This window comes from Vespa mandarinia, unplaced genomic scaffold, assembly GCF_050613455.1.
Source record: "Vespa mandarinia isolate Hongniang unplaced genomic scaffold, ASM5061345v1 scaffold_29, whole genome shotgun sequence".
Lineage (NCBI taxonomy): Eukaryota > Metazoa > Arthropoda > Insecta > Hymenoptera > Vespidae > Vespa > Vespa mandarinia.
In genome coordinates, this window is record NW_028197163.1 from 12,238 (window position 1) to 84,326 (window position 72,089).

Sequence of the window (72,089 nt, forward strand, 5' to 3'; positions counted from 1 at the left end):
GACTACGTCTGCGTAAGATTTACCATGCGCAGGTTTCAGGAGGATCGCGTCCGGCCACGTCCTTTATTTCGGTCTGTCCACCGAATGGCTCGGCTTCTTTTCCTCCAACTGTGGGTGTTTCGTCGCTTTCTTAGCTGCTTTTTCATTATTTTCTTTCTTCATGTCTACCTACGTCCATTTGATGGCTTCGGTCGTCGTCGCCTATTGCCTCGGTCTTTTGAGTCTTTCTTTAGGCAACTGCGACGGACTTGTGGCTACTCCCTTAACTGGGCCAGCATTTGTAGCAGAATTTGCCCATGGGCTCTGAGAAACTCGGGCGACGGTCCTGGCTCCCTCATTAATCTTTTTTCGAGATATATACATGAACTATAGACTGTCAGTGATGTCCTCTAGTTCCGAGAGTCCTTGCTTAATCGCATTGTTTACGTTTAGTATCAGCCGACTTAATTTTAGCAGGAAGGTCTTTTGCGTGCGCAAGTATCTCACTCTCTGCATCTTGTGGTATCCCCTTCGCAGGATGGATTGGTGAAGTCAAGCCGAAGAGCCGCATAATATCAACGGCCCTGGCAGTCATTTGTCACGCCTACAATTGGCCTTCTTCATATATTACCCTTCCTGGCGCTTTCGTCACTCCGCCGACCAGGTCGCATACCTGTGGTGCCACTCCTGATGGATTATCCAGAGCTGGTGCCAGGTTGCCTAACCCACACTCCAGGCAGTTCCTTGATGACGACAGCGGGTGACCAGCCAAATCACCACCTGATACCGCCGTCCCTCCCACGACCGCTTTTGCCGTTCGCGGTACTATCAATCATGAATAATATATGTATGAGAGTCAAGTTCCCTAAAAAAAGGATGCGAACGGATGGAAGCTAGAGAGTGAGAGATAGAATAGAAAAAGATATGACAGAAGAACGAAGGAAGGAATAGCCGTACAAGAACATTCACACGCCATTCGCGCAGACCGACTTATTCGCCGCATAAGACAGACAGGGATTGCTGTGGGAGTATTCTTCTTTCCCTAAACCACGGGGGAGAACACCGACCATCATAACTATATTTATAATAAAAATAATAATAGTAATATTACTAATAAAAATAAAGATTCGAATGAAAATATCTATAATATTAACGATAGTAATAAAAATAACGATATTAACGATTATGACGATATTAATATAGATATTAATAATAATAACAATAATATGGGTAATAATAATATTAATAGTAATAGAAATAATATCGATAGTGATAGAAATATCAATAAATAAAGAAAATAATGATAAAAACAATATTAACGATAATAACGATATTAACGATAATACCAATTATAAAGATAATAATGTCTATAACGATAATAACGTTAACAACGAAAAAATTAACAATAATAGTGATATTAGATATAACAGCGAGAATGATAACGCTAATATTAATAATAATAAATATAATAACAATAATAATATTAAAGATAATAATAAAAATATCGATAATAACCATGATAACTTAATAAACCATTGTAACAGTTAATAACGATAATAATATGCCAACAATAATAATAACGATAATAACGATAATATAGCTAATAATGATAACAACAATAGAAATGATAATAACAATAATGGCGATAATAACGATAATACTACGGTTAATAATAATAACGATAGTAATAACAACAGTAATAATAACGGTAATATCGATAATGACCATAATAATAATAGTACGATAATTATGATTGTAATGACAGTAATTATGATAATTATGGTAATTACAAAAATATTAACGATAATAACGATAAAAAAGAAAATAACAGTAATAATGATAATGATAATAATAACCATAAGACCTATAATAATAACGATAATAACGATAGCAAAATAATAGCTATAATTACGACAATATCGATAATAACTTTGATAACGATAATGACGACATTAATATTAATGATTATTTCTATAACGATAATATTTATAATATTAATAATAATAACGATAATATTGCAATTAACGATAATATGAATATTAATAACGATAAAAACTATTATCACGACAATAACGATAATAACGTAAATAATGCCCATAGTCATAACAATAATGGTAAGTGTAATAGTAACAATAAGAGCGACAATAATAAGGATATTAATAAGAATAATAATAAATTCAATAATAATAAAAATTACGATAATAACGATAATAACGGTAATAACATTTAAGACGATAATATTAATTACGATGGTAACGATAATAACGATAATATCGTGAATAACGACAATAATAAATATAACGATAACGGAGACAATAATAACAAAAATAATAATAATAATAATAATAATAATAATAATAATATTAGTAATAAAGGTAATGATAAGAATAATAATAATATAGATAAAAAGGAAAATAACGTAAATAACAATAATAATAATAGTAATCGTAATAATAAAAATAGCGATAATAAATATTATAGCGACAATGAGAGTACTAACTTTAGAATGATAATAATAACGTTAATAACGATAATTACGATAATAATGTTAATTACAATAATAATGACAATAACACTAATAGTAACGACAACAGCAGTAATTATTACGATAATAATGATTATAATAGTAATAATATTAACGATAATTATTAAAATATCGATAATAGAAATAATAATAAAAATGACGGTAATAATGATAAGAATGATAATAAGGTTAACATAGATTATAAAAACGATAATAATAATAGCAGCGATTACAGCTACAACAAAAACAATAATTATAATAATAATATAAATAATAATGATAACGATAATAACAATAATAATAAAAGTAAAGATAATATCGATGAAAGCGGTATTAACCATAGTAAAGTTAATCACGATATTAGTAATAAAATCGATAATATACTTAATAACGATATTAATAACGCCTATAATAATAATAAAATAATCACGATAATAAAGATAATAATATTAACAAAAATAATAATAACGGTAATAATAAAAATAAATTTAATAAGGATAATAACGATAATAACGAGATTGATGATAGAAAGGATAATAACGACAATAATAACGATAACAATCATAACAACGATAATGACGATAATTATGACAATAGCGATAATAACGATATTAACGTTAATAACAATAATAATAGCGAAAATTATAATTGTTACGATAACAGCGACAATAATAGGGATAAAGAAATTATAATAATAATAATAACAATACTATTAATAATAATAACGATAATAATGGATATAACAATAATAACGTCAATATCTATAAATCCGATAATATTAACAATATAATAATCAGAATAAAAGTAATATTAATAATAATAATAATAATAATATCGATGAAGAAAAATAATGATAATAAAGTTAATGAAGATAATAACGAATTTAACGATTATAAGGGTAATAATTAAAATTACGATAATAAAAACGATACTAATTAAGAATACCGAAAAAAACGATAATAACGATAATAAGAACGATAACAATAATAATTATAATAATAAAATATATTATAAAGAAAATAACAGCCATAACAATAATAAGGATAATATCGATAATAGTCAGAGAATAAATAATAACGTTCATAACAATAAAAAGATAATAACGGAAATAATTACGACAATAATAATTATAACAATAATAACCTTAATAATAATAATAATAACGGTATTAATAACTAATATCAATAATACCGATATTGACGATACTAATAATAATGGTAATGATGATAATAAGAAACATAACGTTAATGAATATAATAAAGATAATAACGATAATAACGATGATAACGATAATAATAATGGTAATAAGAAAAATATTGATAAAAGCGACAATAAGACAATAATTGTAATAATAATAAATATTATTATAATAACAATAATAATAAAATTAACAATAATAACGATAATAATAATGATAATAATAACAATAATAATAATAAAAGTAATTTAAACGTTAATAATAAATATAAGAGTAATATAGATATTAACAATAATAACGATAATAATAAAGATAATAATAATTGTAACGATAACAGCGACATTACTTACGATAATAATAATTATTTTAATAATAGTAGTAATATTAATAATAATAACGATAATAATAGAAATTACAATGATAACGAAAATATCTACAATAACGATAATAATAACAATAATAATAATAATAATAGTATTAATAATAATAATGATAATAATAATATCGTTACTAAAAAAATAACGATAATAAAGGCAATAACGATAATAACGATAATAACAACAATATCGGTAATAACATTATTAACGATAATAAAGATAAAAATATTATGAACGATAATGACGATTATGGCGATAATTACGATAATAACGTTATTAAAGTTTATAATAATTGTAACGATAACTGCAACAATAAGAACTATAATAAAAATAATAATATTAATAATAATATCGATATTAATAAAAATAATGTTAATAAAAATAGTAACTGAAATAACGTTAATAACGATAATAATTACGATAATAATAATGGCAACGATAACAGTAACAATAATAACGAAAATAATAATGATAAAAATAATAATTATAATATTAACCCTATGCCGTCAGCACGTCCAGTAAAAATTTATTCGCTTGGCGTCAGCAGCGCTAACTCGGATTACTTGGATTGTCGCCGAACGTACTTCACATTATCGCGAGTTTAGAAATTATGAAATTTTACTAATCCTATCTTTGGTTCTCATAAGTCTCATCCATGTTCCTCTTTCATGAAATTACGATGATATACATAAGTAAATAAATACAAAATTTGCTTGTTTTATATATTAATTTTTCTGCACTTTCTTTGATTCTTAATATTTATCTTTCGTGCGATAAGCAGCAAAACAATCTCCAAGATGTAATGCAACCATACAAGACTTGCAGATTAAGTTTGTTATTCTTCTTTTTTGTTTTTGGAACATATGTTGCAGTATCTTCGTTTTCGTTTATTCGTTTCGTAAATAAGCACTAGTTGTTGTTGCTTTATGAGACCGAAAAGTCCGTCAACCGTATCATGATGAACGTACGCGATGTAGTGGCATCCTCAAAGTTTTGCTCAGATGTAGGTACATTGTATTTTATCCAAGAATCAGACACTTTCAATTAAAAGGTGTAAAATCGTAGTCTCTTGTGTTCTGTATTGAAATATTTACATGTATGGAATGCATTAAATAATGTACAATTAAAGGGGAACATTCAACCCTTTTTTGACCATTTTATAGTTTATCTGTATATAGGGTAATAATTCAAATATTGGTCTGCCCGATCCACTCCTTTCATGTATTTGTTATAGTCTAAATCACTTTCAGGTTTCTTTATGGTGTAATTGGTATTTCTACATTTTCTTTGGGTGTTAGTCAAAGTGACATAATGTAATGCAGAGATCATTCATATCGTTTTAGTTTTCGAAATTCTCCATACTTGTGTGAGTACTTCACCTTTCCGTTGATGTCAAGCTTCAAATACATTGACATTTATGTGCTTTAATTTTTCCGGAAATCCTTCATTTTGACGTAACGTTCCACAAACTCGAATTTTCTTACCAAGTAAATTCTCTACAAGTTCTTCACTGTAGTAATAATAATCCATGCAGAGATGATGCCACTTTCCATAAGAAGATTCCAATAGTTACATCACTTTTTTATCTAAAGCCTGCCCAACGCCGGAGTATATCATGAATGTGGTAATGTACCCCGTAATCGAATCACACATCATCCGAATGAGTATGCCATATTTCGTAATTTTTGATGGATTGTAAACTTTAAAATTTAACCGTCAACGCCACGGTATCATTCCTTCATCAATTGAGATGATTTGACTAAAATTATAATTTTTTTAAACTTTTTGGGAATATATTCAATTATGAATTGCACTTTGAAAAGGCGGTCGGCATTATCAGGTTTATTGATATTGTCGGAAAAATGTAAATATGATAATATTTGTCTGAATCGATTGCAGGAAATCTTTTTACGAAATATCGGTGTGTCTATCAACGGATTCGTTGACCAATAATTATCGATCCTTGCTTTTTTTACAATACACATAAGTATAGCAAGCCCAAACCATTTTCTAACTTCGGGTGCTGTAACGTCTACAAATTTGGCATATTTTTTATCCAGTTTCCTTCTACTGCAATTTTGACTGTAGTACTTGTTGGTTTCATTGCTAATATGTTCAAATTGATCGTTACCAATATATCATGCTACGATATCCTCGACGTTCTACGTATCTTTGGGAAATATGTTTGGAACCGGAGATCCTTCGAATTTATTATTTGTCCTCGGTGCATCAAAGCCTCCTCTGTGCACTGCCTTATTCGCCTTATTCATCCGAACCAATTGACAACGGTAGTATTCACTGCATTCTTTTTATAGGTATTTCACTATCTTCCGACGATTCTGTTTTACTTTCATTTTTTCCATATCCATTGTCTTCTTACCAAGTAATCCGATAGGTCAGACACGACGTTCGCGCATTAATCGTAAATAATCGTATCGTCTCTTTCGTCTGCCAAGATGAAATAGCACAAGTAATTATAAACACAAAAAACTTGAGACTTATAAAACTTATTGTTACCTAAACTAAACATCAACATAATACGAAAGATATTAAAGTGCTGTTGCCGACCACAGAACGATAATATGCACCTAACAATGTTACACCGTTGTCCATTACCAGAAAATTTGCGCACGACACCACGGTCGAGACGTTCGCGTTGGTCGCTACTTTAGGCAAGAGACCAATGTTGTGTCATTAGCCATTGGCCGCAAATTTGCGCAAGATATCATTGTGGTGTCGTTGGACAGCATAGTGTAAAAATAACGATAATAAAGATAATAAGGATAAAAACAATAATAACGAAAATAAAGATTATAACGTTAATAATGTTGATAGCTATAATTATAATTATAATAAAAATCGTAAAGATAACATTGAAAGTAATATCTGTATTAATAATAACAATTATGATATTATTCATGATAATAAAAATAACGATAAAAACGAAAATAACGATAATACCAAAAATTATAATACTTATAACAATAAAAAATTCGATAATAACGTTAAAAACGATAATAATGATAATAACCATAATAATGTTAATAAAGCTAATTACTATAATAATAACGATAATAATAAAGTTAACGATAATAACGATAATAACGATAATATTAACAATAATAATAATTATAATATTAATAATAAAGTTTATAAAAATACTAATAATAATAATAGTAACAATGACAATAACGATAACAACAACAATAAGAGTAATAAAGTATTTTAAAATATTAATAAAGACAATATCGTTAATGACGGTTGTAATAACGTTGTCAACGATAGTAACCATAATACCGTGAATAACGATAATTGTGACGATAATAAGATTAGTAACGTTAACAGAACCAATGATAACGATAATAATTATAATAATAATAGTGTTAATAAAAATAATATTAATAATAACGACAAGAATGAGTATAACCATAATAACGATAACAATAACGGTTATAATAATATTAATAATAATAATAATAGTAACCATAATAATATAAATAACAATAATAACAAAACTGATGATAATAAAGTTAAGAACTTTAATTATGATAATAATGATGAAGATAATAATAATATCGATAAAAAGGATAATAACGATTATAATAATGTACATAATGACAATAACGTTTATATCGATAATATTAACGATAACAATACTTGTAATCGTAATAGCAATGATAATAACGATGGTAATAATAATTAAATTAGTAATAATATTAATAAATAAAATAATAGGGATAACTATAATAATGGCAATAATAAATAAAATAACTATAAACACGGCAATAACGTTAAAACGATAATAGTTACAATAATATAAATAACGATAATAACGATAATAATAATATGAACGATAAAATCATTAATAACGATAATAATGTTAATAACGTTTATAACAGTAACGACGATAATAATATCGTCAGTAATAATAATAACAATAATAATAATAATAACATAAATAACTATAATAACGAAATAAACGATAATAACGTTAATAACGTTTCCGATAATGGAAATAGAAACGGTAACAGCGAAAATAATACTGATAATAGTAATAATATGAATTACAATATTAATAACGATAATAATAAAAAAACGATAATAATGATAATAATAAGGATAGTATTAACTGAAACGCAGACCTCGAAGTTAATGACAACAATAGTAGTAATAATAGTAATAATAATAATAATAATAATAATAATAATTATATAATAATAATAAATTATATAATAATAAATATAATAATAATAATAATTATTATTATTATTATTATTATTATTATAGTAATAATAAAAATAATATCGGTAATAATAAGAATAATGATAATAAAGAAAATAACGATAATAGCGGTAATAACAATAATAACGATAACAATGATAATAAAAGCGATAATAATAATAATAACAATAATAACGATAACAAGGATAACAACAGTAACAACGTTAATAGCAAAAATAATAACTGTAAGAAAAATAATAACGGTAATATCCGTAACTGCAATAAAAATAATAAGGATAATAATAATAGAAATATTAATAATAATAACAATAACATTAAAAATAACAATAATACAATTAATAATAATAATATTAACTATAACATTAAAAATAAAGTTATTAAGTCTTACACAAATATTAACGTTAATAACTATAGGGATAAAGATAATAATATTAGTAGCAACAACAACGACAATAATAATGATAACATAAATAATAATAAAAGAAAATAAATATAATAATAATGACGATACTAATAAAGAGGACGATAAAAACGATAATCACGATAAAGTCAATGAAGATACTACGAACAATAATATTATCGATAATAATAATAATAACGAGAAAAACGATAAAGACGTCAATAATATCGTTTATAATGATAATAAAGTATATAATAATTAGAAGTATTATCCTAACTAGTAATTAGGATTATAACAATAATAACGATAATACCGATAAAAATAAAGATAATAAAAGTAATAACGACAGTAACGATAATAATAACGATAATAATAAAAATAATAATGATAATAATAATAATTATACCGATAGTAATGATCATAATAGCGATAATAAGATAAATAACCGAAATAAATGTAATAACGATAATATTAAAAATGACGATAATATCGATAATAACGACAAATACGATAATAATGAAGATAATAATATTAGTAGCTATAACAGCGACAATAATAATGGTAATATTAATAATAGTAAAAATAATTATAATAATTATAACAATGATAATAACAATGATAATAACGATAAAAACGATGATAACGAAATTAACCATAAAAGCGTAAATAACGATAATAATAACGCAAATAATAGTTGCAATGATAACAGCGAAATTGATAACGGTAATATTAATATATAAAATTGATAACGGTAATAACAATAATAATGATAATATTAACGACAATTATAGTAGTTAATATAACCAAGAAAATAATAACGATAATAATAAAAATAATAATAATATTTATAGTAACAACAATAATAATAAAAAAACTGTAAAAACTACAATAACTATAATAACGCCAATAATATCAATAATAGTATATTCACGATAATAACTATAATAACTTTTCTAATAACGGTAATAACGATAATAACGATGATAAAGCTAATAATAGCGATATTAACGATAATAATTATATTAACGATAATAACAATAACAACGGTAATAATGATCGTACCGTTAATAACGTCAAATGATGATAATAATAACGATAATAATAATAATAACGATAGTAACGATAATAACGGTAATATCGATAAGAATATAAGTAAGGATAATAAAGAAAATAACAATAATACCGATAACAACGACAATAACGGTAACGACGTTAATAACTATAATAACGACAATAATAGCGATAATAACGATAATGAAAATAAAACGATATTGATGTTAAAAACGCTAGCAACGATAATAACAACGACTATAATAATAATAATGATAATAACGATTATATCGTTAATAATAACAAAAATAATAATAATATCGATTATAACGATAATAACGATAGTAATAACGATAAAAGTAATAATAACGATAATAACGATAATCACGTTAGTAATAACCATAATACCGTTAAAAACGATATTAACGATAATACCGATAATGACGAAAATAACTATAATAGCGAGATTACCTATAATAATAATAGTAAGGAAAATAGTAACAATAATAACCATAATAATAATAAATATAGTAATAAACATAATAATGATAATAATAAAAATATCGAAAATAACGATAACAATTAAGATAATAACAATAATAAAGATAATATCCATAATAAAGAAAATAGCGATAATAAAGATAATAACATTAATTACGATAATAAGAACGATAATATTAAGGGTAACGGTACCTGAGACAATAATCACTATTATAATAATAATAATCATAATAATTATATAACGATAATAATGAACACAATGAAAATAACGATGATAACGATATTCATCATAAAACGGTAATAAAGGTAGTAACGATGATAACAATAATAATGATAATAAAGGTAATAACGTTAATAATGACAGTAATAACGATAACAATAATAATAACAATTATATCGATAATGAAGATGATGTTTATAATAACGGTCTAGTTGACTGATGAGTCGAGCAGTCCATCTGCACCTACGTTCCTGCACCCATCTACTTTGCCAGGCCTTGATGCTGATAGACCGAGCGAGCCTTGATGCCTTCTCCTTACCCAGGACACACCTTTGCTGGTAGACGAATTTCTTCTCCTGGGCAAATAGGTCAATCGGTATTGCCCCGGCAACAACTAGCACTGTCGTATCTGAGACCGTGCGGTAAGAGCACGCGATTCGGAGGGCGCCCCTCCTCTGTACCGCGGCTATGCGCTTGCGGTATTTCTGTTTTCGTAGGGCCTCGGCCCATACTTCCGCTCCGTACAGCATCACTAATTCGGTGGCACACATCAGTAGTCTCCTCATGCACGGCCGGGGACCGTTGACATTGGCCATGAGCATGCCCAGTGAGGCTACTACTTTCGCCGCCTTGTCAGCTGCCCTGATAATATGCTAACCATAGTTAAGCTTGTTGTCAAGCATAACCCCGAGATATTTGACAGCCGACTTAGTCTTGACCGCCGCGTCTCCTACAATGAAGCTACGCAAGGTGCTGATGCGCTTGCTCGTAATTAGCACGATCTCTGTCTTCTGGGCTGCTAGAAATAGCCCGTGGTCTTCCATCCAGGAGGAAACTCTCCGCATTACCTGGTTGAGCAGCAATTGTGCCCCCTCCGTGTCTCTTCCGGTTATGACAACTACAATGTCATCTGCATACCCTACCAAGAATGTACCTTCTGGGACTGCCATACTTAAGATACCGTCGTAGAATATAATCCATATATTCGGTCCAAGTATGGAGCCCTGGGCTGCCCCCAATGTCAATTCCAAGCGTCTTGGACCATCACTCTTGTTGTATACTAGGAAGCGCTCGTTTAGATAATCGTCAATAATTCGGAGTAGATATTTCTGAACGCCGAAATTACGTTTGAATGCTTCCCTTGCCAGGTCCCACCTGACGGAGTTGAAGGCATTTCTCACGTATAAGGTGGCCAGCAGGCACAGAGATCGAGTTCGATGATTGCCTGGCTCCATCATTTTAGCGTCCGTGACCACCTCCTGGACTGCGTGGATGGTGGAGAGGTCGGATCGGACTCCGTACTGGCGGCCGGCAAGATCTCCCGCTGCCTTCACGGCTGCGTGCAGCCTTAGTCTTAGCAGCTACTTCAGGAGTTTTCCAGCCGTATCGAGCATACAAATAGGCCTGTATGATGAAGCTGCCCCTACTGAACCCTTGCCCTTGCTAAAGAGCACAAGCTTCGCTTTCTTCCATGGAGCGGGAAAGATGCCCCCCCTGAGGCACGTGTTATACATGTTCAGCAATAGCTCAGGGTAACTTTGCGCGACGACTTTAATTATTTCTGCTGGGAGTCCGTCTGGACCTGGAGCTTTCTTGTTCCGCATAGATGATGCGGCCCTGAGTAGCTCTTCTTCCGTGAATTGCGGTACCTCGCTTAATCTGGGCGCATCCAAGCTGATCTCTCTCTTCCGCTGTGGTGGAATAGAGTATGAACGAAGTGATCCAACGTCCTCGCGTCCTGAAGGGTCCATTCCGCGTTAGTCACAAGCTTGCGAGTGACGATGAGGTACCCTAATCCCCACGGATTCTGGTCGACATCCAGGCACAGCTCCTTCCAGCATCGTCGGTGACTGGCCTTGATGGTCCTCTTCAGGGCTTTCATGGCCGCTTGATATTCTGCGGCCAAAGCAGCAGCGTCGTGGTCGCGTCTCTTCGCTCGTTGTGCTGAACGGCGTAACCTTGAGCAATTCTTACGAAGATCTGCGAACTCGTTCGTCCACCAGTATACAGGGCGCGTCAGCCGTTTCGTTCCATTTATTGATTCCGCTATCGAGCAAGTCTTTTGGAAGAGCTGCATATGTACTGCAGTAATCATCCTGGCTTGTGCAGATGGCAAAAGACTCGCGCAAGCAATATGATGGGACCTCCAACCTTCATTTATGATCGAAGATAGTCTCTCTCGATCCATTCTTGCGATGTTCCACCGGGGAGTCGCTCTGCACTTGTCACGGCTGGCCTCTAATCGTGTACATCGGATAGGATGTACTGATGATCGCTTCCGGTATAATCCTCGATCACACTGCAATCTGCGTCACTTGCCTCAAAGTTTACGTTGGCTGGAGAGACGTCTGGGATCGTCTTCTGTAGCCAGGCCTTCGGAAAGTAGACGTCAAGTCTGAGATGTGTACTGCTGTGTCCAGTCTCGACAACAACTCCATGATTCATCTTTTTCTGGAGTCCGACTTGTCCTCTCCCCATCCAAGAGTTTTGACATGGAGATTTCCAGCAGCAATGCGATTCCCTTAAATTTCCTGCAGAGCGTCTTCCAGATCATCTAGTTCGGTCTGGAAGTCGTCTATCCGGTCGTTCAGGGTGAGAAATACGCTGACATATGCCCTCGAGTTATGTCTCACCCAGACGTAACTGCGATCAGAGCTCATGTACGAGGCACTCGACTGCCCATAGTCCAGGCGGTGGTAGCATCGTCTCACTTCTGCTCTTCGCCTGACCCTGTAGCTGACGAAGCCGACCAGTACTCGGCAGGCTTTCAAAAGCTTCGCAGGTGTTTCCTCTTCTATTTTTACAACACCCAGGAGTTGTTGCTTCGCATTGGAGTTCATCATTTTAACTTCGAGATTCCCTACGTAGTCTGACACGATCCGCTATAGGGCCTCTTCGTCTTCGACCAACGACGTGCAGAATCGCAGTTGCGTTTCTCCAGCAGAGCACTGGGGACCAGTTTCGTCACCTTCTTCTCGAACTTCTTCTGGAACCAATGTGACTGTGAATCCTGGGATTAATCATACTAATCGAGGGAATGTTGCGATTGGTGCTCTTTTACCAATGCGACTTTAGTACTTGGAAATATTCCGACTAGTCGAGGAAATGCTGTTCACTTACCTTTCGAACCAGTGCGTCTTACGGATTTAGAATTTTTCCGAGTAATCCAGGGAGAGTTTTGCGGTTGTCTCTCGGACCAATGCGATAGTAGGATCTAGAAATATTACCACTAATCGTGGAAAGATGTGAGTGAACTTATCAAAAGAGTGCAACTTGCGGACCTAGAAGTATTACGTCTACTCGAGGGAATTTTGTGGGCGTTTCTCTCGAACCAGTGCGTCGTTAGGATACGGAAATATTCCCACTAGTGGAGGGAAATTTGTAGGAGTATTTCTCGAACCAACGCGAATGTTGAAATTGTAAATATTTCGACTAGTCTAGGGAAGGATGTGCGACTACTTCTTAGACCAACGCGACTATTGCACTCAGAAATGTTCCGACTAGTTTCGAGAAAATTATGAGAGGATCTCACGAATGCGAAAGTCGGTCCTAGAAATAAAAATCTTAGTTGACGGAAAGTTATGTGATAGTCCCTCGAAATGATGTGACTTTCGCCTTTGGAAATATTTCGGTCTGACGAGGGAAAGTTATGCGAGAATCTCTAGAAACATTGCGATTATCGGGATTGGATACATTCCGTCTACTTAAGGGAATTTTGTTCGTGTTCCTTTCGGACCAGTGCGTTTTTCGAATATGGATCTTTTCCAACTATTCAAGGGAAATGTGTGCGAGTGCTTCTCGAACCAATGCGACTATCTTATTCGGAACTTTCCGATTAGTCGAAAGAGCATTGTGGGACTTTTCTCAAATTATTTCGAATAATGTACTTGGAAACACTCCGCTTAATCGAGGGAAAGATATGCGAAAGCCTCCCGAAACTATATGACTGTAGAACATCTATACATTTCGACTAGTCCAAGGAAAGTTATTCGAGTCTCTCCCAAAAGAGCGTCTGTCGGACCTAGTAATATTCCAACTAGCCGACGGAATGTTGTGTGTGCTTCTCGTACCAATGCGATTGTCGGTGTTAGAAATGTTCCGACTACGGGAAGGAAGTTGGTGCAAATACCTCTCGAAACAATGCGACTGTAAGTATAGGAAATATTCCGTCTGGTCTAGGAAAAGTTGTGCTTGTGACTCTCGAACCCTTGTGACTGTCTTCCTCGGAACATTCCGACTATTCGATGTAAAATTGCGCGAGAGCCTCTCCAACAAATGCGATGTCGGACTTGGAACCATTCCGACTAGTCGATGAAAAGATATGCGAAAGCCGCATGTACCAATGCGACTGTTGGACCTAGAAATATGCTGACTAGGCAGGAGTAATTATGTGAGTGCCTTGTGAACCAATGAGACTGTCGCAATTAGAAATATTCCGACTAGTTGAGGGAAAGATGTGCAAGTGACTTGTGAGACAATTTGACTGTCGGGCTTATATATATTCCGATTTTTCGAGAGAATGTTATGAGAGTGTACCTCGTAGCAGTGCGATTGTCGGACTTGAAAATCTTCCGAGTTGATGAGGGAAAGATATGCGAGTGCATCGCAATCCTATGCGGTAGTTAGACTTAAAACTAATCTGACTGGTTGTGGAAAAATTAGGAGAGTGCATCTAAAACCAATGCGACTTTCGTACTTACCAATATTTCGACTAGTCGAAGAAATATTGCGTAAGTGCTTTATGATCCAATGGGACTGTCGAACGTAGAAAGGTACCGACTAGTCGAGGGAATGTTATATCTCTCGAACAAATGTCGCTGTCAAACTAGAAAACATTCCAACTAGTCGAGGTAAAGTTATGCGAATACCTCCTGATACACAGCGACTGTTAGTCTTCAAAATATTCCGATTGATCTAGGGAAACTTATGCGATTGCCACTCGAATCAAAAGAAAAGTCGGACTTGGGAATACTACAACTAGACGAGGGAAAGATATGCCAGTGCCTTTCAAACCAATGCGGCTGTCGGACTTGGAAATATTCTGACAAGTTGACGGAATGTTATGCGAGTGCCTATCGAACCAATTTGGCTGTCAGGCTTGGAAGTATTACTCTAGTCCCAATGTTTTAACCTTTGGCATTCCTTCCACCTTTAAGATTACATAAACCTGGTCTCGAATAACAGTTATATAAATAAAGGATATGGCTCTTTCCTAGATAAAACATCATAAGTGAACTATTGATCTCGTTTTTCTAATAGGCTTATTTTCGTATCTATTACGATACATTATTCGGCATAAACAATCATAACTAGTATACATTTTGACTAATATTTATTGGGAATAAAGAATTCCATGCCAAATCTGCTTCTTCTTAAAGGAATGTATTGTTCGAAGGACACCAGCCGCCTTTTAAACAATAGTAAACTTTCGTCAATACACAACCGTTGGTAAGGTTGAAACGATTGACTTTTCGTTTCCTTCAGTTCATCATTGATTTGTTAGGAAAAACATACAGGTTTTTCGTAACATACCGTAACCAAACTTTATGTTTTTTTAACATATAAATGACGTTCCGTGCTTTGCATAAATGATCATTAGTAGGTTCGGTATCATGGGTGAAATGTAGCATCCCTAACAATTTAAAATAACGTTCTCTAATCATTCTTTCTGCAAAAATATGATTATGCAGTCATATGACATAATCTTTCTTTATTCCAGTACTGCATAAATAACAATTTTTTTTGCCAATGGATTGCGTTGTTGGATTAGATAGGTGCCCTATCGTCACCAGCTGTCAATTTCAATATGTTCGGTACCGAAAACGATTTTGCCAGGGCACTTGGTTAGAGAGATGGTTACACGGACGAAGAAATATTATCAAGTACTGGCGAAAGCGAGACAATATTGTTGGACAGATTAGTTGTAGAATAATATTCTGACATTCAAAAGAGATGGTCAATAATTTTTTCTCGTTTGGCATAGACACTCAGCCCTTGAGGTACAATAGTAAATTGAAGCCAAAGGTGAATTCAATGGTTTCGAGGACTATCCCTTCTTCTGATTGACGCGAATAAAGATTCAAGCACATAAAAAAAGGAATAATAATAAACATTCCTTATTTCTAGTTTCGAGAAAGAATGAAATTTTTTTGCATGCTTCTCGCATATATTAATATTTTGAATGAATTTTCGTACAATCTTTTACTAATAATAAATGAAAATTATGCGTGTGAACAAATCTACCGCCGGCTAAAAACATCAAAATTGAAGAAAAATTGAAATGAAAGACAAAAAATGTTTTCTCCTTCACTTTGGATTCTAGAGAACTTTTAAACTCATGTGTAATCTTTCTCTTTGCTTATAGGATTGAGTGCACGGTATGTGCATGTAAAAAAATTGAAATTATTAATATTATTATTATAATTATTATTATCAGGGAATGAGTACGTATACGTATTTCGATAGAGTGAGAGAGAGAGAGAGAGAGAAAGAGAAAGAGAGTGAGAAGGAGAAGAAAGAGAGAGAGAAAGAGAGAAATTAGACGTGCCTATTCTAATCGCGTTTTGCGGTTTCGACGTACGTATAATAACATGTATCACTGTAAATGACGTACTCAGAAGATTAAACGGCAATTATTAACAAAAATGAATGCAAACATTTTATACATTCTCTTAATGTGTATGTGTGCATATTAGAAGATTACAGAGCTATCTATTTGTATGTCTGTATGAATGTGTGAGATATACCGGTTACAAATAATCACAAAGGCGGAAAGTTCCAGAACCTTCCGGGTCGTAAGTTGTGGACATGTGTGACAAATTCGTCGAAACCATGGTCATTGCGAGGTGCATATGTTTATGAAAAAAAATGAAGAAATGAATTATTGAGAAAGAAGGAGAATAAAGTTGATGCAAAGAATGTGGTGGATACCGTGTTCTTAAGCTACAATCGACAAACGCATGACACAAAATACTATAAATATATAATAACTAGGATTGCTTATGGGAGGTGATGAACGAAAATAAGTTTCTCTGTGAGCAAAGTTGTAAATCTTTATTTGTTAATTGCTGGTTATTTACTATCGATATTCCTACCTGTGATCAAAGAAACGACTATTTACACATATATCCACACTGTTTAAATCTTATATTTTACTCTTGAGCTACTTCTCTCGTCTACGTTCTATTTCTTCCTGCCCGTTTCTCTCCCAAATCTTAACGGCTTGGTTTGTAGTCAACAAAAGTATTTGTAGATAATCAAAACAATGGATGGGCTGTACATGAGACGCGCGGCCAATCTACCTGAAGAAAGTATACTTTCTTTACATCACCCCTACCCCAGAATAAAATCCTACAATTTTAGTCCTTGTCTACATCTACTGATATTTGAAGTAATTTTGTTATGTGGAAGAATCCGGTTTCTTGTTTTTGTTTCCCTGTTTTATTTCGTATTTAAATTCTGAAATTTTTTTTATTATTTGGAAAGGACCAATTCTCAATTCTCAATTCTAATTTCTTCCTATTCAACCTATTGCCATCTTCTATGTATACCAGGTCTCCTGTATTAAACTTGTGATTCTTTCTATTCTTGTTAAATATCTTTTTGTTACATTCATGTGACTTCTTTGTTCTTTCTAGGGCTAGTTCTTTATTTCTTATCCAATTTTCTTTATCATTTTTTCTTTTTATTTCTTCGAGTAAAATGCTGGTGTTTGTTCCATCTAACAAATATTTAGGCGTAAAGCTGGTTTCTGTATGCTCTGGTTCATTATATTTATCCAAATATTCTTTAGCGATCGTTGTCCAAGCTCATTTTTTTCCTTTCTCGATTATCTTGCATCTTATTTTATTTATTAGTGTCTGATTAAGTCTCTCTTTCAGACTGTTGGAGAAGGGCGGATTAACAGCCGTAAAAATAAGTTTCGTGTCATTTATATGAGAAATTCCTTAAATTCCTTTGTGTTTATTTCCGGGTATTGATCTGCGAGTTTCACTCCTATATTGTTGGTTTTTAGTATTTTACTTATCAGCTTGATGAAATTCGTTGCACTCTGCGTTTTTGATGTTATCATAAACGCGTATATTGTAAAATGTTCCACCAGCAGGTGAAGGTATCTTCTGTCGATCTTTTTCTTCCGAAGCCTCCAATTGTATCTATTGACCTAATTTCGAACGGTTCCGTTGCCGGACTTAGTTGTGACATCCGCCCATACTTTCCTTGCCCTCTGAATATGTTCTTAATGCATATTTCAAAGTTTTGGCAAACTTTTTTTATATTAGCAGTATAATCAGGAGATATCGAGTCTGTCATTTGTTTGTTCCCTATATGACATCATTCAGAATGTATTTCTTTTATTAATTTTAAGCTTTGTTCGGTAGATAAAATTATTTTTTTTTGTTTCTAATTTTTTTATAGAATACTCCGTCTTTATCTATTAGTTTTGCTTTGGTCCTTTGCAATGTGCTATATTCTTTTTGATCTGTTTTAATTTTTTTTTATTTCTATTAGATTAACTATTATTAATATTTCTTCCGTATTTTCGGATGGTTCCAGTACTGGATTTCTGCTTAGACTAATTGGTTTAGCGTTATCTTCTCCCGGAATATATTTTATTTGAAAGTCATATTGTGTTAGATAGTATGTTAATTCTCCAAGTTCTTCATCTGTTCCAGCTGTTATGTTCATATCTTCTAATGGTTTATGGTCAGTGTATATCGTGAATCTTCTTCCGATCAGCCGGTGTTGCCGATACTTTACCGCTTCCTTGATAGCCAGGCATTCTAAGTGAATTGCTGTTTTTCTGTTTTGTGAATTATTTAACTTTTTCGAAAAGTTAGCTATTGACTTTTCTTCACCATCGCTCTGTATTTGTTTTATCGGTAAGTTCCTATCAAATATTTGCAACACTGGTTGAGAACTTAATAATTCCTTTATATTTGTGAAAGATTTTTCACATTACTCAGATTATATAAACTTTTCATTTTTCCTTAACAGTTTATGTAATGAGTCAAGTAGTATTATGCTTTTCGGTATGTATTCGTGGTAAAAATTTATTTGTCCAAGAAACTGTCTAATATTCTTTTGAGTTTTTGGAGTATGAAAATTTTCTACTGAGACTAGAATATCTTTAACTGGTCTTACAGTATTGTGCTCTATTATGTATCTGAAATATTTCACTGATCCTGTTGCAAATGTACATTTTTTAAATTTTATTCTGAAACCTTCGTTTATTATTGCCTTCATTTCTCTTTCTATGTGTTCTATATGTTCTTCGAATGATACTGAAAAAATTAATATGTTATCTATGTAATTCTCTGATAAGTCTTTTAGTTTGTGCTTTCTTACAATATTAGGTAGTATTCTCTGGAAAATGGCTAGTGATGTTTTTAGTCCGAATTGTAGACATGTCCATTGGAAGTGTCCCTCTTGTGTAACGAATCTAGTTTTTTGTCTATCTTCAATACGTAATGGAATTGACCAGAAGGTGGAAATTATATCTAATGTGGTGAATTATTTACAGTTTCTTGCTTTTAATATTAAATCTTCTATGGAAATGGTGGAGCTTGTGTGAAACAATCTTGTTTAATTCGCGAAAATATATACACAATCTTGATCGTTTGTTTTCATCTTTTTTGAGTGCCAGAGTTACTGGTACAGCAAGCGGACAATAAGATTCTTCGATTAATTTATTTTCTAATAATTTTGCTACCTGATTTTCTATCTCTTTTTTATCTTATATAGTGCATCTATATGGTCTCTTACTACATAATTTATCAACCAGTAAGTCTTTTCAAGCTTCGTAGTCCGAAACGGTGCCTTCATCATATATTTTTTTTGCAAATATAAAATTATATTTATCTATAAGTTTTTTTATCTTTGTTTTTTTTGTATTTTCTAGGAGATTTAGATCCACTCTAAATTCATTTTCATTCACATGTTCGTTAAAATTTATTTTAACTTCTTTTATTCTTTTCTTTCGATCCAATGTATTCATATTTTTTTTGTCTGTTTTTCTCTCTTTTGGGATATCTGTGAGTTTTCATCTTGAGATAGTTTGAATTTCTTTATCATATCCAATAATGAAATCTTCCAAATTATTGCTCTCTGCAATAAATATATCGACATATTCCTCTTTATCGAAAATTTTTATTTTAATGGTTTCCAAACCTATTGTTTATGTCACACCATTGACCGTCTTTAAAAATATTTTGTTCTTATCGTTTGTCTCTTTTTCTTTTTTGTATTTTGACTAGTCTCGAATTTATTAGAGAGACTTGGGAAACTGGGTCATATGTTCCGTTTAATTCTAACTTTTCTTCTTATACAACATTTACGTTGATGAATGGTGTGGTTATTCGTATTCTTGTTCCTCACATAGGTGTACTTCTATCATCAATTGCTCTTATTTATTCTAGCTTCTTTCCTATTTTCTTTTATATCAACTGGCGTACTCTGAATGATATCTAATACCTTTCTTTAGTTTTTCACAGTTCTTAAACGGTTTTCTTCTTCAAATTTCTTGTTATTATCTTGTCCTTCCTCTTTCTTTTTTTATAAATTGTTCTTACCACAAAATTTTCATAATTCTTTATCTCCTGTAATAGTTCTGCTGAGATTTGACATTTTTCTCTGTCTATTTTATCTCTTATAAATTCTGGTAATCCTGCTGCTATAAGCATTATCAGAGTCTTCGTAACGATATTGCTGTCCATATCTAGTAGTAGTTTTTTCTTCAGAACGTACTCCGTCAGTGTACCTTCCTTATATCTATAGGATGTTGCGTATATACTTGTATTCCATCCCTTGTCTGCAAATGATTTTAAGAATTATTATTTCCATTCGTTCCAACTGGCCACCATTGTTAACTCTGTTAGTGTTGCTAACTGTCAGTCTAAACATGTCCTGTCAGGGAATAATATTAGGGTTTCAATTTATGTGTTATCTTAATTAATTTCAAATCTTTGACATTCCCTTTCAAATGTCTACAACCATTTTTCTGCATTTGAATATCTACACACAAATTTTTCGATCATAAATTGTTCCGATATACTCTTTAAATCTATTTGGTGTTCTTTTACCTATGTGGATTCTACTATGTGTGTTTCCACCATTTCGTCTAGGTATAGATAATTATACATTAGATTGCCATTGTCATCGAAGTACGTACTCTCCATTTCCGGTGTACATTTAGTCAATACTTTTTTCCTCTGGCCTCTTTGATTGAGGCTTTTACATTCTTTTATAGCTTTCCGTTTTTATTAGTTCGCTGTGGTTACTTACAAATTTTCCATCACCTGGTAATATATATCTTTCTTTATCCTCAGTTGTGAGAGAGGTTATAGCTATCACATTTGTTTTTCTGTCGCTCGTTGACGCCACACTTTTAAATGCGAATTGTAGTTTTCTTTCCATTATTAACAAAAATTGTCATTTGATATTAATTTAGATTGCATATGGGAGGTGATAAACATAAATAAGTTCCTCTGTGAACACAGTAGTAAATCTTTTTTTGTTAATTGCTAGTTATTTACTATCTATATTCCTACCTGTAAACAAAGAAACGACGATTTACGCTTATATTCACACTGCTTAAATCTTATATGTCACACTTATGCTACTTCTCTCGTCTACGGTCTATTTCTTCCTGCACGTTTCTCTCGCAAATCTTAACAGCTTGGTTTGTAGGTAAGAAAGGAATTTGTAGATAACGAAAACAATGGAAAGACGGAACATGAGACGCGCGGCCAATCTACCTGAAGAAAGTATACTTTCCTTACCCATAATGGCCCGATCCCCACCACATGGTGCTCTGACCAAGTCTATTCATACCCGTTGATACACACTGTATGTATACACATACTCAAACCTAGAAGGAAGTAACGCGTGGGCCAGGCTCCGTCTGAGCATCCCGGAACCTTGACCGAATTGGCCACTCTGGAATTACTTTCCTATGCGGCAAACCGTCCGCATTCCGGTCCACATCCAAACCCGCATGCTTACTCATACATCCTTCTTTTTGAGTCCGTTCCCTGCGCTTCTCAGCGTTCTCTTTGTATATATAATCAGGCCTGCGAAGGTCTGGAATTCTGCCCATCCCTCTAGGATAGGATGGGAGGCCCTGACTGACGGAAAGGGTTAGCTGCCCTTTCACCTTCGTAACGATTAGTTCATTCCAGGCACTCAACCACGCGGGATTGTCGACCAGGGTGTGCTCTGCCGTATCTACACACCTTCCGCAGTGGAAGCAAGATGGGGAGGGAACCTCCCTTATCTTATTTAAGTACGTCGAAATATAGCCATGGCCGGTCATCAGCGGTGTGTAGTGAAATGTCGTTCCGAAAGAGAACGGCCACCAAATCCACGCTGATAACTATTCTGCAACAGCCGCCCTCGGACGGACTCTCGTTGCTGATGGTGCTCATACGAGCCCAAGTACCTCAGTCGTCCACGCATTCATGGCCTTCCGTCTGGCAAGAGCCCCCAATATTGCCTTAGTCCTCGGGACAACAGGATCCGCCGAGTCTCTAACAAACGCATACACCTCCGCCAGCTCGGATATCGGACGAGGGTGAGAATTAATCCCCACATTCATTATAGGCTCGTGGAATGAGACCGCTCCATAGGCACAACATACCCTGATCGCAATCTCCCTCTGGAGGATCCGAACAGCCACCCCGATCCTCACGTTCTCCATAACAGCATTCCACCACACAGGCGCAGCATAAAGGAGTACCGAGTTGATCACGCCGCTGTAGAGGCGTTGCTTCCTTCCTCCCGTTCCATGAAGATTCGGGAGGAGCCTCCTAAGGATACCCTCCGTTATAGGGAGTAACGTCTCGAAGTGGGGCCTAAACGACATTCAAACGGCATCTATTTCTATGCCCATTTATTTAACGCTGGCTCTAATATCTATGCAAATCTTTTTAAGGCATATTATAGGTTGTGGGACATACCTGCGTCTACAGAAGACAGAGGAAGGGAAGGACATATCCTCCGTCATGTGCGGCGCATGTTTAAGACGCAACTCACTGATCTCCTATAACAAAACTTCCACGTCACGCTCAGCGTCCATGATGGCCTGAAACAGCTCCCATCCCGCTGACAGGATGGTCGTGTTATCGGCATAGCAGACAACACAGGAGCCACCTGACATCGGGGTTAGGGGGACAATGACATAGGCAATGTTCCACGACGTAGGGCCTAAAATGGAACCGTATGGGACGCTATAATACACCTGTCTTTCCACGGCGAGTCCATGTCTGTCTGTATGATATGGTGCGATTGTCTAAATAACGCCCGATGATACTCGACAGATAGCGTGGAATGTTTTTCCGTTCCAACGCCCTAACGATAACGGCTCACGGTAAGGATTTGAAAGAGTTAGTGAAATCCAGACTCACTAAGTAAACCACTTTCCTCTCCCACGTCGATGCCTCAACAGATTTTTTAACATCGAGGACGGCATTTACAATGAATCTGCTCGTCTTAAATCCTTACTCTTATTACTTCAGGGTCTGAGACTACTCTAAATAGTTGTTGATCCTGCCAACAACTACACGCCTGAATAGGTTCCCCAGTTAGGCAATCACTCTTATGAATCTATATAGTTTCGTTGTGTCCGGCGGCGTGTCCTTTTCTTTTTGATCAGGACGAGCCTCGCTATCTAGAATGCTGTCGGGAAACTTCCTGTCCTCAATCTTGCGGAGAAGTATTGCGCCAACCATATCCTACAGTCTGTCACCCTAGTTAGAACTTCCACAACCGATATCTGTTCCAGGCCAGGATCCATCTTTCTTTTCCTTTCCAGGCGGCAGCAGTGTATAGTCATATCTGTGAATGTAGGTTCCCGCCGCTCATCAATTCCAGGTCCTCCTCAGAAGAGTTCAGAGAGGATACTCCCCAATACCTCATCTACCAAGGTTATAGTTTCTGGTGGTACATAAAGCCTAAGATTTCCAAAGACCAATTTGTAAGGTCATCCCCATAGATCATCCTCTATTGAGTCTATCATGACTCTCTAGGAGGTCTCCTTGGATTTAATACTTACCCTAATCTGTTCCCCCGCACGTCTCTTCACGGGTCCAGGCACAGCACTATTTCCACCATGTTCTTCTTTTTTCTGGCTCCGGAAAATTTCATTACTGTATTCATCGCAACACCCCTAAGGTTAGCTATTTCGTCCGTCCTCCAGTGAGTACTTTTACTTCATCGGGTTTGTACCCTCAACCGAGACAAAGCAATGTCGCACACATAATCCAGAATAGACTGTGCCCTCTTCACAAGTTTGTTTGCACAATCCGTACAGGCCGCATTCTACCAGCACATAGTTCCACGCGTCCATTCCACTTAAGAGCCGCATCTAATCTATCATATTGGTTACTCGACAGGGACTCAGCCTCATCCTCCTTCCAGTTCGAGAGTCGAAAGCCTCCTGCCGGTATGCCCCACATTAAGTATATACCGCTCGAACCCTTTGGTCGAAAACACGTGGGATAGCCAACCCAGGTCAGCAGACCCAGGTTTATTCTGTTGGCCCAGACGCAGAGCAACTCACCCCTACGGTTACTCCAGCCTTCCGTCTCCCATCTGTTGAAGCGGGCGTTGATGTCGCCAACCAGCAGCGCTGGGAGAACGAGGATTGTTCCTAAGAGCTCTTCGAGCTCATCAATTAGTTTGCAAAACATTTTAATTTTCTCGCTGGGAGGATAGTGAACCGAAACTACCAACAAGTCACCCCATTTAACAGCTACGTAAGAAATCCCCGTCGCAAAAGGCTACAGGTTCTTCTACATTTCCCGCAAGAAACGCGAAGTGTGAAGTCTCTCCTAGGGATGGAGTTCTCCTAGAGGCCTCTCAAATCCAAGAGGAACCCACCATAGATCAGCAATAACCGGAATCTCCACTCTGTCCACGCGCATGCACTGTGCTAGTAAGTCCTGCGCACGGCGAGCATGTTTGGTCGGCTTCCGGCTGGCGTCTGCACAAACAGGACACTCAGGTTTATCTGTGCATGTCTTGGACAGGTTACCCGGCTTCCCACGTATATAGCATAGGTCTGTCCTAGGCTTTATGGCGGGACACACTACATCACCATGTCCTCGCGCCAGGCACCTGTAGCATCTGTGGGGCTGCTGACGGAGTCCGTGCACTCTCACTGTTGTCCAACCCACGCTTATCCTGCCCCTTTCCAGGAACGCCCGTATGATGGGAATCAGTGCCGAGACAGTGACCCTACCCTTTGCTTCATCTGCTTTCTTCACTGCGACAAACTCCATCTCTTCCCCCTTTACCTGCAGGCCTGCTCCCGCAAAGGTTCAGAGTGGTTTTCTCCATCTTTTAATGAAACCAGGGCAGATGATTTCACATCACATTTCTGGACGCGTCTCCTTTTCCGGCTAGTCACCTCATCAAAATTCTCTTGCGGGAATAGTGCCTTACTCACTCTTACCTGTTTCTCAGGGATTCGAGTTGTCTCAGCTCGGAACCTCGGGCCTTTGTGTGGTACACCAGCTGAAGACGTGATCTAGTCGATGTATGCTGCCTCTGCTGTTGGTTGCTGTTGCTGCCGCTGCGGCTGGAAACTGCAGCCTCCATCAGCAACCTCACGGACTCTATTACCTGATATATTTCCGGAGTCGTTGTTTGGTTCCTCTCATCCAAGGAGTTTGCCGATGATTTCATCTAATCTTTTTTAAGATGGGCACGTTCAATCGTCAACTCACTATTTCGCAGTACCAATGCTCTGATTTCTGCTTTTTACTGCGCCAAGCCTTCCTTGGTCGACGGAGGACTCCTGCTTATACTGCCTGTACTTCCCTGTCCCAGTTCCTAATCCAATGATTTCCCATATCTCCACTTCCTCTGAGGAGTAGATAAGGGGCCTCGTACGTTTGATCGTCCTCTCCATGATTGGCGAGTTCAAACCGGTGCGCTGCATTTTCTCCACAACACTGATGATCCTTTGCCCCTCCATATGGGTTTCTTTCCTTCCTAACCTTCCTGGCGCATTCGAAACATCCCACTCCAGCGCGACTACCTGTGGTGCTCTTCCTGATGCAGTATCCAAAGTTCGGGCAAGCTTGCCTATCCTCTGGCTCCTAGCAGATACTGTTGACAACGGCGGGTGGCCTGCTCTTCCCCTACCGCCACCGCCGAGGCGTGGGTGTCCTCCCACGTCCGCTTATACATTTAGCTCCACTGTACATTATTATAAAGTAGTAGTAGTCGAAGGCCAGCTCCCCAAAGGAAAGGCCGGGAAAAGGACGGGAATGGTTGGGAAAGGTAGGGAGGTGTACTAGAGAGAAAGAGAGAGATAGAATGGAAAAGATATGACGAAAGTACAAAGAAAAAAATGGCCATACAATCCCATGCATTCACCATTCATAGAGTCCCTTTTAGTCGCTTCTTACGACAAGCGGTGTGCATTGAAGGAGTATTCTACTACCCCCTACCCACAGGGTCATGCATTATTTTCCCTAGACAAGGCTAAGTATTTCCAAATCGTACAATCGAATTGGTTTAAGAGGCACCAGCATAACTTTCCCTCGACTAGTCGGAACATTTCCAAGTCCAACTGTCGGATTGATGTAGAAGACTCGTCTTGTAGTAATATTTCCAATTGCGTAAGCAGCATTAGTTCAAGATCATTCAAATGAATTTCCAACAACTAATTGTTTTATTTCTTAGACCGACATCCACATTGGTTCGAGAAAATCTTGTACAATATTCCTTCGACTATTCGTCATAATTCAAATTTCTGTAGCTGCATCGGTTTGAGTGGCACTTGCATTACATTCCCCGACTAGACTGAAAATTTCCTACAGAAGGGGCCGCATTTCTTCGAATGGCTATCGAATAACTGTCCCGGAATAGTGGAAATACTTCCCAGTACGACCGTCGGACTAGATCTAGATACAATCGCTCAAATTTCCCTTGAGTAGTCGTAATATTTCCAAGTCCGATAGATGCATTAGTTAGAGAATAACACGCATAACTTTTCCTCGACTAATCGGGATATACCCAATTCCAAATGTCCATTGGTTTCAATGTACCTTGCATAACACTCCCTCGACTAGTCGGATATTTCTATGTCCGTTAGCTGCATTAGTTTTAGAGTTACTCGCATATCCTTCAATCGAATGATAGGAATATTTCCATGTCTGACCATTGCATTATATCTAGAATCATTCACATAACTCTCCCCCGACTTGTAGTAATATTACAAAATCCGACAGGTGAATTGATTCGAGAAACACTTGAATAAATATCCACCGACTAAAAGGGATATTTTGAAGTCCGACCTTCGCATTCATTCCAAAATAACACACGTAACATTCCCTCGGCTGGTCGTAATATTGCCAATTCCAATAGCTGCATTTGTTCGAAAGGCACTCGCATAATTTTCCCAAACAGGTAGAAATATTTCCAAATCCGGCAGTCGGATTAAATCTAGAATCACTCGCATAACTTCTCCACGACAAGTCGGAATATTTCCAAGGCCGACAGCAGAATTTGTTCGATAGGTACGCGTATATTATTCCCTGACTCGTCAGAATAGTTCCAAATCCAATAGCCTTATTTGACCGTGATGCTCTCGCATAGCTTTTACTGTCAAGTAGGATTATTTCCACGTCCAACAGACGCATTGTGAGACGCATAGAGAGGCACTCGCATATCTATTCATCGACTTGTCCGAATGTCTTCAAGACCGACAGCTGCATTGCATCGAGAAGCACTCGCATAACTTACCCTCCGCTAGTCGGTAGATTTCAAGGTCCAACAGGCATATTTGTTTGTGAGGCACCGGCATATATCTCTCGACTAGTCGGAATATTTCCATGCCAGACATTCGCATTGTCTACAAGACTCTTGCATAATAATTCCTAGATTAGTCGGGATATTTCCAAGTCTGATATCCGCATTGGTTCGAGAGACACATGCCAAACTTTCCCTTGTCTAGTCGGAATGTTGCCAAATTTGCCATTCGTATTGTTTTGAGAGGCACTCGAATAAATTTGCTTCGACTTTTCAGAATATATTCACATCCATCAGCCGAATTTGATCGTGACGATCTCGCATAACATTCCCTTCAACTAGTCAGAATATTTCCAAGGCCGACAGTCGTATCCATTCTAGAGGTACTCGCGTAACTCTTCCTCGACTATTCGGAATTCTTCCAAGTCCGATATCCGCATTGGATAGCGCATAAAATTCTCTCGACTACTGGGCGTTTACCGAATACCGACATTCGTTTTGTTTTACAAGTTACTCGATTAAAGTTTTCTGGATAAGCCGAATGTTTCCACTTCCAATATTCGCTTTAATTTGAACGGTATTCGCATTAAATACCCTGATTATTTCCTAATCCCACAGCCGCCTTTGTTCGTGTGGCACTCGCATAAATTTCCCTCGATTACACGGAATATTTCCGATTACATCAGCCGCATTTTTTCGAGTGTAACCTACATAAATATCGCAGTGTAGTCGGAATAATCGTAATTCTATTGTCGCCAGTCGCATTGGTTTACCAGTCTGCCGCATATCTTTCTTCGTTTAGTCGATATATATGCGAGTCGAACAGCCGAATCGGTTCGAGAACTTCTAGCACAACTTTCCCACGACGAGTCAGAATATTTCCAAGCGCGACAGTCGCATTAGTTTGCAAAACACTCGTATAACATTCCCACGTTTGAGTGGAATTTTTCCAAGAGCCACAGCTGCATCGATCCCATAGTCACTCGTATAAATTTCCGGAGACAAGTCTGAATATTTCCAAGTCCAATAGCCGGTTTGGTTCAGAAGTGATTCGCATAACTTTTGTTGGTCTACTTCGAATACCTCCAAGTCATCCAGTTGCATTGTTTCTAGTGACACATGCATATGATTCCCTCTACTAATCGGAATATTTCTAAGTCCGACAATATTAAATTTTCGAGTGGCATTCGAATAATTGTCCCTCGCCCATTCGGAATATTTCCAAGGCCGACAGTAGCATTGGTTCACAACTAACTCGTAATATTTCTCCGGCAATTTGTATTGATTCCAATTCCGGCAACTGCATTTGTTCATAAGTCACTCGTATAACATTCCTCCGACAAGTATGTATATTTCCAAGTCAGACAGTCGCATTTGATAAAAAGATACTCGCATTTTATTCGTTTGAATACTCGGAAAGTTTCAAAGAACGACAGCCGCATTGGTTTGAGAAGCAATTGCTTATCTCGAACTTGAGTTCTTTAGTGGCAATGTTTTCAACTAATGGGCTTTTGAGGAAAAAACCTAGTGCTCTCTACTAGTAGCACTTACGTCTAGCTTGGAGTGGAGAAGAACGCGTTCTCAAAGATCTTTGATAAGAATACTTTAAGTTCTAGTTTTATGAAAATCGAGGGAGACGTATAATCCTTTGCTTTCTTTAAGGTACTTAGGTGAAAGGACTTAGAGAAGAGGAGAAAGTTCATGTGATAACGAACTTTGCCTGAAACGTTTATGTTTACTCTCAGGAAGAAAAAAGAGAATTTTTTTCACATTACATGGCGGGTGCACCATGAATAAGACTTAAGGAGAGGGTAGGGTATGAACAATGCCCTCCAACAGAGAACTTGAGTAAGATGATGATAGAAAGAAGTGGGAACAAAACCAAGGACGATATGCTCATGTGTTCTAATGAAAAGTCTTGTGTGACAGGACATAATAGAAAAGGGATTAGAGAATGAGAACATCAGTGAATTGTATCATTGTACTTTATTGGGACAACTTTAAGTGAAGGTGCTCGAGAGCAGGAAAGAAAACATTCTAGCATGATAAGTGATGAAGTTACCTTAGGTGGAGCTACTAATAAAAAAATGAAACAATTAATCAATAATTTTCCATAGAGATACTTAGTTACGAGACTATGGGAAAAGGATATTCATTTGGTCATTGTTCCACGGTTAGAATACGTTGTAGAGAAAGGTGCATAGAAAGGGTAGAAAACATATTTCCAACGTGCTCTAGTAAGTGAGTTTGGGTACAGAGTCTGGAGTAGGAGAGTGTGGTCACTACTTACCATGATCTGAGTGCTTTACAAAGGCTCTCCATGTGAGAGTGTTTAAAGTGGCCAGAGGGAGCGGGCAGTCAAGATAATTTAGTAGGTGCTCTAGAGAAGCACTTAAGGGGAAGAATAAAAGCTTAGTTAGTGTCATAGTAAAACTATTTTAGGCAACCTAACCTAAACAGGGAATATGCTAAAAGAGCATCTTAATTAGATTAGATGAAGTGGGGAGTTCAGCAAGGCGCTTTCATGTGGAAGCTTTGGAGTGAGGAGCATATCCAAAAACGTATATTCGGTGTGCTTTAGTGAGTGTGCCTTAGTTGTTTCATAAGTAGAACGATCTTATAGGGTTGGAAGGAGATCATTTAGCTGAGGTCTCTAATTGGATCATCATAAGTGAAAGGAATTTATAGAGGGAAGGAAAATATCAACGAGATATTCTGAAGGTGCTAAGGAGTCTTGGATGGATGGGGGAACATAACCTAGCGAAATGTGATCCAGGTTTTAGTCATGTTGCCTTTAATGACAGGACTTCGGAGATCAGTAATAATGGGTAGGAATGATCAAGGTGGCCTTGTAAACGTAGCGGAGGGGACTTGGGTAAGGAAGGAGAATATAATTTACCTGATCTAAGCGCCCTAATAATGGTGTCCCAATAGAACGCCTTTTGTTTTTAAATGTTTATTTATATATTCATTATTCATTATTAGGTATCCGGTCATGCAGAGGACCCTACCATCAGTTTAGAAGAGCTCCATTATGGCTCTAATATCGCAGTTCCGTACTTAGAGCAATTTGAAAATTCGAATTTCTGATAACGGAAAATTTAATTACTTTTCGCGGGTGACAAGGACTGTAAAGCCATGACTGGTTTAAGTACGTTTCCCACGCTTCTAGTTTTTAAGGGTAGGAGGAAGCATGTGTGCGTATAATCGGTTAATGAATAATGTGCACTCGTACCACTACAATTTTTCTTGTCCAGTCCCCCCGCCTATAGCAGCGCAGCGTGAGTTGCAAAGCCAGATCCGTCTTGAAGTTTAGATCGCCAGGTGGTTCCATATTCTTCCATGAAGAATGAATGACATACACTTCCGAGTAATCGTACATAACCTCCGCGAAGTAAAGTAGCACACTTTTCATTAATTATGCACTTACTAAACGATCACCAATATTGACTTATATAACTTTTAGGTCCCTGCAATTTTAATAACTATTTGGTTATGAACCTTTCACCGGCAAGCGGTGTGGACTGGAGAATTTTTACATAAACGGGGAAAGCTCGGCGATGCATCCTTCCCGTATCACAGCCATGATTGGACTCGCCCAAACCGGACACTCAGGTTTATCCGTGCACGTCTTAGCCAAGTGGCTCGTCTTCACAAAGATGTAGCATAGGTCTATACTAGGGCTTGTAGCCGGGCAAATAGACTTAACATGTCTTCGCGCAAGGCACCAGTGGCACCTGAGGGACCACTGCCTGCGTTCATACACCCTCACTGATGACCACCCCACGTTTATTCTGCCCTTCTCAAGGGCCGCCCGGATGACGGTTATTGATAGATTGAGTATTCATAAGAGTTAATTCGATAAATATAGAATTTATTTTTTATGTAGATTGGGTGTCTATAATATTTTTTAGCTTAGTTATAATAATTTCTAGGTTTGTAATATTATATAGATTAAGATATATAGAGGGTGATAAGAATATTAATCGATTTTTATATTAGTAATTATAGAATTATAGAATTGGTGATAAATAAATATACACAAACAAACAAACGAGCACGCAGTCACACACACATACACACATAACCATGTACATATATTTTTATAGTATGTGTTTGCGTGTGTGTATATAAATAAATATATATATATATATACACATATGTGTATCTTTACTTAACTACGTGCACTTATACATACGTTATACGTACTCATATTCATGTATATAAGCGTTTACTTTATTGCTGTGAACATTGTAATATTATAGCAAAATTATTGAAATAAATTTCACATTTTTGATAAAAATGAACATTTTAATGAAGCACTCTTAACAGGCCATAAATTTTGTAATGTATAGAATACATGGAAGGATTATTGTAAATATAATGACATAAACACTTATTATAATTCTATATAATTGTTACATTGTTTAATTGACAAAGATAATAATGAAATCAATTGATAGGCAATAATGGAAATGAAAAGGTATGTAGTTTCAGACTTACAAAATGTATTTTTCCATTCATTTCATATCATTAATAAAATCACTATTATTTGCAAGATCTACATTTTCTATTAACGTCGGTTCTGAATATTCGAACAGTGGTGCGTGAGCTACCCTTGGCGAATTTATTACGCACTATACTAGATAAATCATATTCCGATGTCCCTATCGGTGATTCGACTAGGGATTGCCAGTATCTATAATTTTTGATATCCAGCTATTTGGAGAAATATCTAAGGACTCAGGAGTATCTGGTAATATTTCAACAATGCTACCTAGACATGTTAAACAAACTGGATTGATATTTATTGAATAATCCTTCCATCTGTCAATGATCTTTACTAAATATGTTTCAGATTGTATATCTTTTATATTTTCTTCTTCTAAAGATTGTCATATAATATCATAATATTCTTCGGCACACGGGAAGTAAACACATATTATTTTATTCAAAGACAAATTTTCTATTATATCATTCTCATTATTGTAAGTACGTTTTCAATTATATGGTTCTCTTCAATTGTATCACTCTTTGTAACGGACAGTTATATAATGAACATCGTTGATATACTTGATGGATTCGAGACGTTAAGTATTATTAGAATCGTATAAAGAATTTCGACTAATATGTCTTACACCGTTAGTTGACAGCATCGATTTATCGCCCAATCAAAATGTCTTTGATATATTGTAGTTGCTTATATTTTCAGGCCTTAACGATTTGTGTTTAGAACGCATCTTTTTAGGATTTCTAAGTATTCGTGATGAATTTGTGAGTTGTGTCTGATTTATAATTGATGCAGATCTTCTGCAACTATATGATCATGCTAATAAATAATCTGCAATTACTTGCTTCAGTTCTCTATTACTTGCTCCTTCCAGATTAACAGATTCATTTCTCAATGTGTTTGAGGGATGAAACTGTTAATCAACAATATTTGATATAGCATGTTTTTATCTGTTGATGTATCATCATCTTAGGAGAATTTCAATTGAAACAAATGAACGAATAGCTGTTGAGGCTATGTCGAAGAGAATAATACTGTTACAGAATGGTAGAAATCAAATGTTATATTAGCATTTCAGTTCACCGTATAAGTATATTATTGACTTCGTTTGAAATGCTGGCTGTATCACCTTCTGATAACATATAAAAATTAATCCCATTAATCATGACGAGACTTAATTATATTATAAAACGGAATTAATTGGATCAGCAACAGATTCAGGGATGTTTATCCTGTCAGAAAGATTATTATCACTCGGTGAATTATTTTCACTATCAAACAGATAAGTAATGTCACTTTCTGGGGAAGAATTTCTCTCGGGTATAACAATATTCTGTTCTTCTTCTTCGTCACAGTCATCAGAATCCCAATTAATTTCATCCACTATATATACATCGTAACCCAAACATATTTCATAATCTTTATGCCTTTCACGTACAGTACGTGTTTGCACTGGAATACATGTAGCAGGACCATCTTTGTAATCAATTATGGTTAATCCTGTTTCGTCCAGAATTGTTTTAAGTGATTCAATTGTAATATTAAATTTTCTCAAGTTCAATACTAAAGATTCAAGCGACATTTCCCTTCGTATATTATCCAAATTTTGTGATTCTTCAAGATGGTAGAAAACTTCGTCCAAAATCTTTTCTGTGTCCGAACGTTTGTCAATTATAAATGGAAAATTATTCGAAGTTACGAATTTATATATATTATCAATTCCTAATGATTCTGAACAGTTCTCGTCGTTATTGCGATGAAAAACGGTCATTTGTGTGCGAGCACCTATACGTTCCGTACCTTCTGGTCCATTACAAATGCCACGGAACGATACATAATAATCAGGAAAACTTATAATTATTTTCTCCACCCTACAAATGAATGTAATTCATTAGAAAGTAACTATATTAACGTGTGCGTATATATGTAAGTATGTACGAATGTGTGTATTTATACATATACGTATACTTATATATACAAGAAACTAAAATGTGTAAAAAATATACCAGGCCTGAAATTGTTCTCTAGACCATTCAACCTTTCTTTCTGGATGCCGGAATCCGGAGAAATGAGGAAATAATTCATTACATTCTGCATTTGGCATTGTTACAATTGCTAATTTTGGTTTGATATAACCAAAGATGTTAAATGGAAAATCCTTTAATGCATTCGAATCTAAGTGTTCATTCCTAAAAAATTTCAATTATTAGTGTTCGTTGCAAATATATTATCAAGAGATAATTATCTTTGGTAATAACTCACATTTCCATACATATCACTGCATCGGCTTTTTGCAATTTTTTGTCATTGCTAGAAACGCTTCCTTCGTAAACATGTATCTGTAGTGGGCCTTTTCTTAAATGTACATAATCATGAACAAACGGCTTGGCTTTGAGATTGTTATTTTCGAGAATACATCTATCAATATCTACGCACAATATTTCTTTTTACATCGGAGATACGTTTCAGGGAATCCAAAAAACCAAGATTTCCACAGCCAAAATTAATAATCTATAGGAACAATATGGAAACAGGTAATTAGAAAGAAATGTATAATACGATAAATTTGATTGAATTTACATAATATCTATCTAAAAGGATGATCTTTTGAGATCTTTCGAGATCTACACGAACCAGAATTAATGTTAAACAAATTAAATGTACAACTATGAAAAAGAATATTAATGTGATACCGAACCTTTTGTATCTTGCCACCGTATTTATCACTGCAAAGTACTTCGATCACTGCTTCATACCTTTGTATGTAAGCTGGCAAAGAATATCTTATTTTATCACCTATGTCGTAATCTCGAAGTATATAGGTATCCATCATGTTTTAGATTTTATTCGATACGGTACGCTCTACTTTCAAATTTTTTGTTTCTTTCCTACAGTACTATTAAATATATACTTTCCATAGAGATAAAATATAAGAAATAAAACTAGAATATTGTTCAGTACAAATTTACAATTTGGATGTTCACAAATAACAACGACGAAATTTAGTCGAAAAGATTGAACAAATGGCGGCCAAGTTACTGTGATGCTTCTTCGATGGCGAGCTCACAAGCTTCATCCATCTGACGTGTATGAAATGCCATAAATAGGAAACGATCGCACCATCGTCACTGATTGGCCTAACGTTTACATTAATCTTCTTCCACTCCAATCAAAAAATCTTCCATCCCACCTCCGTTATAATTACTAAAATATAGCTGTCAAAAATGATATTTCGTTGAAACTGCTGCTGCAATGGAAGGTTCAGGATTTATGATCCACTATGATCCATGTTCTAAGTTATGAATATTTATCCCTCGTAAGTAATATATTTTGATCGGAAACATTTTGCTTAGACACACCTTATATAATATGTAATAGAGATGTCGCTAATAGCTAATAAGACTATATTATTTAATACGTAGGCGAAAGGTATTAGATATTGGAAACAATCGGTTCGTACTCTATATTCTGAGATTATACTCACTATACTCGAAATAATGTGATCCAATATTCCAATTAATAGACAATATATTAATCTAGTTTAAGTTAGAAATCATCACACATTAATTAGGATGGTCAGTAAAAGTTCAAAAACTGTACAATATCCATTATATTTTATCATTATATATTGTAAAAGTAATATTAAAGATACGCGCGATGCGTCGGAAGCCTATGACATAAACATCCATCGGGGTGGACATAATGAAATATTTAGATTTAGAATTAGAAATCTTAAAATAGCAGGCACATTTGTACTATTGAAACAGGACAATGTATCACTTCTATATTGGTCTCTTGGAAGAATTGAGAAGATGCATCTAGACAATAATGGTACCAAATTGTCGAGACCGAATTGTCAACTGGAAGAAAACTGTTTAAAAGGTCAGACGAAAGGCTTTGTTGTTTACTTATAGAATGTACAAAGTGATTACTTGTTGATTCTATCTCGGTTCTTCCTCAGTCGAGTATTAATTAATATTTGCGACGACAATTCAGTATTTTCATAGATGACATACATACTGACAGATATTGGCTTTGTAGTAATGTGTAAAACAAGTATGATTCCTCGAATGGGTTTTAGAAATATTCATAAATATCTATATACATAATTAATTCGTTCAAGCATAATGTATAAAGTTACATTTCAATATTATGAATTCTGCTTCGTATGTCTCCAATTTCTTTAATGTAACGGAATAGGCCAGTTCCATTAGATAACGTGGTATTTCTACATATCTGCAACGGTTAGGTAAATGCACTTTAAACTAATTTAAAATTCTTTCAAAATCCATTTGTAATAACTCCTTTTTGGATAACAGTAAATAGATTACAAAAGAAAATCGTATTTGCAATAATAAAATGATTATTTTATCTAGACGTATAAGCGAAGAACAACTTACTATAAACAATGTACATAAAGTTACATGGAAGAGAATGTCGAGTTCTTGAAAGTTGAAAACATTTAAAATGTGGAATACAAGATACAATGGAAATCACGTTGTAAACAGAGTCAATAACCATTGTGCTGCAAATATAGCTGTTTCAACACCAAGAATGCAGAAATGTATATAATGTTCGGAAAGTTGGTCCTGAAGAGAGAAATGTATTAATGAACTATAATTAGAGAAGATATGTTTATATCACGGTATTGGGTATGAAAATGATTTGACTAACTTCTATCTAACGTTTCAATTGATAAAATTACATGTTAAGATTATCATATCTGTCTTAAGATTAATCTCGTATACTGTAATTGTACTTTCACCTTATCAGGATGCCAAATGTTTGTTTCCGGCATTTGCAAAAGCGCAAATTTTGTTAATTAATGTCAAATTATATCAAGCAATAAAATTAATCGATAATATTATGGTATATGTATGATGCAAAAATGTTTAGGTTGCTTCAATTAATTATTTACAAAAATTACAATAAACTAGCAACTTATGAAATAAAACTTTGGCAATATGCAACTTCTAGTTTAAATGCTGCACAAACTTTACGTATTTTGTTCAAAGAATCCTGGCCTAAACCATCGGTCCCTTTGAGAAAATCATGCACTGGAATAATTCCGTTGATGTCCCTCAATATAACACATTCTCAGTAACATTTCTGTTAATTTATTTCATATACGTTTCGCTAACAATATCGCATTTCATTATATATTATACATAATGTCACATTAACAATGTAAAAGCAAAGTGGTGGAGTATGGTGGGAAATTAATCTAATATGATAAACCTAGTAATCATTGTTCTATATTTGTACATCATCTCTTGGGAACTGAATCAATTACTTAAAAGTTGACATACCTCTATGCGTTATGTTCCATGAATTCCTTGTTTTGTCAGTAATATTAAAAAATCGGACAGTTATCATTTTTTCCCAACATCTCCACGGCTTGCCAATTCATCTGCAGAAAAATCTATCGATACCTCTCCTGTTCAGCATAACATTTGTTCATTTCCATCTATAGGTACATAAATAAAAATATATATTATTGACATTATAGAAATTTTATTACATTATATTATAATAAAATCTGAATATTATATCATAATATTTTTAAGACCTGAATTTATTCTCACCGTGAGATTTAATGTGACGACGCATATTTTTGAAGCTCATTAAAGAGCAATATTTTTTCTGCTCCTAATCAATTCTTCTGATGTTTCTATACCTTGTACGTCGTAATGAAATTCCATCGCCAGATATTATCTGTATTAAAAAAGTCAGTCTTAAAAAATTTATAATGCTAATAATTTGTGTAATGATAAGAATACTATTGGATGTGAAAAGCAATTTACGTTTTTAGACATAAGAAAAATTATTGTACTAAATATCTCTTATTAAAGTACCAAAATCTATCATTTTTGGAAATACTTTAACAGGAGAATCGAATCAAACTAATTCCCTGGTACATCTTATAACTGAATGAACTGCTATTTTAATGAAAATTTTGTCCTCTCTTGATACCCTTATATCAAGAGTTTCCAAAACTGGGTTAGCTGGATCTCCCTGGTCACATATATGGTAAAAACAATCCTGGAATGATGAGTCATTGCTAACTTGATGTAACAACAACAACTATTATAAATACGATATACATGTCTATTAAAAATATTTAGTAGATAAACAGGCAGAAGAAATGGTTTGATGTCGTATAATTATTTATATCAATTTTATATCAATTTATTGTCATATTAAAATTGTATACCATTTCAAATTAACGCATATTGCTATGTTTCACCTCATGTATAGTGTTATCAGGAAAACCAATAAATGTTTCATCTACAATAATTATACACCGTTGCTTACTGGATACAAGTTGTATAATCAAACAACTATGCGTAACTAAATTAATCCTACCTTTGAAATACTTCCTATCCTTAGGAACTGTACTACTTCATTTTTGCCATCTTCCTCCTTTACTTCCACGATAATTTCATGAATAAATACATGAGAATTAAATGCTTCGTCGCCTGAGTCATAATTATTAAGGTCAATCACGGTTAATGAATTTATCATTGATCGTTATGTTCAGTGGAAGGATTTAAAATAAGAATCTGACTTTTGTTCATCCTGCTTACAAATGATTAATTAATAATGGATTTCGTGGTAATCGAGAAAAGCAATGAAATTAATTATAATATAACACTTACTGCGCTTTGTATATCACATCTGAAAACATGATATTGATAAATAGCAGTTTCCACGTTTTTGCAATGAGACCATATGAAAGCAAAGCACGCGGGACAAAGTCCGGAACTTTCTCCACGTGTATAAAATGAAATTAATAGTATTTCATATTGGGCAATTATTTGCTAAATGACAACATCGTATAAACTAGACAAATCATGATAATTATGTATTTTAATCAATGGTAAAGTACGTTTTATTATATCGTAATTAAAAAAAGAACTTCCACTTCAATTTTCATCTTTAGCATATCGAATTTTTATCCTATAAAGTTCCTTGGGATCTACTTTGTACAAAGACTGAAATGTTGATACCCAATTTAAGATATTGTTCGGCATTTAAAATATTCATATTACGTTGTATTTCACTTTATGACTTTGGTGTATTCACTGCTACAGCTCCCAGATACGTAACACGATTGAAAATTATGCATTTTTGTTGATCATACTGTAATTTGTATAATTCTAAAACAAACATATTTTCCTTTTGCTATGTTTAAATTTACTTCTATATCAAATCTACTGAATCTGCTTAGTCGTAGATTAAATACATATACTACCATTCCGCCTCTTTAAAATCATTTGGTTTCATAAAGTCTTGCATTCCTGTAGCATTTATACAGGAACTAACTTCATAAAATTTCCTCTCTCACCTTTCTTAGCAGTTTGTGGACCAGGATACGTTACATTTTCATCTCTACACACCATTATTGAATCATCCCTTAACACCTTCAGACATTTGAATGAGTAAATAAATAATCATATATTTTGTAATTTTTCTTATGATTAACTCTCTTTTCATACCTTATGAAGATTATATTGCAGCTCATCGAAATTTTTGTTATTGACAATTTTTAACATTGGTTTGGCTAGAAACGTTCATTGTACTTTGTTAACTCAACAATTCCTATTCATCGCTGCTACCAACTGACTCCACAGTCTTGACAATAATACTAAACTACATATTTATATCTGGAATGAACGTGTTCTATATATTATATTCACATTGTAAAACCAGATAAGGCATTACGCTCAATTGGGTAGAATTAAATGAAATATTATGTAAAAAAATGAATAAAAGTGGAAGAAAACAGGGCAAAGAGAAATGCCTCTATTTATATTATTACTCGAACATGGTGATAATATAACTCCCTAATTATTTAGACAGAATTTTAATATTTTAGGCTTAAAAGTCCATAAAAAAACATAATGAAACATTATGGTGTACGATTCGACATTCAATGGAGGTAAATAAATACGATGAGACAAAGAGAATTTTGTAATTTTATCACAGTCACGATGAGAATTCATTCATAGTATGTTAAAACGATAGAAAATATAGAATTAATGTTTCAATACAAATCTAGGAAAGAAAATTGTGCTAAATAATGATTGCTTGTGCGAATTTTTGTACGACATAATGGCACGAATTGCTAACCAACTTAAAACAACGATATTTATCTTATTCCCAATGTCTTGAATCATATAATTCGCATTGTTTACAGATCCTTTCAGAAATACGCAATATTCCCTAAAATATACTTCAAGTTCATCACCTATTATGTCTCCAAATACAAATGGTGAGTATTATCTTCAGTTTTACTATTAGCTTATTATGGAGTAGAATCAATATTATTGTAACTTTTGTTTGGGCGTTCGGATGCGATTGAAGGATCTATCGTGGACTTCGTTTTATTTCATTGAAATTTCGATTAGAATATCTCGCCAGCGCTAATTTTATAGTAGAGTCAGCTTTATTTTAACACACACGTCAGTATCGCTTAAGTGTTTAAAAATCCTAACGAGTATTATACTTTCGTTGCCTGAAATTCGAAAAGCACGAACGGTCGTGCTTAATAATCGTTTGCTAGCTTTAGTTGTGTTTGCATGCCTTTCAGTTTCATATTAGTTAACTTTTAGTTGCTTCTTTGATGATCCTAGAATCCTCACAGTTGCATTTTACCTTCGATTTTTTGATTTAGGGTTGAATATGTGTTACGTTGTTTTACGAGCATCATTTGAATCAGAATACAATCCGAATATAACGAAATACGAACATGTTACACTGCTAATTATATTTCAACATATAAAAGGTTTCGATATAGTAGATTTCTAAATTAATCCTCAGAAAACTTCTCTATAGCACTTATTTCGTTTCCTATTAAATTTATTCCCATTTTTCTCCTATTTATAATTAAATATATACCTTTCGGATAGAGAGAGAGCCTCTGAGAGAGGCGTTGCATCTTGTTTGCTTCTTATTTGCGTCTGCTGTACGTCTAACCGAATTTCTTGTGTCTACATTCTATCTAATTGCTATTTTGAAAACTCTTCATCACTTATTATTTGCGTGTTTCAACTTTACAGTTGTATTTTATATATCTTGTTTATGTATACGTTGCGTAATGAGTGGATTATATTTTGTATCGCATTCCAACTTGAATATATCAAAATTCATACATTTTACTTTTCCGGTTATACAGAAACAGGTAAATAGAATAAGTATAGTAGATTAATAAAATAATTTCTTTGATATCTTTATCATCGCATTTATTTCGTTGTCATTCGTATTTAAACTTATTTACTCTTTTATTAACAATTATTTATAAGTTTCGTTTAGAATATTCGAGAATAGGTTTATATCTGATTTGGGTCTCGGGTGCGTCTGCCTGCTTTATTTGTTTCCGGTTTGTTACACTTACCTTTCAGTTTCTACTCAGTCGCTTCTTTTTTGCAATTCCATCTGTATTATGTCAATTTAAGAATATTTTCTGTATCTGATTCGAACTCACATTCATATATTTACGTACATTTTCCTAATCATATTTCAACACATTAATAAATGGTATATAGTAGAATTCTAAAATAATTCGTATGAATATTTTTATATCGATCGTATTTAGTTGTCCTTCTTATGTACATTAAAGTATTATCCTATTAATAATTATTTATTTGTATCAGGTTGGATCTTTGTGTATAGGTTTGCATCACGTTTGCGTATAGAATGTGTCAAGGTTGCTACTGGTGTGCCTTTACTTATTTTATTAGTATCAGCATGCGTTTTAGTTACCTTTTACTTATCTCTTAGTTACTACGGTGTTGTGTCTGTATTTGCGACAATTACATTTTTCATCCGATTGGCTGAGACTCGCTTGCGCCTGGTAGCATTAATTTGAGAAAATCTTCTGTATGTGATTCCAACTCTAGCGTATATATGTACGTACATTTTGCTCATCATACTTAAACACATAAATAGATTGGTTATATTATGATTTTATTATAATCCCTATGAGAAACTTTCTTCCGTACATATTGACTTATATTTTCTGTATATTTTTATATTTTTTGCTATTTACTATTATTTTTTAGCCTTTTTGAAAACTTTTGAGAATATTGTAGCGTTTATTTAAGGTCTTTTTCGCAACAACATTTTGTTTTGGAGTTTGTTTGCTTGCTTAAGTAGGACCTGTATGCGTTTTACTTGTCTTTCTCCTACTTCTTAGTAACTTCATAGTTGCCACTGTAAAGATAATAGTCGCATTTATATTTGTTAGGTTGTATCTGCATTGCGTTACTTTAAGTATATATGTTGAGTCAGATCCTAGCACAAAAATATAAAAAGCTTATACTTTACACTACTAATCATTCTTCAACAGATAGAGAGGTTGGATATAGTAGAATTCAAAAATAAATCCTTTGAAAACTTATGTATATTTTTTATAATGTTGTCATTCCAACTCATTTACTAGTATTTAATTATTATTTATAAATTGCAGGTAGGATTTTTAAGAATAGGGTAACGCAACGGTTGCCTCTAGTTTCGTTTGGCTAGCTTTTTGTGTTCGTTTGCTTGTACCTAGTCGCTTCCGCATTCACATCAGTTGCCTTTTATTTACTACTTAATTTCTTCTGTTAGCGATAAAATTGTACATCACTTCAGATCATATGCGTTGCATTATTTCATGAATTTATTTTGAATATGATTTCAAATCTCGTTTTGAAATCTTATTCAAAAAATTTTATTTAAACAATCTAACAAAGATTCAATCGAACTCAAACTGTAGTATGTAAAATGCTACTGTGAAAATTCCAGACAAAACTAAGAAGCAACTAAGAGGTAACCAGAATGCAACTGTTACGCATGCAGGTACAAATAGTACTGTCAAACCTAATTTGGCTCAAATTAGAAGCGATCCAGACGCAAGGAAAATGCAAACGTGATCAAACTCTGTTCTCATAGGATCTTCTAGGGTCTTATACGTATTAAATAATTGTACTGTAAATATGATTGACAAGAAAATAAATGCGCCAGAAATATCTTTTAAGAAATAATTTTAGAATTCTATTATATACTATCCATTTATACTTTGAACATTTTTCATAGATAATCATAATTAATCATATAAATATATTGGAAATAGAAGAATTCCATAATGATTCCTCAGATAAATTTTCTATCCTACTTATTTTGTTGTCTTTCATATATTAACATACTTACTCTTCAATTAATTATAATTTGTAAGTTTGGGGTGGGACTTTTGAGAATAGGGTTACTACATGTGTGCGTCTGGTTTGCGACAGGTGTGTTGCTTTATTTTTGTCTGCATGTGTTTCTGTTGCCTTTTAGATACCTCTTGGGTTCTTTTTAGTTCCATCGGTGAGCGTCCTTTTGTATTTTACAATCGATTAAGTTTGATTAGCTTCTGTGTTGCATTACTTTAAAAATAAGTTTAAAAACTGACTTAATCTCAAAAATATGTAAGAACGTATATTTTACACGTATTTTCAAACTTCACCGTACAAACAGGTCGCAGATATAGATGTAATTGATAGTGGAATTCTAAAATAATATCTTAGAGTTCTGTACTATCGCACTTATTTCAGTGTTATTCCTATATTCTTATTTACAATCTTATTAATTATTACTTAAAAATATCAGGCTGAAGTTTGAAAATAAGTTTACATAACTTTTGCGTTATGTTTACCTATGTTTTGAGTCAGGATTTCGTCAGGTTTGCGCCTAATGAGCGATCGCTTGTTATAATTTTGTCTGTGTGCGTTCCAGTTGCCTTTTTTCACCACTTAGTTTCATTCTATATGAGCCAGATTTTGTCTTATTCCAGTTTCATTTTACTTTCGAATTGTTGAGTCAGGGTTGCGTATCGGTTGCTATATTTAAAGAGTATCATTTGAATCTCATTCCAATTGGAAAGTAAAGAAGTATGTATGTGTTACACTGTTTATCATATTTCAACAGATGAAAGTATATGCTATACTTTATTTGAAAATTACTACTTGGAATACTTTTCTATTGCACGTATTTCTTTGACCATCATATTTATTTTTATTTGTTTTATTTGAATATATCGAAGCACATACATTTACATTTCCAATCAAAAATGGACAAATAAATAGATATGCTTTAGTAGAATTCAAAATTAATTTCTTAAAAAACGTCTCCATGTAACTTATTTCTCCATATTTACTATCCTATTAATTATTATTTATTATTCTCATGTAGGACTTTTGATGAATGGGTTGCTTCTACTTTATGAATTCTATTGCACTAATTTCCTTGTCATATATATTAATTCATTTATTTTCAACTAATTATTTTTTAAATGTCTCGGTAAATTACTTTGAGAATTGGGTATCGTTTGTGCTAGTTTTTTGTTAGTTTTTCGTCTCGGATACGTCAGGATTGAATCAGTGTTGAGATAGAGTTCTTCAGAAATGCATCTGGGATTCATTAGAGTTTCTCAGGGGTGGAATTATGTTTAGTATATGTCTTGAATATGATTTCAGATCGAACATATTCAAGTACTTATATTTTGCATCTATCATCAACTGATTAATAGAATGAATATAAAGGAATTCTAAAATTATTTACTAAAAAACTTTTCTATCGAATTCATATAATTGTCTTTCCTTTTTATGCTTTTTTATTAACTCATTTATAATTATTATAAGTCTCGGGTATTACCTATTTAATATATGGTTGTGTCAGATTTGCGTCTGGGTAGCGTAGGATTTGCGTTTTATTAAGAAAAGAGTTTGAATATAATTACAATTCGCATTTATGTAGGCCGAAACATTTTACAATGCAGATAATACTCCAACAGATAAATATATTGGAAATAGTATAATTCTAATATCATTTGTTAGAAAACTTCTCTATCGCACCATTTCCTTGTCACACCTAATTATTTTTATGTTCTCCTCTATTAATTGCTATATACTACTCTCGTGTAGGAACTTTGAGAATAGGGATGTGTCACAATTACAACTTGTGTGCGCTTGCTCGTATGATCTTTGTCTGCATAAGTTCCAGGTATTGTTTGTTACTTTTTAGTTGCGTCTCAGTTGCGTTTCTAAAAATCGCAGTTGCATCTTACAAATATTTAATCGCTTCAGGGCTGCATTATTTCACGATTATATTTTGAGTCTGATGTCATAGTAAAATTCTAAATATATTTCTTAGAAAACCCTTTCGTATGTACTTCTTTATCATTCATAATTACTAACCTGTTTACTATTGTATTTAAATATCAGATAGGACCATTGTGGAATGGATAACGAATTCTTTGGGTCTGATTGGTGTCTTATTTACGTCTGGTTTTGTATCGCTTGTTGTAGTTTAGTCTGATTGCATTTCTGGTGCCTTTCAGTTACTTCTTAGTGAGTTCTTAATTGCATATCTAAGCTTCATAGTTAAATTTTACCTCCAATTGTACCAGAGTAGGACCATATTCTCCAGTAGAACCGTTGAAAAAAGATTGCAATATTTGTGCGTCTGATTAGCATCTGTTCTGCGATAGTTTACTATATTTGTATCTGCATGAATTTCAGTTGCTTATAGTTATGTATTATTTGCTTCGTATTAGCCTGTGCTAGAGTCATATTTGTATTCTACATCCAAATGGCTGTGTCCGGTTGCATCTAGGATGCTTTATTTTAAGAATATTTATTGAATCTGATTCCAACTCGAAAATATAATAGTACGTACATATTAAACTACTAATCATATTTAAACAGATAAATATACAGGATATAGCGGTATTCTTAAATAATTTTTCAGAAAATTTTTCTAACGCAACTACTTCGTAGTTATCCCTACTTTCTCTTGTTTACTGTCCTATTAATTATTATTTATAAATCTCGTGTAGGATCTATAAGAATAGGGTTGCATCACGGTTGAATGTTTTTGCATTTAGTTCGCATCTGTTATGCGAATGAAATGGACTTGCCAGTATTAGTTGTACCATTATCCGATTTAGTTGCCTTTTGGTTACCCCTCAATTGTTTCTTAAGTGCGCCTGGAATCATCACAGTTACACATTACATCCGTTTTGTTTCATCTGGGTTGCGTTCTTTCTATGATATATTTTGTGCCTGATTCTAACTTGAATACATCGAAGTACATATATTTCACATAGCTGATCATACTTCAACCGATAAATAGATTGAATATATTAGTATTCTAAAATAATTTCTTAGGGAACTATACTATCGAATATATTTCGCTGTCTTCTCTTCATATTCATATTTACTCTCCTATTAATAATTGTTTATGTGTATCGGTTCTGACCTACGGCAATAGTATTACAACTTGTTTGTCTGATTTGGGTCTGGTGTGCTATCGCTTGCTACTTTTATGTTTGCATGCGTTTGTTTTGCCTTTTAGTTTCCTCGTAATTGTTCCTTAGGAGAGTCTAGATGTGTCACTTTTACATTTACAATTGTTTGCTTGCTTCTGCGTTGCGTCATTTCTATAAGGTATTTTTAGTCTGATTTCATATTGAATATATTGTAGTACACATATTTTACAATGCTAATCGCACTTCTACAAATAAATAGTTTATAGATAGTGGAAATTTGAAATAATCCCATTGAAAATTTTTTTACCGCACTTATTTTGTTATCATGGCTATTTAATCTTATTTACCGTCCTATTTAACCGTTTGACTGCTGAGAAATGCTTTCGCACTAATCCAATGTTGTGCCAAAAATGTGAAAAATTTTTTTATGCAAAAGATTATAAGAAATTTTTTGTGTTCATTTGATTGAATTATAAGTGCTTATTACCAATTTTACTCACAGAATTCATTAAAACAAATTTATGTAAATAAATGGTATTTCTTAATTTTTCTTGTTGGATTGCAATAGAAGTGAGTTCATTGTATGAAAGGTGCTTTAAATTTTTTCCCATACACGAGCAATTAGTGCCGCAGTTTTGGCATATGTCCGAAAAAATACGTCAGCAGCCAAATATTATTAATAAGTCTGGGGTAGGACCTTTGTAAATTTAGTTGCGACATATTCGCCATTGATTAGCGTCTAGTGTGTGTTTGCTTGGTTTAGTTGTGTCTACCTACGTTTTAGTTACTATTAAATTTCTTCTTTGTCACTTCTTAATTACGTGTGTTAGCGTCACGGTTACATTTTATGTCTAAAATAATGAGTCTGTATTGCGTCTCTGTTTCATTACTTGAAGAATATCTTTTGAATATAATTTCAACTGAAATATAACGAAGTAAGTGCATTTTACATTTTTAATCATACTGCAACTGATAAATAGATTGGATATGGTTGAATTCTGGAATGATTTCTTGAAAAACTTTTCTATCGCACTTATGTCGTTATCGCTTCTACTTATTCTTAATTACTGTCCAATTAATTATTATTAATAAGTCACGGGTAGGAGCTCTCAAAATATGTTTACAATTTTTTTTTGACAGGTATGTGTCTGGTATGTTTGCTTGGTTTAGTTGTCTCTTCATGCGTTTCAGTTGCCTTTTAATTGTCTCATAGTTACTTCTTAGTTGCGCCAGTTAGCGTCACAGTTTCATTTTGCATTCGATTGGTTGTCCCTAAATTGTGTCTGCTTTTTTATTTTAATCTTTTGCACTCCTATCAATTCTGGACATTAGCAACCAGTTACTCAGCGATATTTTGTGACAGAAATGTGCATTAACAGACCCTCGTATTATTTAGTATGGTTTCGAAACTAAATAACATACTATAATGATATTGGACTTATATGAATTGGTTGAAATCGAGAAATGTATACTTGCAAAAAAATTATTATTTTATTTGTTGTAATTTTGTACAGTGTGATAAACATTAAAACTCTCCCCAAAATGCATTGCAGGCTGATTAGTGCACGTTCGACAATAATAAGTAGTTTGACAACTGCCAACAGATGTTTTCCTGTCAGAACAAACAGTGCAATCCCACTTTTTTTTCCACATCTGGAATATGTAGTTTATTCTCTAATCTATTGTCTGCAGACGATGTGGGTGGACGCGTTTTTCGATTCACGAAAATTTCCCCTCAACTGGCCTTGACAAACTTGTGGTGCGCAATTGGCTTTTCATAATTTGTTTGTTTTGAGATACGATAATTAATGTATGAGTTAATGACACTCATTTCCAACTCCCAAGAAATCCGTCCTGTTGCGGTGTGTGTTCTTCCGTACCACTTTCGTCGCTATCGATATCTATGCACTCTCTACGTCGCCTTGTTGCTTGGACGATATCATATTTATGATTATAAATTTCACTATACAGTGCGTGCTATGTTTGCATACCGACAATTCTTCTACAAACTTGCCTTATCCCTTTTTTCAAGTGGCGCGTTTGAAGTGTTTGGACCGTAGTGAGCACGCATATCGCGTTCTCGTATGACATATAACTCGCTGACATTTTTTTGTATATATGTTAGTAATTCTATTATATTTTGATTTGATTTCTTATGCCATTTTAAGAGAAAACTTCAAAGAAGCATGAATGTTTTAAAAAGTTGCGCTGAAATAACTCAATTACTCGTAATCACTAATCAAATTTAATGTCTCATGAGAGGGGACATCCCAGTGATACGCTAGAATTACGATGTCCCATGAGATGGGACAGCTGAGTGTAAAGGGTTAAAAATTATTTTTGAACCTGATTCCAACTCGAATACATATATGTACGTACATTTTCTGTTGTTGATCATAATTCATCAGATAAATAGAAAGGGAATATTAGGAGTCTAATAATATTACTTAGAAAACTTTTCAAACGCACTTATTTTGTTTTCAATCCTATTTACTCTGATTTATCTCGTATTAATTATTATGTATAAGTCTCGTTTAGGAACTATAAAAATAGTATTGCGTAGGGTTGCGTCTGGTTTTCGTCTAATTTGCTTCTAGTTTGTGTCTGTTGTGTTTGCTAGGTTTAGTTATCTATGCATGCGTTTCATATAACTTTCAGTAACAAAATTGTAGCTTCTTAATGACTCGTGTAAGCGTCACATTTGCTCATTAGAACAAATATACTGAATCTGAATTGCATCTGTATTATATGATTTGAAGAATATCTTTTTAATTTGATTCTTTCTCAAATAAATAGATGTACGTACACTTTCCTTGTCAGATCTTATTTGAACAGATTAATTGATTGGATATACAACATTCAAAAATAATTCCTTATAAATATTTTTTGCGCATTTATTTTTTTATCATTCCTATTTTATCTTATTGTCAATTATATGTAAAACACGGGTAGGACCTTTGTGAGTGGGGTTGCCTCATGCTTCCATCAGGTTTGCATCACTCTTGCGACTTGATTGGATCTGGTGTGAGGTTGCCTTATTTTTATCTGCATGTATTTCAGTTGCCTTTTAATTACCTTTTTGTTACTTCTTATTTGCATCTGTATGCGTCAAAGTTGCATTTTACATCTGTTTAGTTGCATCTGCGTTGCTTTACATCAAGAAAATATTTTCAAACTAATTTCAGCTGGAATATAGCGAACTACGTATATTTTACGTTGTAAATATTACTTCAAATAAATTCCATTCTAAAAAATAAATCTTACTTCATCAAATAAATCGATTTGATATATTAGAATTCTAAATTTGTTTCGTAGACACCTTCTCTGTCACATTTGTTTCGTTGTCATATATATTTATTCTTTTTGAATCTCCCACGGATAATGCATTATACGCCTAGCGTTGGATTTTGAGAACATGGATGAATCTCGTTTATGTCTCGTTTATGTCTGGTTTGCATCTGATTTGGATCTGATTTGCATCTGGAGTGCATTCGCTTGTTATAATTTTCCCTGCATGCGCTTCCGTTGCCTTTTAGTCACTTCTTAGTTGCTTCTTAGTTGCATGTGTGAGCGTCACAGTTGCATTGTACAGTCGATTGGTTCAGTCTAAATTGCCTCTGTGATGCGATATTTTAATAGTATCTTTTGTATCAGATTTCAACTCGATAATATCGAAGTACGTACATTTTACTATGCTCTTTATACTTCATCTGATAAATAGATTGTTTAAAGTAAATTTCTATAATAATTTCATAGATGGCTTATCTATCGCATTAATTTCGTTGTCATTCTTATTTACTGTCATAGTTATTATTATTTATATATCTCGGGTGGGACATTTGAGCATAGGGTTCCCTCAAGACTGCGTCAGATTTGCGCCTAATTAGTCTTTGAGTTACTTGCTAGTTGCTTTTTAGTCGCATCTTTATGTAAACATCACAGTTACTTTTTATTTACATTTATTTGTGTACGCCTTGTATCATTTCCATAATATATTTTGAATCAGATTTCAATTCGAATATATCGAAATATGGAAATTTTACATTGCTGTTCATTCCATTTTATATATGATGATTGGCTATAGTAGGATTCTAAAATCACTTCCTGGGATACTTTCTTACCGCATTTATTTTATTGTCATTCATATTTATTCTTATTCACTCTCCTATTAGTTGTTATCTTAAATCTCGTGTGTTACTATTGAGAATAGGGTTCTGTCTCATTTGCAATTAATTTGCGTCAGGTTCGCTTCTTGAAAACCCTAAAAAAATATAATTAATAATTATATTACATGAAAATATGGGAATAAATAGAGTGACTGAGTTAAGTGAAAAATTATATGTAACGCTACATTATCTTATATAACCATTAGTTGCATGAGCCTTGTTAGACTTCAAAATCAAAAATTAATATATATAAATATCTTATATATAATTTATAATCAATGAATAATTTATATATGTAAAAATCAATAGTTTATAATGTAGATTAATTTTACTGATTAACAATTGCAGCATGATTATGATGCTTTATTGCGATTAAATAAATATCGGTAGTGATAATATTCTTTTAAAAATAAATTCTATATTATTCTTTAAAATTTCTAAATTATTTATAAAGATAAATAGATAATGTAAAAAAAACTTTAATCTCCATTCAAGGGTTATTAACATAAGAATTATATATTAAGACAAATCATAGACCCTAAACATATATAAAATAATCCTATTTAAACAAAATATTATAGATGATATAACATAAATACCATATAAGGATTCATGATTTATTTGTAGAAATTATTTTCATTCATATGTTCAAGAAAATGCAGATGATTGCAGTAATGAGGTGGAACAATTAAGAGATACAGTTGCAAGAAATGAGAAAGAAAAACGATAATTGAAAGCAAAAAGTTAAGAAAATGTTGCAACGTTAGATAACAGGAGCCGAAGCAGAGGGCTGTCAAAGTAATTTAATTATTGCTGAATAAAAACACTGAATCAGTCATTTGCAAAATGTTTAAGTGCATTGGTATCATGGTGAATCTTTTGTAAATAGATTTGTCAACGTTTGTAAAATGACTATAATGCTGCAGAAGAAACTTTAAGTGAAATACAAGTATATAATTTTTTTCAAGTGCTATTAATTTTTTTACATGTAAAAATCATGGTAATACATAAGACACTTTCTACACTCTAATGTATCAAGATGTCACAAATGTAGAGCACGCATAATGTATAAATTTAGTATATTACCAGATATAATACATCTTTTAGAAAATCGAATTGACCCCATGCTGCGTATAGTACAAGAAAGTGTAAAATAAATAGAATTAGAATTGGTACAGATCAAATTAGCGTATGTGGAAACAGAAAGAAAAAATCAGATAAAATTAAGGGATATATATATGTATGCGTATGTATAAGATATATAATTGAATATTATTGTAGAATTGTTATAAAAATATAATCTAATATAAAGTTAATATAATATAAGATTTGAAACACCAATTACATGTAATTACTACTGAACACTAAGTAGCACGAAATAATTGGCCATGACTCAGTAAAACTTCGTTTATAAAAAAAAAGCAGCAAACAAGTCGGAAATTATAGAACCTTCATCATTAGAAGATTTAAGACGCGAAAGTACTCCAGGTAATAACGTATATCATCATATAATAAATTCACGTAGTCACTATAGTCTTAAGGAAATAGTGTAATATGATAAAAGATCTTATCCCGAATGATGAAGGGTCTATAATTTCCGACTTGTTTGCTGCTTTTTTTTTATAAACGAAGTTTTACTGAGTCATAGCAAATTATTTTGTGCTACTTAGTGTTCAGTAGTAATTACATGTAATTGGTGTTTCAAATCTTATATTATATTAACATTATATTAGATTATATTTTTATAACAATTCTACAATAATATTCAATTATATATCTTATACATACGCATACATATATATATCCCTTAATTTTATCTGATTTTTACTTTCTGTTTCCACATACGCTAATTTGATCTGTACCAATTCTAATTCTATTTATTTTACACTTTCTTGTACTCTACGCAGCATGGGGTCAATTCGATTTTCTAAAAGATGTATTATATCTGGTAATATACTAAATTTATACATTATGCGTGCTCTACATTTGTGACATCTTGATACATTAGAGTATAGAAAGTGTCTTATGTATTACCATGATTTTTATATGTAACAAATTTAATAGTACTTGAAAAAAATTATTTACCAGTATTTCACTTAAAGTTGCTTCTGCAGCATTATGGTCATTTTACAAACGTTGACAAATCTATTTACAAAAGATTCACCATGATACCAATGCACTTAAACATTTTGCAAATGACTGATACAGTGTTTTTATTCAGCAATAATTAAATTACTTTGACAGCCCTCTGCTTCGGCTCCTGTTATCTAACGTTGCAACATTTTCTTAACTTTTTGCTTTCAATTATCGATTTTCTATCTCATTTCTTGCAACTGTTTCTCTTAATTGTTCCACCTCATTACTGCAATCATCTGCATTTTCTTGAGCATTTGAATGAAAATAATTTCTACAAATAAATCATGAATCCTTATATGGTATTTATGTTATATCATCTATAATATTTTGTTTAAATAGGTTTATTTTATCTATATGTTTAGGGTCTATGATTTGTCTTAATATATAATTCTTATGTTAATAACCCTTGAACGGAGATTAAAGTTTTTTTTACATTATCTATTTATTTTTATAAATAATTTAGAAATTTTAAAGAATAATATAGAATTTATTTTTAAAAGAATATCATCACTACCGATATTTATTTAATCGCAATAAAGCATCATAATCATGCTGCAATTGTTAATCAGTAAAATTAATCTACATTATAAACTATTGATTTTTACATATATAAATTATTCATTGATTATAAATTATATATAAGATATTTATATATATTAATTTTTGATTTTGAAGTCTAACAACGCTCATGCAACTAATGGTTATATAAGATAATGTAGCGTTACATATAATTTTTCACTTAACTCAGTCACTCTATTTAATCCCATATTTTCATGTAATATAATTATTAATTATATTTTTTTAGGGTTTTCAAGAAGCGAACCTGACGCAAATTAATTGCAAATAAGACAGAACCCTATTCTCAATAGTAACACACGAGATTTAAAATAACAACTAATAGGAGAGTGAATAAGAATAAATATGAATGACAATAAAATAAATGCGGTAAGAAAGTATCCCAGGAAGTGATTTTAGAATCCTACTATAGCCAATCATCATATATAAAATGGAATGAATAGCAATGTAAAATTTCCATATTTCGATATATTCGAATTGAAATCTGATTCAAAATATATTATGGAAATAATACAAGGCGGACACAAATAAATGTAAATAAAATGTAACTGTGATGTTTACATAAAGATGCGACTAAAAAGCAACTAGAAAGTAACTCAAAGACTAATTAGGCGCAAATCTGACGCAGTCTTGAGGGAACCCTATGCTCAAATGTCCCACCCGAGATATATAAATAATAATAACTATGACAGTAAATAAGAATGACAACGAAATTAATGCGATAGATAAGCCATCTATGAAATTATTATAGAAATTTACTTTAAACAATCTATTTATCAGATGAAGTATAAAGAGCATAGTAAAATGTACGTACTTCGATATTATCGAGTTGAAATCTGATACAAAAGATACTATTAAAATATCGCAACACAGAGGCAATTTAGACTGAACCAATCGACTGTACAATGCAACTGTGACGCTCACACATGCAACTAAGAAGCAACTAAGAAGTAACTAAAAGGCAACGGAAGCGCATGCAGGGAAAATTATAACAAGTGAATGCACTCCAGATGCAAATCAGATCCAAATCAGATGCAAACCAGACATAAACGAGACATAAACGAGAATCATCCATGTTCTCAAAATCCAACGCTAGGCGTATAATGCATTATCCGTGGGAGATTCAAAAAGAATAAATATATATGACAACGAAACAAATGTGACAGAGAAGGTGTTTACGAAACAAATTTCGAATTCTAATATATCAAATCGATTTATTTGATGAAGTAAGATTTATTTTTTAGAATGGAATTTATTTGAAGTAATATTTACAACGTAAAATATACGTAGTTCGCTATATTCCAGCTGAAATTAGTTTGAAAATATTTTCTTGATGTAAAGCAACGCAGATGCAACTAAACAGATGTAAAATGCAACTTTTACGCATACAGATGCAAATAAGAAGTAACAAAAAGGTAATTAAAAGGCAACTGAAATACATGCAGATAAAAATAAGGCAACCTCACACCAGATCCAATCAAGTCGCAAGAGTGATGCAAACCTGATGGAAGCATGAGGCGACCCCACACACAAAGGTCCTACCCGTGTTTTACATATAATTGTCAATAAGATAAAATAGGAATGATAAAAAAATAAATGCGCAAAAAATATTTATAAGGAATTATTTTTGAATGTTGTATATCCAATCAATTAATCTGTTCAAATAAGATCTGACAAGGAAAGTGTACGTACATCTATTTATTTGAGAAAGAATCAAATTAAAAAGATATTCTTCAAATCATATAATACAGATGCAATTCAGATTCAGTATATTTGTTCTAAGGAGCAAATGTGACGCTTACACGAGTCGTTAAGAAGCTACAATTTTGTTACTGAAAGTTATCTGAAACGCATGCATAGATAAATCTAGCAAACACAACAGACACAAACTAGACGCAAATTAGACGAAAACCAGACGCAACCCTACGCAATACTATTTTTATAGTTCCTAAACGAGACTTATACATAATAATTAATACGAGATAAATCAGAGTAAATAGGATTGAAAACAAAATAAGTGCGTTTGAAAAGTTTTCTAAGTAATATTATTAGACTCCTAATATTCCCTTTCTATTTATCTGATGATTTATGATCAGCAACAGAAAATGTACGTACATATATGTATTCGAGTTGGAATCAGGTTCAAAAATAATTTTTAACCCTTTACACTCAGCTGTCCCATCTCAGGGGACATCGTAATTCTAGCGTATCACTCGGATGTCCCCTCTCATGAGACATTAAATTTGATTAGTGACTACGGGTAATTGAGTTATTTCAGCGCAACTTTTTAAAACATTCATGCTTCTTTGAAGTATTCTCTTAAAATGGCATAAGAAATCAAATCAAAATATAATAGAATTACTAACATATATACAAAAAAATGTCAGCGAGTTATATGTCATACGAGAACGCGATATGCGTGCTCACTACGGTCCAAACACTTCAAACGCGCCACTTGAAAAAAGGGATAAGGGAAGTTTGTAGAAGAAATGTCGGTATGCAAACATAGCACGCACTGTATAGTGAAATTTATAATCATAAATATGATATCGTCCAAGCAACAAGGCGACGTAGAGAGTGCATAGATATCGATAGCGACGAAAGTGGTACGGAAGAACACACACCGCAACAGGACGGATTTCTTGGGAGTTGGAAATGAGTGTCATTAACTCAAACATTAATTATCGTATCTCAAAACAAACAAATTATGAAACGCCAATTGCGCACCACAAGTTTGTCAAGGCCAGTTGAGGGGAAATTTTCGTGAATCGAAAAACGCGTCCACCCACATCGTGTGCAGACAATAGATTAGAGAATAAACTACATATTCCAGATGTGGAAAAAAAGTGGGATTGCACTGTTTGTTCTGACAGGAAAACATCTGGTGGCAGTTGTCAAACTACTTATTATTGTCGAACGTGCACTAATCAGCCTGCAATGCATTTTGGGGAGAGTTTTAATGTTTATCACACTGTACAAAATTACAACAAATAAAATAATAATTTTTTTCCAAGTATACATTTCTCGATTTCAACCAATTCATATAAGTCCAATATCATTATAGTATGTTATTTAGTTTCGAAACCATACTAAATAATACGAGGGTCTGTTAATGCACATTTCTATCACAAAATATCGCTGAGTAACTGGTTGCTAACGTCCAGAATTGATAAGAGAGCAAAAGATTAAAATAAAAAAGCAGACACAATTTAGGGACAACCAATCGAATGCAAAATGAAACTGTGACGCTAACTGGCGCAACTAAGAAGTAACTATGAGAAAATTAAAAGGCAACTGAAACGCATGAAGAGACAACTAAACCAAGCAAACATACCAGACACATACCTGTCAAAAAAAAATTGTAAACATATTCTGAGAGCTCCTACCCGTGACTTATTAATAATAATTAATTGGACAGTAATTAAGAATAAGTAGAAGTGATAACGACATAAGTGCGATAGAAAAGTTTTTCAAGAAATTATTCCAGAATTCTACCATATCCAATCTATTTATCAGTTGCAGTATGATTAAACATGTAAAATGCACATACTTCGTTATATTTCAGTTGAAATTATATTCAAAAGATATTCTTCAAGTAATGAAACAGAGACGCAATACAGACTCATCATTTTAGACATAAAATGTAACCGTGACGCTAACACACGTAATTAAGAAGTGACATAGAAGTAATTTAATAGTAACTAAAACGTAGGTAGACACAACTAAACCAAGCAAACACACACTAGACGCTAATCAATGACGAATATGTCGCAACTAAATTTACAAAGTTCCTACCCCAGACTTATTAATAATATTTGGCTGATGACGTATTTTTTCGGACATATGCCAAAACTGCGGCACTAATTGCTCGTGTATGGGAAAAAATTTAAAGCACTTTTCATACAATGAAGTCACTTCTATTGCAATCCAACAAGAAAAATTAAGAAATACCATTTATTTACATAAATTTGTTTTAATGAATTCTGTGAGTAAAATTGGTAATAAGCACTTATAATTCAATCAAATGAACACAAAAAATTTCTTATAATCTTTTGCATAAAAAAATTTTTCACATTTTTGGCACAACATTGGAATAGTGCGAAAGCATTTCTCAGCAGTCAAACGGTTAAATAGGACGGTAAATAAGATTAAATAGCCATGATATCAAAATAAGTGCGGTAAAAAAATTTTCAATGGGATTATTTCAAATTTCCACTATCTATAAACTATTTATTTGTAGAAGTGCGATTAGCATTGTAAAATATGTGTACTACAATATATTCAACATGAAATCAGACTAAAAATACCTTATAGAAATGACGCAACGCAGAAGCAAGCAAACAAATGTAAATGTAAAAGTGACACATCTAGACTCTCCTAAGGAACAATTTCAAGGAAACTAAAAGGCAAAACAAACGCATGCAAACATAAAAGTAGCAAGCGATAGCACACCAGACCCAAATCAGACAAACAAGTTGTAATACTATTGCCGTAGGTCAGAACCGATACACATAAACAATTATTAATAGGAGAGTAAATATGAATATGAAGAGAAGACAGCGAAATATATTCGATAGTATAGTTCCCTAAGAAATTATTTTAGAATACTAATATATTCAATCTATTTATCGGTTGAAGTATGATCAGCTATGTGAAATATATGTACTTCGATGTATTCAAGTTAGAATCAGGCACAAAATATATCATAGAAAGAACGCAACCCAGATGAAACAAAACGGATGTAATGTGTAACTGTGATGATTCCAGGCGCACTTAAGAAACAATTGGGGGGTAACCAAAAGGCAACTAAATCGGATAATGGTACAACTAATACTGGCAAGTCCATTTCATTCGCATAACAGATGCGAACTAAATGCAAAAACATTCAACCGTGATGCAACCCTATTCTTATAGATCCTACACGAGATTTATAAATAATAATTAATAGGACAGTAAACAAGAGAAAGTAGGGATAACTACGAAGTAGTTGCGTTAGAAAAATTTTCTGAAAAATTATTTAAGAATACTACTATATCCTATATATTTTTCTGTTTAAATATGATTAGTAGTTTAATATGTACGTACTATTATATTTTCGAGTTGGAATCAGATTCAATAAATATTCTTAAAATAATGCAACCTAGATGCAACCGGACACAGCCATTTGGATGTAGAATGCAAATATGACTCTAGCACAGGCTAACACGAAGCAAATAATACATAACTATAAGCAACTGAAATTCATGCAGATACAAATATAGCAAACTATCGCAGAACAGATGCTAATCAGACGCACAAATATTGCAATCTTTTTTCAACGGTTCTACTGGAGAATATGGTCCTACTCTGGTACAATTGGAGGTAAAATGTAACTATGAAGCTTAGATATGCAATTAAGAACTCACTAAGAAGTAACTGAAAGACACCAGAAATGCAATCAGACTAAACTACAACAAGCGTTACAAAACCAGACGTAAATAAGACGCCAATCAGACCCAAAGAATTCGTTATCCTTTCCACAATGGTCCTATCTGATATTTAAATACAATAGTAAATAGGTTAGTAATTATGAATGATAAAGAAGTACATACAAAAGGGTTTTCTAAGAAATATATTTAGAATTTTACTATGACATCAGAGTCAAAATATAATCGTGAAATAATGCAACCCTGAAGCGATTAAATATTTGTAAGATGCAACTGCGATTTTTAGAAACGCAACTGAGACGCAACTAAAAATTAACAAACAATACCTGAAACTTATGCAGACAAAGATCATACGAGCAAGCGCACACAAGTTGTAATTGTGACTCATCCCTATTCTCAAAGTTCCTACACGAGAGTAGTATATAGCAATTAATAGAGGAGAACATAAAAATAATTAGGTGTGACAAGGAAATGGTGCGATAGAGAAGTTTTCTAAAAAATTATATTAGAATTATACTATTTCCAATATATTTATCTGTTGGAGTATTATCTGCATTGTAAAATGTTTCGGCCTACATAAATGCGAATTGTAATTATATTCAAACTCTTTTCTTAATAAAACGCAAATCCGACGCTACCCAGACGCAAATCTGACACAACCATATATTAAATAAGTAATACCCGAGACTTATAATAATTATAAATGAGTTAATAAAAAAGCATAAAAAGGAAAGACAATTATATGAATTCGATAGAAAAGTTTTTTAGTAAATAATTTTAGAATTCCTTTATATTCATTCTATTAATCAGTTGATGATAGATGCAAAATATAAGTACTTGAATATGTTCGATCTGAAATCATATTCAAGATATATACTAAACATAATTCCACCCCTGAGAAACTCTAATGAATCCCAGATGCATTTCTGAAGAACTCTATCTCAACACTGATTCAATCCTGACGTATCCGAGACGAAAAACTAACAAAAAACTAACACAAACGATACCCAATTCTCAAAGTAATTTACCGAGACATTTAAAAAATAATTAGTTGAAGATAAATGAATTAATGTATATGACAAGAAAATTAGTGCAATAGAATTCGTAAAGTAGAAACAACCCTTTCATCAAAAGTCCTACGTGAGAATAATAAATAATAATTAATAGGATAGTAAATATGGAGAAATAAGTTACATGGAGACGTTTTTTAAGAAATTAGTTTAGAATTCTACTAAAGCATATCTATTTATTTGTCGATTTTTGATTGGAAATGTAAATGTATGTGCTTCGATATATTCAAATAAAACAAATAAAAATAAATATGATGGTCAAAGAAATACGTGCTATAGAAAAGTATTCCAAGTAGTAATTTTCAAATAAAGTATAGCATATACTTTCATCTGTTGAAATATGATAAACAGTGTAACACATACATACTTCTTTACTTTCCAATTGGAATGAGATTCAAATGATACTCTTTAAATATAGCAACCGATACGCCACCCTGACTCAACAATTCGAAAGTAAAATGAAACTGGAATAAGACAAATTCTGGCTCATATAGAATGAAACTAAGTGGTGAAAAAAAGGCAACTGGAACGCACGCAGACAAAATTATAACAAGCGATCGCTCATTAGGCGCAAACCTGACGAAATCCTGACTCAAAACATAGGTAAACATAACGCAAAAGTGATGTAAACTTATTTTCAAACTTCAGCCTGATATTTTTAAGTAATAATTAATAAGATTGTAAATAAGAATATAGGAATAACACTGAAATAAGTGCGATAGTACAGAACTCTAAGATATTATTTTAGAATTCCACTATCTATTACATCTATATCTGCGACCTGTTTGTACGGTGAAGTTTGAAAATACGTGTAAAATATACGTTCTTACATATTTTTGAAATTGAGTCAGTTTTTAAACTTATTTTTAAAATAATACAACACAGAAGCAAATCAAACTTAATCGATTGTAAAATACAAAAGGACGCTCACCGATGGAACTAAAAAGAACCCAAGAGGTATCTAAAAGGCAACAGAAACGCATGCAGACAAAAATAAAGCAACACACCTGTCGCAAACCGGACGCACACATGTAGTAACCCTATTCTCAAAAGACCCACCCCAAACTTACAAATTATAATTAATTGAAGAGTAAGTATGTTAATATATGAAAGACAACAAAATAAGTAGGATAGAAAATTTATCTGAGGAATCATTATGGAATTCTTCTATTTCCAATATATTTATATGATTAATTATGATTATCTATGAAAAATGTTCAAAGTATAAATGGATAGTATATAATAGAATTCTAAAATTATGTCTTAAAAGATATTTCTGGCGCATTTATTTTCTTGTCAATCATATTTACACTACAATTATTTAATACGTATAAGACCCTAGAAGATCCTATGAGAACAGAGTTTGATCACGTTTGCATTTTCCTTGCGTCTGGATCGCTTCTAATTTGAGCCAAATTAGGTTTGACAGTACTATTTGTACCTGCATGCGTAACAGTTGCATTCTGGTTACCTCTTAGTTGCTTCTTAGTTTCGTCTGGAATTTTCACAGTAGCATTTTACATACTACAGTTTGAGTTCGATTGAATCTTTGTTGGATTATTTAAATAAAATTTTTTGAATAAGATTTCAAAACGAGATTTGAAATCTTATTGAAATGAAAGCTAGCCAAACGAAACTAGAGGCAACCGTGGCGTTACCCTATTCTTAAAAATCCTACCTGCAATTTATAAATAATAATTAAATACTAGTAAATGAGTTGGAATGACAACATTATAAAAAATATACATAAATTTTCAAAGGATTTATTTTAGAATTCTACTATATCCAACCTCTCTATCTGTTGAAGAATGATTAGTAGTGTAAAGTATAAGCTTTTTATATTTTTGTGCTAGGATCTGACTCAACATATATACTTAAAGTAACGCAATGCAGATACAACCTAACAAATATAAATGCGACTATTATCTTTACAGTGGCAACTATGAAGTTACTAAGAAGTAGGAGAAAGGCAAGTAAAACGCATACAGGTCCTACTTAAGCAAGCAAACAAACTCCAAAACAAAATGTTGTTGCGAAAAAGACCTTAAATAAACGCTACAATATTCTCAAAAGTTTTCAAAAAGGCTAATAAATAATAGTAAATAGCAAAAAATATAAAAATATACAGAAAATATAAGTCAATATGTACGGAAGAAAGTTTCTCATAGGGATTATAATAAAATCATAATATAACCAATCTATTTATGTGTTTAAGTATGATGAGCAAAATGTACGTACATATATACGCTAGAGTTGGAATTACATACAGAAGATTTTCTCAAATTAATGCTACCAGGCGCAAGCGAGTCTCTGCCAATCGGATGAAAAATGTAATTGTCGCAAATACAGACACAACACCGTAGTAACTAAGAGATAAGTAAAAGGTAACTAAAACGCATGCTGATACTAATAAAATAAGTAAAGGCACACAAGTAGCAACCTTGACACATTCTATACGCAAACGTGATGCAAACCTATACACAAATATCCAACCTGATACAAATAAATAATTATTAATAGGATAATACTTTAATGTACATAAGAAGGACAACTCTATACGATCGATATAAAAATATTCATACGAATTATTTTAGAATTCTACTATATACCATTTATTAATGTGTTGAAATATGATTAGGAAAATGTACGTAAATATATGAATGTGAGTTCGAATCAGATACAGAAAATATTCTTAAATTGACACAATACAGATGGAATTGCAAAAAAGAAGCGACTGAGTAGAAACTGAAAGGTAAGTGTAACAAACCGGAAACAAATAAAGCAGGCAGACGCACCCGAGACCCAAATCAGATATAAACCTATTCTCGAATATTCTAAACGAAACTTATAAATAATTGTTAATAAAAGAGTAAATAAGTTTAAATACGAATGACAACGAAATAAATGCGATGATAAAGATATCAAAGAAATTATTTTATTAATCTACTATACTTATTCTATTTACCTGTTTCTGTATAACCGGAAAAGTAAAATGTATGAATTTTGATATATTCAAGTTGGAATGCGATACAAAATATAATCCACTCATTACGCAACGTATACATAAACAAGATATATAAAATACAACTGTAAAGCTGAAACACGCAAATAATAAGTGATGAAGAGTTTTCAAAATGGCAATTAGATAGAATGTAGACACACGAAATTCGGTTAGACGTACAGCAGACGCAAATAAGAAGCAAACAAGATGCAACGCCTCTCTCAGAGGTCCTATCCGAAAGGTATATATATAATTATAAATAGGAGAAAAATGGGAATAAATTTAATAGGAAACGAAATAAGTGCTATAGAGAAGTTTTCTGAGGATTAATTTAGAAACCTACTATATCGAAACCTTTTATATGTTGAAATATAATTAGCAGTGTAACATGTTCGTATTTCGTTATATTCGGATTGTATTCTGATTCAAATGATGCTCGTAAAACAACGTAACACATATTCAACCCTAAATCAAAAAATCGAAGGTAAAATGCAACTGTGAGGATTCAAGGATCATCAAAGAAGCAACTAAAAGTTAACTAATATGACACTGAAAGGCATGCAAACACAACTAAAGCTAGCAAACGATTATTAAGCACGACCGTTCGTGCTTTTCGAATTTCAGGCAACGAAAGTATAATCCTCGTTAGGATTTTTAAACACTTAAGCGATACTGACGTGTGTGTTAAAATAAAGCTGACTCTACTATAAAATTAGCGCTGGCGAGATATTCTAATCGAAATTTCATTGAAATAAAACGAAGTCCACGATAGATCCTTCAATCGCATCCGAACGCCCAAGCGAAAGTTACAATAATATTGATTCTACTCCATAATAAGCTAATAGTAAAACTGAAGATAATACTCACCATTTGTATTTGGAGACATAATAGGTGATGAACTTGAAGTATATTTTAGGGAATATTGCGTATTTCTGAAAGGATCTGTAAGCAATGCGAATTATATGATTCAAGACATTGGGAATAAGATAAATATCGTTGTTTTGAGTTGGTTAGCAATTCGTGCCATTATGTCGTACAAAAATTCGCACAAGCAATCATTATTAAGCACAATTTTCTTTTCCTAGATTTGTATTGAAACATTAATTCTATATTTTCTATCGTTTTAACATACTATGAATGAATTCTCATCGTGACTGTGATAGAATTACAAAATTCTCTTTGTCTCATCGTATTTATTTACCTCCATTGAATGTCGAATCGTACACCATAATGTTTCATTATGTTTTTTTATGGACTTTTAAGCTTAAAATATTAAAATTCTGTCTAAATAATTAGGGAGTTATATTATCACCATGTTCGAGTAATAATATAAATAGAGGCATTTCTCTTTGCCCTGTTTTCTTCCACTTTTATTCATTTTTTTACATAATATTTCATTTAATTCTAGCCAATTGAGCGTAATGCTTTATCTGGTTTTACAATGTGAATATAATATATAGAACACGTTCATTTCAGATATAAATATGTAGTTTAGTATTATTGTCAAGACTGTGGAGTCGGTAGCAGCGATGAATAGGAATTGTTGAGTTAACAAAGTACAATGAACGTTTCTAGCCAAACCAATGTTAAAAATTGTCAATAACAAAAATTTCGATGAGCTGCAATATAATCTTCATAAGGTATGAAAAGAGAGTTAATCATAAGAAAAATTACAAGATATATGATTATTTATTTACTCATTCAAATGTCTGAAGGTGTTAAGGGATGTTTCAATAATGGTGTGTAGAGATTAAAATGTAACGTATCCTGGTCCACAAACAGCTAAGAAAGGGGAGAGAGGAAATTTTATAAAGTTAGTTCCTGTATAAATGCTACAGAAATGCAAGACTTTATGAAACCAAATGATTTTAAAGAGGAGGAATGGTAGTATATGTATTTAATCTACGACTAAGCAGATTCAGGAGATTTGATATAGAAGTAAATTTAAACATAGCAAAAGGAAAATATGTTTGTTTTAGAATTATACAAATTACAGTATGATCAACAAAAATGCATAATTTTCAATCGTGTTACGTATCTGGGAGCTGTAGCAGTGAATGCACCAAAGTCATAAAGTGAAATAAAACGTAATATGAATATTTTTAATGCCGAACAATATCTTAAATTGGGTATCAACATTTCAGTCTTTGTACAAAGTAGATCCCAAGGAACTTTATAGGATAAAAATTCGATATGCTAAAGATGAAAATTGTAGTGGAAGTTCTTTTTTTAATTACGATATAATAAAACGTACTTTACCATTGATTAAAATACATAATTATCATGATTTGTCTAGTTTATACGATGTTGTCATTTAGCAAATAATTGCCCAATATGAAATACTATTAATTTCATTTTATACACGTGGAGAAAGTTCCGGACTTTGTCCCGCGTGCTTTGCTTTCATATGGTCTCATTGCAAAAACGTGGAAACTGCTATTTATCAATATCATGTTTTTAGATGTGATATACAAAGCGCAGTAAGTGTTATATTATAATTAATTTCATTGCTTTTCTCGATTACCACGAAATCCATTATTAATTAATCATTTGTAAGCAGGATGAACAAAAGTCAGATTCTTATTTTAAATCCTTCCACTGAACATAACGATCAATGATAAATTCATTAACCGTGATTGACCATAATAATTATGACTCAGGCGATGAAGCATTTAATTCTCATGTATTTATTCATGAAATTATCGTGGAAGTAAAGGAGGAAGATGGCAAAAATGAAGTAGTACAGTTCCTAAGGATAGGAAGTATTTCAAAGGTAGGATTAATTTAGTTACGCATAGTTGTTTGATTATACAACTAGTATCCAGTAAGCAACGGTGTATAATTATTGTAGATGAAACATTTATTGGTTTTCCTGATAACACTGTACATGAGGTGAAACATAGCAATATGCGTTAATTTGAAATGGTATACAATTTTAATATGACAATAAATTGATATATGATTGATATAAATAATTATACGACATCAAACCATTTCTTCTGCCTGTTTATCTACTAAATATTTTTAATAGACATGTATATCGTATTTATAATAGTTGTTGTTGTTACATCAAGTTAGCACTGACTCATCATTCCAGGATTGATTTTACCATATATGTGACCAGGGAGATCCAGCTAACCCAGTTTTGGAAACTCTTGATATAAAGGTATCAAGAGAGGACAAAATTTTCATTAAAATAGCAGCTCATTCAGTTATAAGAAGTACCAGCGAATTAGTTTGATTCGATTCTCCTGTTAAAGTATTTCCAAAAATGATAGATTTTGGTACTTTAATAAGAGATATTTAGTACAATAATTTTTCTTATGTCTAAAAACGTAAATTGCTTTTCACATCCAATAGTATTCTTATCATTACACAAATTATTATCATTATAAATTTTTTAAGACTGACTTTTTTAATACAGATAATATCTGGCGATGGAATTTCATTACGACGTACAAGGTATAGAAACATCAGAAGAATTGGTTAGGAACAGAAAAAATATTGCCCTTTAATGAGCTTCGACAATATGCGTCGTCACATAAAATCTCACGGTGAGAATAAATTCAGGTCTTTAAAATATTATGATATAATATTCAGATTTTATTATAATACAATGTAATAAAATTTCTATAATGTCAATAATATATATTTTTATTTATGCACCCATAGATGGAAATGAATAAATGTTATGCTGAGCAGGAGAGGTATCGAAAGATTTTTCTGCAGATGAATTGCCAAGCCCTGGAGACGTTGGAGGAAATGATAACAGTTCGATTTTTTAATATTACTTACAAAACAAGGAATTCATGGAACATAACGCATAGAGGTATGTCAACTTCTAAGTAATTGATTCAATTCCCAAGAGATGATGTACAAATATGGAACAATGATTACTAGGTTTATCATGTTAGATTAATTTCCCACCATACTACACCACTTTGCTTTTACCTTGTTAATGTGACATTATGTATGATATATAATGTAATGCGATATTGTTAACAAAACGTATATGAAGTAAATTAACAGAAATGTTACTGTGAATGTGTTATATGGAGGGACATAAACGAAATTATTCCAGTGCATGATTTTCTCAAAGGGACCGATGGTTTAGGCCAGGATTCTTTGAACAAAATACGTAAAGTTTATGCAGCATTTAAACTAGAAGTTGCATATTGCCAAAGTTTTATTTCATAAGTTGCTAGTTTATTGTAATTTTTGTAAATAATTAATTGAAGCAACCTAAACATTTTTGCATCATACATATATCATAATATTATCGATTAATTTTATTGCTTGATATAATTTGACATTAATTAACAAAATTTGCGCTTTTGCAAATGCCGGAAACAAACATTTGGCATCCTGATAAGGTGAAAGTACAATTACAGTATACGAGATTAATCTTAAGACAGATATGATAATCTTAACATGTAATTTTATCAATTGAAACGTTAGATAGAAGTTAGTCAAATCATTTTCATACCCAATACCGTGATATAAACATAACTTCTCTAATTATAGTTCATTAATACATTTCTCTCTTCAGGACCAACTTTCCGAACTTTATATACATTTCTGCATTCTTGGTGTTGAAACAGATATATTTGCAGCACAATGGTTATTGACTCTGTTTACAACGTGATTTCCATTGTATCTTGTATTCCACATTTTAAATGTTTTCCACTTTCAAGGACTCGACATTCTCTTCCATGTAACTTTATGTGCATTGTTTATAGTAAGTTGTTCTTCGCTTATACGTCTAGGTAAAATAATCATTTTATTATTGTAAATACGATTTTCTTTTGTAATCTATTTACTGTTATCCAAAAAGGAGTTATTACAAATGGATTTTGAAGGATTTTAAATTAGTTTAAAGTGCATTTACCTAACCATAGCAGAAATGTAGAAATACCACGTTATCTAATGGAACTGGCCTATTCCGTTACATTAAAGAAATTGGAGACATACGAAACAGAATTCATAATATTGAAATGTAACTTTATACATTATGCTTGAACGAATTAATTATGTATATAGATATTTATGAATATTTCTACAACACTTTCGAGCAATCATACTTGTTTTACACATTACTACAAAGCCAATATCTGCCAGTATGTATGTCATCTCTGAAAATACTGAATTGACGTCGCAAATATTAATTAATACTCGACTGAGGAAGAACCGAGATAGAATCAACAAGTAATCACTTTGTACATTCTATAAGTAAACAACAAAGCCTTTCGTCTGACCTTTTAAACAGTTTTCTTCCAGTTGACAATTCGGTCTCGATAATTTGGTACCATTGTTATCTAGATGCATCTTCTCAATTATTCCAAGAGACCAATATAGAAGTGATACATTGTCCTGTTTCAATAGTACAAATGTGCCTGATATTTTAAGATTTCTAATTCTAAATCTAAATATTTCATTATGTCCACCCCGATGGATGTTTATGTCATAGGCTTCCGAAGCATCGCGCGTATCTTTAATATTACTTTTACATTATATAATGATAAAATATAATGGATATTGTACAGTTTTTGAACTTTCACTGACCATCCTAATTAATGTGTGATGATTTCTAACTTAAACTAGATTAATATATTGTCTATTAATTGGAATATTGGATCACATTATTTCGAGTATAGTGAGTATAATCTCAGAATATAGAGTACGAACCGATTGTTCCCAATATCTAATACCTTTCGCCTACGTATTAAATAATATAGTCTTATTAGCTATTAGCGACATCTCTATTACATATTATATAAGGTGTGTCTAAGCAAAATGTTTCCGATCAAAATATATTACTTACGAGGGATAAATATTCATAACTTAGAACATGGATCATAGTGGATCATAAATCCTGAACCTTCCATTGCAGCAGCAGTTTCAACGAAATATCATTTTTGACAGGTATATTTTAGTAATTATAACGGAGGTGGGATGGAAGATTTTTTGATTGGAGTGGAAGAAGATTAATGTAAACGTTAGGCCAATCAGTGACGATGGTGCGATCGTTTCCTATTTATGGCATTTCATACACGTCAGATGGATGAAGCTTGTGAGCTCGCCATCGAAGAAGCATCACAGTAACTTGGCCGCCATTTGTTCAATCTTTTCGACTAAATTTCGTCGTTGTTATTTGTGAACATCCTAATTGTAAATTTGTACTGAACAATATTCTAGTTTTATTTTTTATATTTTATCTCTATGGAAAGTATATATTTAATAGTATTGTAGGATAGAAACAAAAAATTTGAAAGTAGAGCGTACCGTATCGAATAAAATCTAAAACATGATGGATACCTATATACTTCGAGATTACGACATAGGTGATAAAATAAGATATTCTTTGCCAGCTTACATACAAAGGTATGAAGCAGTGATCGAAGTACTTTGCAGTGATAAATACGGTGGCAAGATACAAAAGGTTCGGTATCACATTAATATTCTTTTTCATAGTTGTACATTTAATTTGTTTAACATTAATTCTGGTTCGTGTAGATCTCGAAAGATCTCAAAAGATCATCCTTTTAGATAGATATTATGTAAATTCAATCAAATTTATCGTATTATACATTTCTTTCTAATTACCTGTTTCCATATTGTTCCTATAGATTATTGATTTTGGCTGTGGAAATCTTGGTTTTTTGGATTCCCTGAAACGTATCTCCGATGTAAAAAGAAATATTGTGCGTAGATATTGATAGATGTATTCTCGAAAATAACAAGCTAAAAGCCAAGCCGTTTGTTCATGATTTTGTACATTTAAGAAAAGGCCCACTACAGATACATGTTTACGAAAGAAGCGTTTCTAGCAATGACAAAAAATTGCAAAAAGCCGATGCAGCGATATGTATGGAAATGTGAGTTATTACCAAAGATAATTATCTCTTGATAATATATTTGCAACGAACACTAATAATTGAAATTTTTTAGGAATGAACACTTAGATTCGAATGCATTAAAGGATTTTCCATTTAAGATCTTTGGTTATATCAAACCAAAATTAGCAATTGTAACAATGCCAAATGCAGAATGTAATGAATTATTTCCTCATTTCTCCGGATTCCGGCATCCAGAAAGAAAGGTTGAATGGTCTAGAGAACAATTTCAGGCCTGGTATATTTTTTACACATTTTAGTTTCTTGTATATATAAGTATACGTATATGTATAAATACACACATTCGTACATACTTACATATATACGCGCACGTTAATATAGTTACTTTCTAATGAATTACATTCATTTGTAGGGTGGAGAAAATAATTATAAGTTTTCCTGATTATTATGTATCGTTCCGTGGCATTTGTAATGGACCAGAAGGTACGGAACGTATAGGTGCTCGCACACAAATGACCGTTTTTCATCGCAATAACGACGAGAACTGTTCAGAATCATTAGGAATTGATAATATATATAAATTCGTAACTTCGAATAATTTTCCATTTATAATTGACAAACGTTCGGACACAGAAAAGATTTTGGAGGAAGTTTTCTACCATCTTGAAGAATCACAAAATTTGGATAATATACGAAGGGAAATGTCGCTTGAATCTTTAGTATTGAACTTGAGAAAATTTAATATTACAATTGAATCACTGAAAACAATTCTGGACGAAGCAGGATTAACCATAATTGATTACAAAGATGGTCCTGCTACATGTATTCCAGTGCAAACACGTACTGTACGTGAAAGGCATAAAGATTATGAAATATGTTTGGGTTACGATGGATATATAGTGGATGAAATTAATTGGGATTCTGATGACTGTGACGAAGAAGAAGAACAGAATATTGTTATACCCGAGAGAAATTCTTCCCCAGAAAGTGACATTACTTATCTGTTTGATAGTGAAAATAATTCACCGAGTGATAATAATCTTTCTGACAGGATAAACATCCCTGAATCTGTTGCTGATCCAATTAATTCCGTTTTATAATATAATTAAGTCTCGTCATGATTAATGGGATTAATTTTTATATGTTATCAGAAGGTGATACAGCCAACATTTCAAACGAAGTCAATAATATACTTATACGGTGAACTGAAATGCTAATATAACATTTGATTTCTACCATTCTGTAACAGTATTATTCTCTTCGACATAGCCTCAACAGCTATTCGTGCATTTGTTTCAATTGAAATTCTCCTAAGACGATGATACATCAACAGATAAAAACATGCTATATCCAATATTGTTGATTAACAGTTTCATCTCTCAAACACATTGAGAAATGAATCTGTTAATCTGGAAAGAGCAAGTAATAGAGAACTGAAGCAAGTAATTGCAGATTATTTATTAGGATGATCATATAGTTGCAGAAGATCTGCGTCAATTATAAATCAGACACAACTCACAAATTCATCACGAATACTTAGAAATCCTAAAAAGATGCGTTCTAAACACAAATCGTTAAGGCCTGAAAATATAAGCAACTACAATATATCAAAGACATTTTGATTGGGCGATAAATCGATGCTGTCAACTAACGGTGTAAGACATATTAGTCGAAATTCTTTATACGATTCTAATAATACCTAACGTCTCGAATCCATCAAGTATATCAACGATTTTCATTATATAACTGTCCGTTACAAAGAGTGATACAATTGAAGAGAACCATATAATTGAAAACGTACTTACAATAATG

At 32.9% G+C, this 72,089-nt stretch overlaps 5 pseudogenes; 3 read left to right on the plus strand and 2 right to left on the minus strand.

Annotated features, from left to right (window-relative positions):
* Positions 1-36,873: 36,873 nt before the first annotated feature.
* On the minus strand, positions 36,874-37,549 carry LOC146872158 (rab GTPase-activating protein 1-like; annotated as a pseudogene).
* A 147-nt stretch (positions 37,550-37,696) lies between these two features.
* Positions 37,697-40,477, minus strand: LOC146872159 (rab GTPase-activating protein 1-like; annotated as a pseudogene).
* Positions 40,478-65,128: 24,651 nt separating this feature from the next.
* Positions 65,129-66,339, plus strand: LOC146872160 (rab GTPase-activating protein 1-like; annotated as a pseudogene).
* A 196-nt stretch (positions 66,340-66,535) lies between these two features.
* On the plus strand, positions 66,536-67,620 carry LOC146872161 (rab GTPase-activating protein 1-like; annotated as a pseudogene).
* Positions 67,621-67,767: 147 nt separating this feature from the next.
* LOC146872162 (rab GTPase-activating protein 1-like) lies at positions 67,768-68,442 on the plus strand (annotated as a pseudogene).
* Positions 68,443-72,089: the final 3,647 nt, after the last annotated feature.